Source organism: Thalassophryne amazonica, chromosome 14, assembly GCF_902500255.1.
Source record: "Thalassophryne amazonica chromosome 14, fThaAma1.1, whole genome shotgun sequence".
Classification (NCBI taxonomy): domain Eukaryota; kingdom Metazoa; phylum Chordata; class Actinopteri; order Batrachoidiformes; family Batrachoididae; genus Thalassophryne; species Thalassophryne amazonica.
In genome coordinates this window covers 55,244,451-55,316,539 of record NC_047116.1, presented here as the reverse complement: position 1 = coordinate 55,316,539, position 72,089 = coordinate 55,244,451, and the positions used below count along the sequence as shown (strand labels likewise).

The 72,089-nt window shown below is 42.5% G+C and overlaps 2 pseudogenes; both read left to right on the top strand.

Moving 5' to 3' along the window:
- Window positions 1–32,282: 32,282 nt before the first annotated feature.
- Window positions 32,283–34,034, top strand: LOC117524274 (annotated as a pseudogene).
- A 28,959-nt stretch (window positions 34,035–62,993) lies between these two features.
- On the top strand, window positions 62,994–66,783 carry LOC117524273 (annotated as a pseudogene).
- Window positions 66,784–72,089: the final 5,306 nt, after the last annotated feature.

Here is a 72,089-nt window from a genome sequence, read left to right as displayed (position 1 = left end):
ACTCAGACCTCATTTGAGGATGATTTCATGTCATAGTCGAACAGTGTTTGGTGGGAATTGTTACCATAATAACATATTTCTTCCTTTCTGATTCCTTTAATTTCAGCTGCTCAATTCATGTTTGCAGTGAGGCATGATATTATAATTATCCAGGGTAAAACATGTACATTGTACACATTATATTTGTAACACATGTATACAGTCATTTCTGTATGTAAAACTGTATGTAAATTCTGGTTTAAAAAAAAAAAGAAGCTTGCAGTGCTCTCCACCAAACAGTCGGTGGCAGTAGTGCACCGAGTTGGGTTAAAACCCGCTGTTTAACATGAAAAGAAGAAGAAGAAGAAGAAGAAGAAGAAGAAGAAGAAGAAGAAGAAGAAGAAGAAGAAGAAGAAGAAGAAGAAGAAGAAGAAGAAGAAGAAGAAGAAGAAGAAGAAGAAGAAGAAGAAGAAGAAGAAGAAGAAGAAGACTACCAGGGCCGCATGCTTTCCATTATCTTTTGGCAAATAAAAGTTTATGTTCAAGACGTTAATGTGCCTGTTCAGTTTCTATACTATGATTAAGAGACCACTGAGAGCAGAAGAGGAGACTAACGCTAGAGGCTCTTCTATTGGGATTCATCACAGAAAACCAACACGAGTTAGCAGCTAGCTTCAAATGGCGAGGCCTTCCTACAGTCATCACGACGACACTAAGGTAACGGAACCTGATGTGAGCACAAACCCATTTTAGCCAGAAAAGACAGAACTTGCTTGAAGCTTCATTATGACATACATGGACTAATGAGAACCAAACCAACACATTTTTGACTAGCACGGAGTTAACGTTAGCCACAGAGAGGCACAGGCCTAATTCATATTTTGTCCATGTTTTAATTTATTCTGGTATTAAGCCAGAAGCCTAAAGGTGTCAAAGTGTGTGTGGGCATCTCACTGCCAAGGACATGCAGGTTGGGTGAATTGGAAACTTTATAATTGTCCAGGTCTCACTTATAAAAGATTTCACGATCTCAAAGGGACTAATTTGCTTAAATAAATGCTAAATTTAAAATATATATAACTTTTTATGACCATGACTAAAATATACGAGGGCTGTCAATAAAGTAACGGTCCTTTTTATTTTTTTCAAAAACTATATGGATTTCATTCATATGTTTTTACGTCAGACATGCTTGAACCCTCGTGCGCATGCGTGAGTTTTTCCACGCCTGTCGGTGACGTCATTCGCCTGTGAGCACTCCTTGTGGGAGGAGTCGTCCAGCCCCTCGTCGGAATTCCTTTGTCTGAGAAGTTGCTGAGAGACTGGCGCGTTGTTTGATCAAATTTTTTCTAAACCTGTGAGACACATCGAAGTGGACACGGTTCGAAAAATTAAGCTGGTTTTCAGTGAAAATTTTAACGGCTGATGAGAGATTTTGAGGTGATTCTGTCGCTTTAAGGACTTCCCACGGTGCGAGACGTTGCTCAGCGCTCTCAGCCGCCGTCGTCAGCCTGTTCAAGCTGAAAACCTCCACATTTCAGGCTCTATTGATCCAGGACGTCGTGAGAGAACAGAGAAGTTTCAGAAGAAGTCGGTTTCAGCATTTTATCCGGATATTCCACTGTTAAAGGAGATTTTTTTAATGAAAGATGTGCGGACGGGTCCGCGCGTCGACGCGACGCTCCGCCACAGGAAAAACACCTCCGTTGGAAGCCTTAAGGACAAGTTGGAACATGTCCTGCTGTTAAACAATTTCTCATATACTCACTCCACTGAAAGCCATCAAAAGCCGCCTGGATTTTACAAATGGTTATCAACACAGAGGTGTTTTTCCTGTGCCGCCGCACCGTGTCGGCTGCGTCCCGACGCGCGGACCCGTCCGCACGTCTTTCATTAAAAAAATCTCCTTTAACAGTGGAATATCCGGATAAAATGCTGAAACCGACTTCTTCTGAAACTTCTCTGTTCTCTCACAACGTCCTGGATCAATAGAGCCTGAAATGTGGAGGTTTTCAGCTTGAAACAGGCTGACGACGGCGGCTGAGAGCGCTGAGCGACGTCTCGCACCGTGGGAAGTCCTTAAAGCGACAGAATCACCTCAAAATCTCTCATCAGCCGTTAAAATTTTCACTGAAAACCAGCTTAATTTTTCGAACCGTGTCCACTTCGATGTGTCTCACAGGTTTAGAAAAAAGTTTGATCAAACAACACGCCAGTCTCTCAGCAACTTCTCAGACAAAGGAATTCCGACGAGGGGCTGGACGACTCCTCCCACAAGGAGTGCTCACAGGCGAATGACATCACCGACAGGCGTGGAAAAACTCACGCATGCGCACGAGGGTTCAAGCATGTCTGACGTAAAAACATATGAATGAAATCCATATAGTTTTTGAAAAAAATAAAAAGGACTGTTGCTTTATTGACAGACCTCGTATACTGTCTTTTATTAGGTGTTGATGCAATTAAAGTTTAAGTAATGTCAGTGCCCAGAAAGAGACTTTATAAAGATAAGTTTGATAATATTTTGGGATTATTGTTTGTCCCCCCACAGTAACCATGCCTGCTGCCTTAAGAGTTGTTAAATCACTGAATCCTCCATCTGATCAGTCGGTTGAGTGTGTACCTGCAGTTGATTCACATCAACCCGATATCCTGAGGGTGTACTATAATGGTTAAATAAGATTGTACAGTGTCTTGTGCCAGTAGATTCTAAAAATTCACATTCAGCAAGCAAAATATTAAAAATTTCTGGCAAGAAATATTCTGTTCTATTTGGGATATAATTTGAAAGTACAGTAAAATCTGCCAGTAATGAAGTTGTATATACTAACTTTCCTTATTTAAAGAAATAATTTACAGGCCCTGTTACTTAATTAACATGTTTATTTATTGCTGATATAAAGTTACAGAATTCCTTTTATAAAAACTCAATTTCTGTGTCCCTTGCATAATGTTTCATTTGCATAGTGTGTGCTTGCCATACACTTGAAACAGAAGGACGTCTATGCTATACGAGGTCTGTTAGAAAAGTTTCCAAACTTTTTTATTTTTTTCAAAAACTATATTGATTGGAATCACGTGTAATTGCATCAGCCAGGCTTGAACTTTCGTGCGCATGCGTGAGTTTTTTCACGCCTGTCGGTTGCGTCATTCGCCTGTGAGCACGCTTTGTGGGAGGAGTGGTCCAGCCCCCTCGGCGGATTTTCTTTGTCTGGGAAAAGGCTGAACAGCTGGAGCTTTGCTGCATCAAATGTTTCCAGAAACTGTGAGAGAACGCCAGGTGGAAACCGTTCGAAAAATTAAGATGCCTTTCAGGGACGATTTTTTGGGGGTCACACAGATTAAGGAGTGTTACAGCCGGTTGAAAGACCGCCCACAGCGGGGGAGAGCCCGGCGCGCTCCGAGCGGCGATCGACAAACTCAAATGACCAGATCATTTCCAAACTCAATGCTGTGTTGAGCCAGGACGTCGTCTGACTACCACAGAATTGGCGGAAGACGTGGACATCAGCACTTTTTTGGGCACATTCCACTGTTACAGGAGTCATGGAAAGAGGAGCGGAAGAATGCGCCACCATGCCGCGTCGGGTCGGAGCCGCGCGGCACAAAACCACCTCCGTGTTGGTCTCACAGGACGGCTTTCAGATGGTTTTCAGACGGTTTTCGGTGGCTTTTCAGGTGTGTGACTATCCGAGAAATTGTGAATGAGCTGGACATGCCCCAACATGTCCTGTGAGACTTCCAACACGGAGGTGTTTTTTCTTGTGCACAATGAGCGGTTTCCTCCGCACGTCTTTTCCTGTAAGAGTGGAATGTGCCGCAAAAGTGCTGAAGAACACCTCTTCTGCGACTCCCCTGGTAGTCAGACCACGTCCTGGATCAACACAGCGTTGAGTTTGGAAATGATCTGGTCGTTTGAGTCTCTCGATCGCCGCTCCAAACTCGGCGCGCCCTCTGCCGCTGTGGGCGGTCTTTAATCCGGTTGTAATAATCCTTAATCCATGTAACGCTGACAGAATCTTCACCGAAAGCCATCTAAATCTTGCGAATGGTTTCTACCTGGCTGGCTCAAACAGTTTCTGAAAAAATTTTCATGGAGCAAAGCAGCAGTTGCTCAGCTATTTTCCTGACAATGAAAATCCGCCGAGGGGGCTGGACCACTCCTCCCACAAAGCCTGCCCACAGGCGAATGACACAACCGACAGGCGTGAAAAAACTCACGCATGCGCACGAAGGTTCAAGCTTGTCTGTCTTGATGTTTTTTTTTTTGTTTTTTTTTATTCCTCCATGGCTCACTTTCATCACTCAGAGTGGTGGCCAAGTGGTTAATGCGCTTGGTTTCAGTTCAGAAGGTTCCGGATTCAAATCCCACCTCTGCCACATTTCTCCATGTAATGTGGAGTTGCATCAGGAAGGGCATCCGGCGTAAAACCTGTGCCAATTCAACATGCAGATCCACCTCATATTTGCTGTGGTGATCCCGAGTGCAAACAAGGGAGCAGCCGAAGGGACTTACTTACTTACTTACTTTCACAACTCAGTTCATTCACAGATTTGTCCGTGCTCATGATGAAAGGTGAGCAGCATTGGTTTAATCATTTGTGAAGCATTAGGATTTAATGTAAAGTGAGAACTTCTGTATTAAGGTTGTAACATATGGATATATATATATACATTTTGTGTTCCAGGAGAAGCAGAATGACATCATTCACAGTATCAAACAGCTAAATGACAAAGCTGATGCACTGCATCCTTTGACCGTCCCTGAAAGTGGCAGTTCCCAGACATACCAGGAGGGAGAACAATGTGGACGCTGCTGAGATGATCATCCGAAGAATGGCCAGCTCTAAACTAGAAGTGTGGGCTTGAACCAATTCCAAGCAGTGCCTGGAAGTAATGGGCCTTCCAGTAAAGTCACTCGAAGTGAGTTAATCTGTTTTCTGTTTGTTAGATCCTCATCACTTTAATAAAGTTTTGCTGTTTCCTTTTTTACACAGTATATTATGAAACATGCTGTATTTATGGAAATACGGTAACTAAAAGGCCTTTCACATTGCATGCTTTATATGCATCAGGCAACGCATCGCGTCAACGCCTCCCACACCCCCAACATGTTGCATGCAGCAAGGGGGCGGAGACTTTCGCTCAGATTTTTTTTTCTTTTTTTTTCTTTATTTCTCCAGAGGAAAGCTGAGTGATCGCCATGTTGTATGTGTGTCGATGAACCACGAAAAAGCTTTAATACAGCAATCAAATAAATTTTGAGGTTAAACAAACATTTGCAAGGATTTTTCTTCAGAAAACTGCTCTGTATAAATGAGCAGTCCTGTGACACCTTTCTGTTTTGTAGAGATCAGTGGTTTCTGCCGCTAGTCTTCCCTGTTTGGGCCCGACACGTTTCTATTAGACAGTGCGAAGCTTTGTCACAGTTCAGAGCGGCAAAAGTTGGATTGGGTTGAACTTTGACCACGTCAGCCTGTCGACAAGCAGGAATGTGCATGCTCCCAGCAGAAGTGTTGGTTTAGCTCAGCTTTTGATGCAACGCTTCAGACGCCTCTAAAAAGCAACGCGTTTCATTGAAAATAATGCTTTTTAGACCGAATTGTGGCGCTTCTGATGCTTCCAAAGCATGTGGTGTGAAAGGCCCTTTACACAAATTGCATTGGGTACATAGGATTAATCATTTTTGTCTGATCTGCTTTCACCTGTGTGGTATACCTAATTGATAACTACATTGAGAAAATTCTGGAAGCAATATAAACAGCTTGTTAAAAATATAGGACCTGTCCAATAAGGTGTTGAGTTGAATACCAGTTATGACCATGCCGCTCAAATTATACAGTATCTGAACAGGAAAATATATATAATTGCTTATGACTAACAGGAAATTTTCAACTTGCAGCTCAAGAGTGCTAATGACAGACTTGATGGTGAGGACAAGGGAACCAGGCACCAGAGGAATGCCCTAATCAATACCTTGACTGCATACACCCCTGGAATGGAACAAGGGAAGGATACAGAAACAATCATTGTCAGGGGCTGCTTGAACGCTACGGCTCCTGTTTATCTTTGGCAGGCAGGACAAGTCAGGAACCGTCAAAGGCAGCCTTGCCAGGGACGTGCCACAAATTTACAGAGTTGTCATGGTGGCTGCAATAAATATCACATCAATGGACAGTACTACCATCATTTCTACAATTGTGCTACAATCCGAAGATGTCCTATCCGAGCAGAATCAAAGAAGTATAGACAGGACCATGCTGAACTTTTTCCTGACCCAGATTACAGGTTTGAAAAACTAACAATCTTGCAAATCTGATTTTTTTTGGGGGGGGGGCAGCCAGTCACAGTAGAGAGGCACCGTGATGTCTGGTCTCTCTCTGGCTGCGAATCCAACATGGCAGAATCCACACCAAAACAACTTCATTTCTGTGTAAGTCTAACATGTCCATCATATATTATGTAAAAGCTACTGAAAAACACTTTGAAAACTGAAAACACTGTTTTCATAACCTGATAACACCTCTGCGGTGATTTACAAGGAAAAGCCACCCAGACAACTCAGAAGTTATAGGCTTATGTGGCTGTGATTGGAGAAATTGTGCACAGTGCAAGTTTTGCATTTTGCATTACTAATCTTAGCTTCATAGTGGAGTAGAGCACAGAAGGATTTTCTTTCACCAAAACAGATCAAATCCAGGCTTGCATCTCAGATGTATCTTCTGGCAAATTGTAGCTACATTTTCAGGTCTTCTTTTTAAGAAAATAAACCACTTCATCATTAAGATGGATAACTGGTGATACAAAATGCAAAGCTTGCACTGTGCACAATTTCTCCAATCACAGCCACGTAAGCCTATAACTTCTTCTGGGTGTCTTGGTGGCTTTCCTCACTCTTCTTCTTCTTGCACAGTCACTGTTTTTCAGAACTGTCCATGCAGATTTACCATAGAGTGCCATATTGTTTGTATTTCTTCATAATTGATGTAAATAAAGTCCAAAACATTCAGTGGCAGCTTTACCCTCAGAGAGTCTCATCCACAACCACCACAAAAGACAGGCAGTACATGTATTAAGAAGAGGGATATGTAAACTTTTGATCAGGTTCATTTGGGTAGTTTGTGTTGTCATTATGATTTGAAAAGAGTAAACACTGTTGTTTGCTAGTAAATGGCTTCACCCAACCATGAACCATGAGCGAAAAAAAAAAAGTTTTGTGTTAATCGTTCATATTCTCTGAAAAATTGCCAAAAAACTAAACTTCTGCCAGGGTATTTAAACTTTTGGCCCCACCCGTGTGTGTGTGTATATATCAATTATTAAGAAGACTGCACATACGGCTGAGGGTATTTTATATGATATGAGGGTGTTTATATTCTATAATATCAAAGCTTATGGGTAGATTAGTAGCATCATTTAATTTGCATTGTACGTGCAATGTTTTTGATAAAATTTAATTTTACTTCCGGGGATCCAACATTAATTTAAATTAATAATTTTGTATTTTTGTAGTTTTTTCATCATGTGAATTTCCTCAGGAAATTTATTGATTGTAATATGTTTGTGTTAAATTGTTCAGTTTCGCTCTTAAAATGATGTGTGTTCAGTTGCATTGTCGTATCTGACTAATAATGAGTTTTCAAATGTATGTGATTAAAAACTTCCATAGGAATTTTCTCAGGAATTTATTGATAGTAATGTTTGTGTTAAAACTGTCCACAGTTTTGCTCTTAAATATGATTTTTATTAATTGTATGTAGATGTCTAAAAGATTGTTGTAGTTTTTGTTTCAAGTGGTGATTTATGTTTAAGTTGAATTTATTTTTGCTCCTAAAATGTGTATTATCAGTTGTATGTAGATCAATAGATTTATTTTATTTTTTTAGGTTTCATTATTAATTCTAGAAGATTTATTCTTATGTCTGGAGTAGTGTCTGTGGTTTAGTGCTTAAGAAATGTTTTGTAACGTTGAAAAGTTTTCATTTTATGTCCTTTTTGAGCAATGATGTTTAATTCTGTAAAGATGAATTCCCCTTATCAATTAAGTGATTTCAAAAGTTTCTCCATTATTGATTTTATATGTGAATTCCACATTGCAAGTCACTATTGGAATAAAATCTATTGAATTTTAAAACATTTATAAAGTTTGTTTTACTTATTTTTTAGTTCTCAATAGGAACAATCACAAAAATTGTAGATAATTGAGCAAGAACATTGCACAAACATCATATGAACAGAGGACAGGTAATGTTCACATTCGAACATTCTACAAATGTTCATTTAATGTTCTGCTGCAATTGTTCATATGTTTGTGAACACTTATGAATGTTTGTATAATGTTCATTGAATGTTCGCATGCAAACATTACCTGTCCTCATTCTTTGTTCATATGATGTTCATGCAGTGTTTATGCCACGTTTGCAAATGTTCTCATGCAAACATTCAAAGAACATTTGGTTTCCTAGTGGGCAGGCGATGTTTGCTGTAAAGGCTGATGTCAGAGGCACAAAGTGGCTCAAATAAACAAAACAAAGCAAAGCATTTGGTTTCAAGATTGGAAAGCTTCAAAGAGTTTTTTTGGAAGCTGTTCAGGGTTCGGCCTGTTTCAGCAGTTTGGAGACCCTGTAGATCTGCATCATTTATCCTATTATTTGTTTCGATTGCAATTGAAGATTGCTTTAAATTTTATAACAAAGTTAAATGTTTTAAGATTAGTTTGTAGAATTTGGAGCTTGCAGATTCTCCTAGTGTTTGTGTGGGTCCGTCTGGTTGTTACGGCTTCTATGCGTATGTGCATTATAACGCAGCGCACGAGCGACGTTACGATATTCTTCAGAACGACAACATACGCAACATGCATCCAGCAGCATACACGCTGCTGTCATAGACAACTGCCTGTAAAGTTTTTTGGCAAGTTATAACTTTCTAAACAGCGTAATTTGTAATGAAATCCGCTTCATTTATGCGGCTCTTTCAGCACCATGTTTGTTTTTTTAGAGACAGCAGTAAGCTCCTCCTACCCCTCCAAACGGAGGGATTTGTAGCCCTTCGCCTTCCCCTCTGCCTTGCTCCAAAAAGAGAGACTCAGCCAGTGTTTAGCAGAGGCACTTTTACCCAGAATCCTTTGCGATCTGTCTGTTTGTTACACAACCTCAGAATTAGTGCATTATTCAACATTAAAAGATATATGTTATATTTTAACTTTGTACAAATGACATAATTGACATTAATGGAGTTATTCTGTCTGTATTAATGTTATTTATAATCAAAACCATAAGTCAGCATGACTTTATTTTTCAAGACCTGCGCCTGACCGGAGTGTCGTAATTGATAGAGAGTTGGCTTTATGGCTGCTCTCGGAGTGCCTCTGTGCTGGGAGCTCTGTAGTAAACAAGAGCTTCCAGCAGGAGCCAAATGTTGAAAGAAAAGTGTGGATTCATTGTTGGGGTCTGTTGTTGTTTTTAATATTATTATAAGCTATTAAATTTGTTCTACTACTAGTTGTAGATGTGTCAGAGGTAATATTGGAATTTATCGGTTATCTGTAACTTCCGATACATTTTTGGGTGCTTTGTTTTATCTTTATCGAAGATAACTTTTCAGTTATCTGATTATCTGTTATCAAAGTTAATTTTTTGGTTATCTGTGTCCACCACTGGACATCGGCAGCGGTGTCAATGAGGGCTTCCTGCTGGAAGGAATTTTCAAGCATTACAGGCATGTATCGCTTTCATGTTCTGTCATTTTCTGACAGGTTGCACAAAAACTTTGCTTTACATGGTTCATTTATGCTGATCCCATCTGGGTTAGCACATGCTTTCTCCTCGAGGTTGACCTCGTCTCCAAGAGCGCTGCTGGAGGAGTAAGGTGGACCTTTCCGTAGTGTTTGGTCTTGAGCTTCAAGTCTAGGACTCGGGATCTGTGTCTGAGTCAGCCTGTGACCTTCCTCAGTTGTGTGAGGCTCAGGGAATGATGCTGCTATGTTTGAAGGGGGAACCATACAGGTGATGGATAGTACATCAGCCTTTTGTTGATGGTTCTCTTCCTTCAGGTCGTAGATGATGTCTCGAAAGATGCTTCGAATTTCCAGCCTCAAGACAGAGTTTTCATGTTCATCTGCAGGGGAAGTCCTGCTTGGGTGTTGGTTATCAGTTTGTCTTTCCCAGTTTCTGGGTTTCTCCCGATGTCTGGGTGCAAACTGTCATGTCGTGTCTTTGAGTTTGGATCGGTCTTCGATCCAAAGTAGTGAGCCTTTTGGGGGGACCACGGTTGTTGTGGACGCGGTCCACCTCGAATGCTTTGTGTGCATCGAGTACATTTCTGTTTCCATTTAGGAGAGCTTGATGTATGCCTGTGTTGAGCTTAGGTGGACTACAGGGGGTGCCTTTGCACTCAAGACAGTCTGGGCTGACAGTCGAGTGTTAACACTCCAAACTGAGTGATGTTCAGTTGCTTTAGAGTCTCTGCTCTGTTCCTTTGTGAAACCTTTCAAAGCAAGATAACGCAAATATTGAATGTTGGCTTCCTTGGGGACCCCAAGGATGATTTGTGAGCTCACTTGGCTCAGGGGTTAACTCAGTGGTCTCCCCGGGTGATCCCAAAGGCTTGTGTCGGCTGGTTTTATGGACAGGATGGCTGCTTGCAGTCAGGTTTGAAATCAGGTCTATAGTCAGCGTGCTTGACCCCAGAGGTGGAAGGTGTTTGTTGAAAATGGTTTCTGGTAGCTTTTAAAAAGTTTGTTGGAGCCAGATTAAAAGTCTTCATAAATTTAGAAAAAAGGATAAAAATAGCCGACAGAAAAGGAAAATTGCTTTTCTGTAAATTCACTATTATTTTGAAAGGTTATCTATGGATCTCCAGATGGCACAGGAATTTCTGAACTGGGAGTGAAAACCCAGTCTCTGTCCTCAGTTCCAAACCTCAGGTTTTTGTTGAGACAGCATTAATTAATTTATTTAATTTGGGCAAATGGAGGCCATGCGCGACATCTGGTAATGTCACTTTGATCAATGTCAAGTTATCATAATCAAAACAACCCAAAAAATGTCAACTTGTCATGACAAAAACCGAATGACACTTTATGACAGCAGTCATAAACATTCATGACATTGACATAATCTTTATGACACATTCATGACTGCATCATGTAACAGTTATGACAGTGTCATGTCACGATTATGACGGTACTTTCAAATAAAGTGTTACCCAAAATGGTTTCAGGACCTGTGGCCCACTCTTGGACCGACTGTGCTGGAAATTATTAATCTCTCATTAGCCTCTGGATCTGTTCCAAAATGTTTCAAATCTGCAGTGATTAAACCATTACTTAGGGCCCCTTCACACATAGTGCAAAGTTTGGTCAACATCTGGTCGTTTACGGCGAAACAGATCAAAATTAGCGTACCACAAAACATTGCGCCGAAGGGCAGGTGTGCACGAACCCACTGCAAGAGTATGTGCATGCACTGATTTCTTCCAAGCGGGAACAGTGCGAGGTGCAGCACATGGTGCTGCTTATGTAGACGAAATAAAAAATAAAAACCAGCTGGAACCTGTGGAACCACATCGTGCCGCTTATGTGGAATAATGAAAAAAAAAAAGAAAAAACACACCACCCCTCTGACGCAAACTTGTGTCTTTCAAAAGCTCTGATTGCCAGTCAGTGATTTTATCACTGAGGTATGGAGCTGTTCTTTGAAAGGTGCGGGAATCTGCCTGATATCAGGAAGGACATGGAAGTATTACAAAATAAATTAAAATCACACACCACATAAAAACACCACATTTATCAAGCGAGCAATACAAGTATGATCCGTTCTGTTCCTCTGTCACAGACATACAGTAATGAAATGACATGAATGAGAAGCAGTTCATTCGTCTCATTCATGTCCACATCTGCTGGCGCATCTTCAACTGAGTGTGCACGCGTGTCTTGTGGACGATGCGTTGCAGGACACCGAATCATGTGGAACAGAGTTCATATGGGTGATGAGACAGTGAGCTTGCCTGTTGTGTGTTCTAATCTGATGGCCCGTTTCAACCTGGGAGCAGCCTGTCCATGTGCGCGCGCTCGCTCACTGCAGCATCTTGCTACAGTGATATATGTTTTTATTTATGTCCACTTGATAACAGCAAACAGACACACGTGCGTCACAGTGGGCAGTGGGCATTACAGCGTACACGATACGCTGTAATGAGCAGCTCTACGAATATGAGTCTTATTCTTTGCCTTCAAATGATCATTTGTTGCTCTCTGTTCCATTTGCCTGCACAGAACTGGGAAAAAGGGTTTTTGTTTACTCAGCTCTGTCTACATGGATCATGTTGCAAAAAGACTGGAAATTAACTGAACTTATTGCATTGAGCACATTTAAGTCCAGACTGAGAGCACTTGAGATGACCTCTTTAAATTGTAACTGTTTTTGTTAATCTTTTTTATTTTAAATGTGTGAATTTAATTTGAATTGTAGTGTAACTTTTTCTGCCTCTTGGCCAGGACTCCCTTGCAAAAGAAATTTTTAATCTCAGTAAGATTTTCCTGATTAAATAAATGTTAATAATAATAATAATAATAATTTACGTTTTAATATAAAGTGCATCTCACAAAATTAAAATATTGTGAAAAAGTTCAATGCTTTTTCTCAGATATTTTAGAAAGTGACATATAAACATTACATATAAACAAAAAATGTTTCTGTAGGGGTTGTGAGTGGGGCCCCAAGACAGGAACAAGGTTGGTGGTGAAAAAACAAACAACAACAATGACAAAAAAACACTGGTTTATTGTGCAAAACAACACACCGGAAATAAAAAAGGATCCAAAAAACAGTCAACAAAAGCACAAACAAAACAAAATGGCAGGCTGGATCAAGGTCAAGAGCAAATGCAAGATCAATATACTTGAGAGCAGTCCACAGAGCAACAGTCTTTTTGGAGGGGAAAGCAAAAGGGTGATCCAAATAACAAACACAGGTCAAGCACAAAAAACAGTAGTCATGCCATGTAACAATTATACAACTCAGGAGAAATGTGGGGCTCAAAAAGCAGCATGAAGTTCACCGACAAGGATGCAGTATCCAGATCAGACAGGAGATAATATACCTCTGGAAATATAATTTTCTGGCTTGCTAAAAATGAAATTCAACTGTTGTGACAAATAATAAAATTCTGTTCTGCTTCTGACCAAACAGAGCTTGGCTGTAGGTTGCTTATTCACAACAAAATTTATGTAGTATGTTGTCAAAGTAATTTAAAAAATTCAACTGAAACACCATGACTTCAAATTACCATTCCTCCTGTCGTGGTTCACGCTTCTGGTGCTTAATTTATGATATTTGGGTTTATATTTCTCGTGTCATCTCCTGTGTATTGTATTCTTGTGTAGTGTTTATATTATCTGGCATTCCTCATCCATGCTAATTATGTTGGGAAAGTGTAGGAACACGGACCCACAACAGGGGGCGCAAATGAACGGACAATGGAGTAAGTCAAAATAACAACGCTTTACTGTTGTGAATGTGCACAACGAATACAACCAATTACAGAAATGGACAAAAGTCAATACACAAAGGTGTCGTGTGGGCAGGCTCGAAGATAGGAGACGCCTCTCCAAGGTAAGACCGGAACCACACGGCTTCCTCCGCCACAGGACCCCGGGAATACTGGAGCCGCCAAGTCCCGAACTCCCAGGTGGCCACTGCCTCCGCGTGTCGGACCTGGTACTGCTGGCGAGGGAAAAAGAACAGTTAGATGGGGGCGCGTTTGCACCCAGAACTCCGAACGGCAGGAAAGGTACCTCCACCTCTCGTTGGAACAGTAAACCAATAACTAGCTCAGTCAAAACTGTGTACTCAGTAGGCTTTGATATGTTACCTCTCTGGTAGAAACGATATCTCGGCAATGAGGTGGAGATGCCGTCCTGCTGATATACCCCACTGATGATTGCCGTCAGCTGTCTCAGGTGATGGGTGACAGCTGTCACCGAGGCTGCTCCCGTGAGGCGGCGGCGCCCTCTGGTGCCTGGAGCCCGCACTCCAGGCAGGGCGCCCTCTGGTGATGGTGGGCCAGCAGTACCTCCTCTTCAGCGGCCCACACAACAGGACCCCCCCCTCAACGGGCGCCTCCTGGCGCCCGACCGGGCTTGTCTGGGTGGCGACAGTAGAAGTCGGCCAGGAGGGCCGGGTCCAGGATGAAGCTCTTCTTCACCCAGGAGCGTTCTTCGGGACCGTACCCCTCCCAGTCCACCAGATATTGAAAGCCCCGGCCCATCCGTCGGACGTCCAACAACCGGCGCACTGTCCAAGCCGGCTCGCCATCGATGATCCGGGCAGGAGGTGGTGCCGGACCGGGTGTACAGAGGGGCGAGGTGTGATGGGGCTTGATTTTTGACACATGAAATACTGGATGGATCCGCAGTGAGGCTGGAAGCCGAAGCCTCACTGCGGCGGGATTGATGACCTTGAGAATTTTAAACGGACCTATGTACCTGTCTTGGAGTTTTGGGGAGGCCACTTGCAGTGGAATGTCCTTGGTGGACAACCACACTTCCTGCCCGGGGCGATACGTAGGGGCCGGGGTCTGCCGCCGGTCTGCATGGGTCTTCGCCCTCATCCGGGCCTTCAGCAAAGCAGAACGGGCGGCACGCCACACCCGACGGCACTTCCGCAGGTGGGCCTGGACCGAGGGCACACCGACCTCTCCCTCAACCACCGGGAACAACGGGGGCTGATACCCCAAACACACCTCAAAGGGGGAGAGGCCGGTGGCTGATGACACTTGACTGTTGTGGGCGTACTCGATCCAGGCCAGATGAGTACTCCAGGCCGCCGGGTGCGCGGCTGTCACACAACGCAGTGTTTGCTCCATTTCCTGATTGGCCCGCTCTGCTTGCCCGTTGGTCTGGGGGTGATACCCGGACGAGAGACTGACCGTGGCCCCCAGTTCCCGGCAAAAGCTCCTCCAGACATGCGAGGAGAACTGGGGACCGCGATCGGAGACAATGTCTGATGGTATCCCATGCAGGCGGACGACGTGGTGGACCAGGAGGTCCGCTGTCTCCTGGGCCGTTGGGAGCTTCGGGAGGGCCACGAAGTGGGCCGCCTTGGAGAATCGGTCCACTATCGTGAGGATCACGGTGTTTCCCTGGGACGGCGGGAGGCCCGTGACAAAATCCAGGCCGATGTGGGACCAGGGGCGATGAGGCACGGGCAGCGGCTGTAGCAGTCCCGGAGCCTTGCGATGGTCGGCCTTGCCCCTGGCACAGGTGGTGCAGGCCTGGATATAATCCCGGACGTCGGCCTCCAGGGACGCCCACCAGAAGCGCTGCCGGACAACTGCCACGGTTCTTCGCACCCCTGGATGACAGGAGAGCTTAGAGCCGTGACAGAAGTCCAGGACTGCAGCCCTTGCCTCTGGTGGGACGTAAAGTCTGTTCTTTGGTCCAGCCCCGGGGTCCGGGCTTCGTGCCAGGGCCTCCCGGACGGTTCTCTCTACGTCCCAGGTGAGGGTGGCCACGATAGTGGACTCCGGGATGATGGGTTCCGGTGGATCCGACAACTCCGCCTTGACCTCGTCTTCGTGTACCCGGGACAAGGCATCCGACTTCTGGTTCTTGGTCCCGGGCCGGTAGGTGATGCGGAAGTCAAAACGGCCGAAGAACAGTGACCAGCGGGCTTGCCTGGGATTCAGCCGCTTGGCGGTCCTGATATATTCCAGGTTCCGGTGGTCAGTGAAAACCGTGAATGGCACGGACGTTCCCTCCAACAGGTGTCTCCACTCTTCAAGAGCCTCTTTCACCGCAAGGAGTTCTCGGTTGCCGACGTCATAGTTCCGTTCAGCCGGGGTCAACCTGCGGGAAAAACAGGCACACGGATGAAGGACCTTATCGGTCTTCCCACTCTGGGACAGCACAGCTCCTATCCCTGAGTCCGAGGCGTCCACCTCAACCACTAACTGGCGACTAGGATCGGGCTGCACCAGAACGGGTGCAGACGAGAAGCGCCGTTTCAACTCCTTGAACGCGGCATCGCAACGATCCGACCAGGTGAAGGGGACTTTTGGTTAGGTCAGGGCTGTCAGGGGGCTAACAACCTGGCTGTAGCCCTTAATGAACCTCCTGTAGAAATTTGCAAAGCCGAGGAACTGTTGCAGCTTCCTACGGCTTGTGGGTTGGGGCCAGTCTCTCACCGCTGCAACCTTGGCCGGATCAGGAGCGACGGAGTTGGGGGAGATGATGAACCCCAGGAAGGACAAAGAGGTGCGGTGAAACCCACACTTCTCGCCCTTAACAAACAGCCGGTTCTCCAATAACCGCTGCAGGACCTGACGTACATGTCGGACATGAGTCTCAGGATCCGGAGAAAAGATGAGTATGTCGTCTAGATATACGAAGACGAATCGGTGCAGGAAGTCCCGCAAGACATCATTAACCAATGCTTGGAACGTCGCGGGAGCATTTGTAAGACCGAACGGCATGACCAGGTACTCAAAATGACCCAACGGGGTGTTAAATGCCGTCTTCCACTCGTCTCCCTTCCGGATCCGAACCAGGTGATATGCATTCCTAAGATCAAGCTTGGTGAATATCTTGGCTCCATGCAGGGGCGTGAACACCGAATCCAACAAGGGTAAGGGGTATCGGTTACGAACCGTGACTTCGTTCAGCCCCCTGTAATCAATGCATGGACGTAATCCGCCATCCTTTTTCCCCACAAAAAAGAAACCCGCACCCATCGGGGAGGTGGAATTCCGGATCAACCCGGCAGCCAAAGAGTCCCGGATGTAGGTCTCCATTGATTCGCGTTCAGGTCGTGAGAGGTTGTACAGCCTGCTGGACGGGAACTCAACGCCTGGAACCAAATCAATGGCACAATCATACGGGCGGTGCGGGGGAAGGGTGAGTGCCAGATCCTTGCTGAACACCTCCGCAAGGTCATGGTACTGCACCGGCACCGTCCCTAGATTGGGCGGGGCTCTGACCTCCTCCCTGGCCTGGGAACCGGGAGGAACCGAGGAACCTAAACATACCCGATGGCAGGTCTCGCTCCACTGGACCACTACCCCGGACGGCCAATCGATCCGGGGATTGTGTTTCAACATCCAGGGAAAACCTAAAATCACACGGGAGGTGGCCGGAGTCACAAAAAACTCGATCTCCTCCCGGTGATTCCCCGACACCACCAGAGTTACTGGTGGTGTCTTGTGAGTGATTGGAGGGAGTAGGGAGCCATCTAGTGCCCGTACCTGCACAGGCGAGGTAAGTGCCACCAGAGGGAACCCTATCTCCCTGGCCCATTTGCTATCAAGCAAATTCCCTTCTGAGCCCGTGTCCACCAGTGCTGGGGCCTTCAGGGTTAAATCCTCATAAAGGATTGTAACTGGGAGTCGTGTGGCGATGTGGGTGTGTCCCACGTGCACGTCTCGGCCCCCCCCTAGCCCAGTGTCTAGGGGCGGGCATTGGTGTTTAACCGCTCGGGGCAGTCTCGTACCTGATGCTCAATCGAGCCACAAACAAAACACGCTCCGCGGGCCAGCCTCCTCTGTGTGGCCGGTGCCCTAAATGTTGCCCTACTCGTGTCCATAGCTTCGTCAGCAGGGGGAGCTGTGATCGCACGGAGCGCAGGGGCCGTGGAGCGTGGGGAGGGCGGAACGCGGTTGGAACCGGAAGGGAGAGGGACGACGTGTGCCTGGCCACGCCCTTCGTCTTGTTCCCGACGGCGCTCATTTAACCGATTGTCTAATCGTATGACAAGATCGATAAGCCCATCCAAATCCCGCGGTTCGTCCTTAGCCACCAGGTGCTCCTTGAGGACCAATGACAGTCCGTTTACGAAGGTGGCGCGGAGGGCAGTGTTATTCCAGCCGGACCTCGCAGCCGCGATGCGGAAGTCGACTGCATAGGCAGCTGCGCTCCGGCGCCCCTGTCTCATTGACAGCAGCACGGCTGAAGCGGTCTCTCCTCTATTAGGGTGATCGAACACTGTTCTGAGCTCCCTCACAAACCCATCATATGTCAGAAGGAGCCGTGAACTTTGCTCCCAGAGCGCTGTAGCCCAAGCGCGTGCCTCACCACGAAGCAGATTTATCACATAAGCTACTTTGCTAGCGTCGGTCGCGTACATGACGGGACGCTGTGCGAAGACGAGCGAACACTGCATAAGGAAATCCGCGCACGTCTCCACACAGCCTCCGTACGGCTCCGGGGGGCTTATGTATGCTTCAGGGGATGGTGGGGGGGGTCGTTGGACAACCAGTGGAACGTCGCTGTCACGCACAGGGTCTACGGGAGGGAGAGCCGCAGCGGCGCCCGGAGGGCGCGCTTCCACCTGCGCGGCGAGAGCCTCCACCCTGCGGTTCAGGAGGGCGTTCTGCTCAGCCATCAAGTCTAACCGAGTCGTGAAAGCGGTGAGGATCCGCTGCAACTCACCGATTACCCCTCCTGTGGACGCCTGTGCGCCTTGTTCTTCCATTGGCCGTTCAACAGCCGGTTGACGCCCCTCGGGATCCATGACGCTGGCCGAGATATCCTGTTGGGAAAGTGTAGGAACACGGACCCACAACAGGGGGCGCAAATGAATGGACAATGGAGTAAGTCAAAATAACAACGCTTTACTGTTGTGAATGTGCACAACGAATACAACCAATTACAGAAATGGACAAAAGTCAATACACAAAGGTGTCGTGTGGGCAGGCTCGAAGATAGGAGACGCCTCTCCAAGGTAAGACCGGAACCACACGGCTTCCTCTGCCACAGGACCCCGGGAATACTGGAGCCGCCAAGTCCCGAACTCCCAGGTGGCCACTGCCTCCGCGTGTCGGACCTGGTACTGCTGGCGAGGGAAAAAGAACAGTTAGATGGGGGCGCGTTTGCACCCAGAACTCCGAACGGCAGGAAAGGTACCTCCACCTCTCGTTGGAACAGTAAACCAATAACTAGCTCAGTCAAAACTGTGTACTCAGTAGGCTTTGATATGTTACCTCTCTGGTAGAAACGATATCTCGGCAATGAGGTGGAGATGCCGTCCTGCTGATATACCCCACTGATGATTGCCGTCAGCTGTCTCAGGTGATGGGTGACAGCTGTCACCGAGGCTGCTCCCGTGAGGCGGCGGCGCCCTCTGGTGCCTGGAGCCCGCACTCCAGGCAGGGCGCCCTCTGGTGATGGTGGGCCAGCAGTACCTCCTCTTCAGCGGCCCACACAACAAATTAGTCAAGTTTTCCTGTTTATTATTTCACTCATCACTCACTCATCTTCAACCGCTTACTCCAAATAAGGGTCGTAGGTCATGCGAAGTACACTGTACGTTCAGGAACACGGCGTTTGCCAGTCGCTGTGTTTTACAACCTGATTGACATCGCAGCACTGAATGCACATGTGCTTTATCAGGCATGCACTGGGGTCAAAGAGATATGGATGAACTTCTTGGTGGAGCTTGCAAGAGAGCTTGCACAGTCTCATATGGCAGCCAAGGAGGTGTATAAGGAAAACCTTCAGCAGCAACCACCCACACCTGACACAGGGAAAAGGGCATTGTGCCAGGTTAAGTGTTGCTGCAAGAAAAACCTGCCACTAAGCGTTGTGTTTATTGTAACAAGTTCACATGTGGCAAATGCAGAAAGGAGATGTTGTGGCAGTGCCAGGTGTGTTCATGCAATCTGTAAGCAATACATTTCACCAAGAATGCAAACATAAACTGTGTCTACCTTCTACTAAGTGTTGTGTTTATTCTAACAAGTTCACTCATGCAATCTGTAAACAATAAATTTCACCGAGAATGCAAACATAAACAGTGTCTACCTTTTACTATTACTGTTCCATATCTTTATCCGTTTGTGCCCAGATTGTTGCCAGTAGTCACACAGCTTGTCACTAGGTCAAATGTCACCTAGTATTGATGGAAATGATAATAAAGCTGCATTAGTACCACTGAGATTGACAGTGATATACTTTGGCAACAGTTATTGCCAGTGGGGCAAAATGGGTTAAAAATGATAATAAACCATATACCATAAACCAAATCAAAGCATAATAATTAACGAGCATAATAATGAGCAGGAGTTACATAGAAGTTCCTCTGGGGTCCATTTGGAGACCAATTTGTTTCTTGAATATCTTCGTTGCTAAGCTTGGGTTCTGTCTTTAGAGTTACTACTTACAAATGTAACTGAAACTATTTATTAACTTTTTTATGTAATAAATAATCTTGACCAAACAATTACCAAAAAATATAAAAACATTTATTCTCAACATGGCTCAGACTATCTGGTGATTGTAAGGAGTGGCTCTTTTTCACTGTAAAGCACTTTGGCATTCCTGTCCTTCTCCCTAACCCCTCTACTCCCGCTGAGTAGAGTGTAACAACCTCATTTACATAACACTGGTGACAAGCTGGGCTGTTCACAGCCGCCATTTGGCACCACCTTGGGATTTAAAGGAATAAGTGCCATTTGGCACCACTCTGGTAGTTCTAGTGTTAAATGGATTCAGACACCACTACAGTTCTGGTGCTGTTAGATCTTAGTGCTGCATTTGATACCGTGGATTACCATATTCTACTTGATAGGCTACAGAATCATTTTAGGATTACTTGGAATGCCCTTGCATGGTTGATTTCATACCTGGCCAGTCATTCTCATTGTGTTTTTTATAATACCATGACCTCTATCCTTAGTGACATGAAATTTGGGGTTCCACAAGGGTCCGTCTTAGGCCCCCTGCTTTTATCCCTTTATATAGCACACCTTGGGCACATATTGTGGCGTTTTGAGATTACCTTTCATTGCTATGCTAATGATACACAGTTATACATGCCAATAACTGCTGGTCATCTCATCAACATAAAATCCTTAGAGGATTGCCTTGCATCAGTGAAAAGCTGGATGTCTAGCAATTTCCTTCTTTTAAACCATTACAAGAATGAAATGATGGTTCTTGGTCCAGTGTGAAATCGGCATCAATTTGGCCAGCTAACACTTAGCCTAGGCTCATGTGTCATACATCACACTGAAACAATGAGGAACCTTTGGGTAATTTTTGATCCTATGTTGTCCTTTGACCTCCACATTAGAGACATTATGAGGACTACTTTCTTCCACCTGCGAAATATAGCGAAGGTTCGTCCCATCCTGTCTATGGCTGCTGCTGAGACCCTGATTCATGCTTTTGTCTCTTCTAGATTGGACTACTGCAATGTTCTATTTTCTGGTTTACCGCAGTCCAGCATTAGTGGTCTCCAGTTAGTTCAAAATGTTGCTGCCAGACTTTTGAAAGGAAGCAGAAAGTTTGACCACATTACACCCATTTTGGCGTCTCTTTACTGGCTTCTTGTCCCTGTGAGAACAGATTTTAAAGTTCTGCTACTAGCCTATAAAACTGTTCATGGACTGGCACCTCCCTATCTATCTGACCTAATTAAACCCTATATACAGGCCTGGGCTCTGCATTCTCAGGGTGCAGGACTACTTTGTGTCCCTAGGGTGAATAAAAAGTCTGCGGGTCACAGAGCTTTCTCTTATCATGCAATGATCTCCATGCATCAATAAAACAGTCAGATTCTGTAGATACTTTCAAGTCAAGACTTAAGAAGCACTTATTTTCTCTTTTGTATGGCTAGCATGCTGGCATAGTATGGTACTGTACTTTCTCTCCTTTTAAATTAATTTTATTAGTAAAGAAGTATGTCAGGTCAGGGTCGTTTGACCTTGCTACTACTAACATTGTAACCCAGTACAACCTGTCTCACGGATGGGTGGCCAGCGTCTAAACCAGCTCCTCCACCAGCCTCGTGCTGGTGAGGGGGGTAGCATGTCACCCTGCAGGACGAAAAACAAGACCTGCCAAAGGGCTTATGAGCTCCCTGTGAGCCAACGGCCAACATGCACCAAGCGGCTGTGGACCATTCAGGGCACAACTGGACAAACTCATTCTGATGGCCATCGACTGCATCCTGTCTGATCTCTGGCCATCTCGACTATGTCTTGCTGCTGGATTCAGATACTTCAAGACAAAAGGGTGAGGCTGACACTGCATACTTTAATCAAAGTCAAGCGCATGTCATGACTTCATCCCTTATCACATTACCCCGTCATCCCCATCCACTCTTCTCCACTCTTCTCAAGCCCTGCTGCGATGGATTCATGGCGAAGCAACAGATGTAGACTCACTGGCAGTTGTAGTCAAAACTCTACACTTAGGCAGACCAGGCCATATGGTCGTTCTGCAGTGAACGAGGCAGTGCTGCAATTCGGCAGCCCACTGGTCGACGAAGCAGCCCTCCTCAGGATAGCACTGCTTTCCCCCTGTAGCCTGGGGGAATGGACTAGAAAAGGTGTCCTAAATAGTGCATGTCTCACTCTTTCCTACCCAGCAAGCTGCGGCTGGCAAGTGTCCCATATCAGTGGTAAGAAGAGAACAAATAAGTCTAAATCACCTAAAGTGACCTCGGTCACTCTTGGCACATGGAATGTGTGTATCCTCTTGGATGATGCTGGCTCTAATTGACCTGAGAGAAGGATAGCCCTGATTGCCTGCGAACTAAGAGCAATGGACTCCTCCTACTTGAAACCTGTGCCGCCCTTGACCTCATCACCAACTCAGTCTTCCGTCTTCCGACCCGTTACAAGACATTGTGGATGCACTCCATTCCAAGCACTGGCATCTCTTGGACTATGTCATCATCAGGCAGAGGGACAGACAAGATGTTAGGGTCACCAAGACCATAAGCGGAGCTGAATGCTGGACTGACCACATCTATTGATCTCCAAGATGAATCTTCGCATCACTCCACCAAGAAAGCCCCAAGGTGTCAGAGTCCCCATGCGGTTGAGTGTCTCCAAACTTAAAAACAATCTCATCAAGCATGAACTGGCTGAGGAGCTTAATAAAAATTATTAACTCCCAGCACAAACCTAGAGGCTGATGTGGAAACTCAGTGGGCGTGTTTTAATGATACTGTCTATGGTACTGCCTCTGTTGTTGTCAGTCCTGCTACCCAAAAACAACATATCATGTCCATTCTGGAAGAAAAACACCCTCTCCACAGAGCGCTTCTCAATGATCCCTCCTCTTCCTCTTAGACAGTAGCACTCAGAGAGGGCAAGCGAGGTGCCCAATCTGAGTTACGTCATATGCGTGACGAATGGTTCTGTATGAAGGCCATTGACATTCAGGCCTATGCGGATAGCAATGATATGAAAAAAATTCTACAGCACCCTTAAGACCATGTACAGTCCCACTTCATCTGGAATATCCTCTATCCTCAGTGCCGACGGGAACACAATCATCTCGGAGAGGGAGAGGATCCTCAAGCGCTGGGCAGAGCACCTCAACAGCATCCTCAACCCCATCCACCATTAATGAAGAAGCTATAGCAAGATTGCCACAAGTCCCACTGAACGAGACTCTTGCTGATCCTTCTACTGAAGCGGAAGTATCAAAAGCCATCAAGTCCATGTCCAGTGGGAAGGCACCTGGTGCTGACTCCATTCCAGCCAAAATTTATGCTTCCGAAGGACCTAAACTGGTCGAGACCCTCACAAGCCTGTTCAATCTGATGTGGTCTCAAGAAAAGCTCCCACAGCACTTTAAAGATGCTTCCATAGTCCACCTTTACAAGCACAAAGGGAACAGATTTGTATGTGATAACCATCGTGGCATTTGTGAACCTTACCAAAGCGTTTGATTCTGTTTGTAGTGAGGGGTTGTGGAAGATCATGTCCAATTGTGGTTGCCCTCGCAAATTCATCGCAATGGTCCAGCAATTTCATGATGGCATGAACGCAAGAGTACGGGACAATGGAGAGTTATCCCAGTTGTTTCCCGTCACCAATGGAGTCAAGCAGGGCTGCGTGCTGGACCCCACCCTATTCAGCATGGTGTTCTCAGCCACGATGACAAGCACCTACCACGAGGGCCACATTGGTATCGGCTTTCGTTATCGTATGGACGGAAAACTCTTCAACCCTCGGAGGCTGCACGCAAAGACAAAAGTACACGACGAGACAGCTCGTGACTTCCTCTTTATTGATGATTGTGCACTGAATGCTAGCTCAGAGTCAGAAATGTAGCACAGCCTGGACCAGTTGGCTAAAGCCTGTGATGACTTCAATCTCACAATTTCAATCAAAAAGACTGAGGTCCTTCATCAACCAGCCCTTGTCGCTCCCTATATAGAGCGCCACATCACTGTCAGTGGTGAGAGTCTAGATGTGGTAGACAAGTTTGTATATCTTGGTAGTACTCTTTCATGCTTCGCTAATATTGATGAGGAAGTGGCCTACAGAATCGCGACAGCTAGCATTGCTTTTGGTAGGCTTAGGGACAGGGTATGGGGGTGCAGAGAACTGAGCCTTGACACCAAGCTCAAAGTCTACAGAGCAGTAGTTCTGCATTCTCCAGCCCAGTCTCATGGTTTTTTTTTATTTTCATGCTCCTGTGACGAAATGAGTCAAATTTTCGTGACAGGGATTTTTTAACTCGCTATTACTAACCTTCCCCCACCCTAACCATAACCACCCCCCCACCCGCATCACTTTTAATTTCGTGCAGCCATCACGGAATGAATGAGAATGAATTTGTGCTGCCGTGACAAAAATGAGGTGCTTTTCGTCACAATATCATGAGCCAATAGATTAATGTATATTTCATGCTGCTGAATTATGCTTTTCCATGAGACCAAGTTGGCCATCTCTGATATATGCCTGTGAGACTTGGACTGTATACAGTTGTCATGCCAAGCAGCTCAATGCCTTCCATATGAGATGTCTCAGGACCCTACTCCATGTGACATGGTGCAACAAAGTTGCAGACACCGATGTGCTCCAGTGGGCTAAGATGGAGAGCATTCATGCCATCCTTATACGTTCTCAGCTTTGGTCATATCTATCGCATGGACGATTGTCGTCTCCTAAAAAACTACTCTATGGCGAGCTGGCCACAGGCAAGCGCTGTCTTGGTAGTCCGAAGCTACGCTGCAAAGACACTTTGGAGGCATCCCTCAGATGCATTGCCCCATGCCGGTGTACCATACCAGCTGCAGTGGCCTGGTGTGGCGCAGCACAGTGTATTTCAACAGAACAGGGTGTCACAGCTGTAATACGCATCATATGACAGATACATTGTCTGTCCATCTTATGAGTTAGAAGATGTAACTGTAATATTTTCTTATGGATTTAATACCCCGTTCATGCGGGGCAGCGTCTGCATCGGAATGGTCTGTCACAGCTGTAATACACATCATATGACAGTTACAACATCTAACTCATATGACTGAATGACGTCACAACTGCATTACCAAGCCATTTCAGTATGAATAGAATAAATAATCACCTTTGGAACAGCTCCAGATGCAGCTCTCACTGCCTGGTGTGCAGCCAGACTGCAGCCTGTGATATAATCCTCTGATCTTTTGAGGGACATCGGATGGAGACAACGGCCAAGTACCAAGGGTGAATGTGCCATCCATTACAACATAAATATTCCATATGATGCGGTGTGCAGCGGCAACCCGCAACATCTAGCCAGAGGGTAGAATGCACTGCTGCGCATCAGGGCACGTAACACCCGTGTGCAAGGTTCAGAGGGTCCGTTATATGTAGCATTAGGTGATTATCAGGACACAAACGTGAACCATGGTGTGATCACTTCATAGAGCTAAGGTCCTCTAGAGAGCAAGCGCAAGCAAATAAAAATAAAACCCCAAACACTATCATGATCTTTATCAAAAGCGACCAATCGCAGTATTAGAAGTCACAGGTTATCTCTATATTATATATTTATAAACCATTAATGGAGCTGCATTCACAAACACAAAACAAATGCACAAAAAATAAATAAATAAAAAATAAAATCCAAAACATGGTCATCATCTTATGAAAAGCATTAATTCGCAGTGTTAATAGTCACTGTTTATCTATGTATTATATTTATAAACACAACTCACATGTGTTGCACTCATTGCGACTGGTACAATCTACACCTCATCTGTTGCGTTGAGCTTCCCCACTGAAGAAAACCCATGTAAGTTTTGTCTTTACATAAAAATACAGCAATAAGTGTCTTTTCACTATGAAAAAGTAAAGATCTGCATGTACATGCTGTCTTTAAAGCAGACACACTAACAAGTGGCTACAGCAATAACCATAAAGTGATGAAAAGTGACACGGAACCCCAATCAATCAATCAATCAATCAATCAATTTTTTTATATAGCGCCAAATCACAACAAACAGTTGCCCCAAGGCGCTTTATATTGTAAGGCAAGGCCATACAATAATTATGTAAAACCCCAACGGTCAAAACGACCCCCTGTGAGCAAGCACTTGGCTACAGTGGGAAGGAAAAACTCCCTTTTAACAGGAAGAAACCTCCAGCAGAACCAGGCTCAGGGAGGGCAGTCTTCTGCTGGGACTGGTTGGGGCTGAGGGAGAGAACCAGGAAAAAGACATGCTGTGGAGGGGAGCAGAGATCGATCACTAATGATTAAATGCAGAGTGGTGCATACAGAGCAAAAAGAGAAAGAAACAGTGCATCATGGGAACCCCCCAGCAGTCTACGTCTATAGCAGCATAACTAAGGGATGGTTCAGGGTCACCTGATCCAGCCCTAACTATAAGCTTTAGCAAAAAGGAAAGTTTTAAGCCTAATCTTAAAAGTAGAGAGGGTGTCTGTCTCCCTGATCTGAATTGGGAGCTGGTTCCACAGGAGAGGAGCCTGAAAGCTGAAGGCTCTGCCTCCCATTCTACTCTTACAAACCCTAGGAACTACAAGTAAGCCTGCAGTCTGAGAGCGAAGCGCTTTATTGGGGTGATATGGTACTACGAGGTCCCTAAGATAAGATGGGACCTGATTATTCAAAACCTTATAAGTAAGAAGAAGAATTTTAAATTCTATTCTAGAATTAACAGGAAGCCAATGAAGAGAGGCCAATATGAGTGAGATATGCTCTCTCCTTCTAATCCCCGTCAGTACTCTAGCTGCAGAATTTTGAATTAACTGAAGGCTTTTTAGGGAACTTTTAGGACAACCTGATAATAATGAATTACAATAGTCCAGCCTAGGGGAAATAAATGCATGAATTAGTTTTTCAGCATCACTCTGAGACAAGACCTTTCTGATTTTAGAGATATTGCGTAAAAGTCCTACATATTTGTTTAATATGCGCTTTGAATGACATATCCTGATCAAAAATGACTCCAAGATTTCTCACAGTATTACTAGAGGTCAGGGTAATGCCATCCAGAGTAAGGATCTGGTTAGACACCATGTTTCTAAGATTTGTGGGGCCAAGTACAATAACTTCAGTTTTATCTGAGTTTAAAAGCAGGAAATTAGAGGTCATCCATGTCTTTATGTCTGTAAGACAATCCTGCAGTTTAGCTAATTGGTGTGTGTCCTCTGGCTTCATGGATAGATAAAGCTGGGTATCATCTGCGTAACAATGAAAATTTAAGCAATACCGTCTAATAATACTGCCTAAGGGAAGCATGTATAAAGTGAATAAAATTGGTCCTAGCACAGAACCTTGTGGAACTCCATAATTAACTTTAGTCTGTGAAGAAGATTCCCCATTTACATGAACAAATTGTAATCTATTAGACAAATATGATTCAAACCACCGCAGCGCAGTGCCTTTAATACCTATGGCATGCTCTAATCTCTGTAATGAAATTTTATGGTCAACAGTATCAAAAGCAGCACTGAGGTCTAACAGAACAAGCACAGAGATGAGTCCACTGTCCGAGGCCATAAGAAGATCATTTGTAACCTTCACTAATGCTGTTTCTGTACTATGATGAATTCTAAAACCTGACTGAAACTCTTCAAATAGACCATTCCTCTGCAGATGATCAGTTAGCTGTTTTACAACTACCCTTTCAAGAATTTTTGAGAGAAAAGGAAGGTTGGAGATTGGCCTATAATTAGCTAAGATAGCTGGGTCAAGTGATGGCTTTTTAAGTAATGGTTTAATTACTGCCACCTTAAAAGCCTGTGGTACATAGCCAACTAACAAAGATAGATTGATCATATTTAAGATCGAAGCATTAAATAATGGTAGGGCTTCCTTGAGCAGCCTTGTAGGAATGGGGTCTAATAAACATGTTGATGGTTTTGATGAAGTAACTAATGAAAATAACTCAGACAGAACAATCGGAGAGAAAGAGTCTAACCAAATACCGGCATCACTGAAAGCAGCCAAAGATAACGATACGTCTTTGGGATGGTTATGAGTAATTTTTTCTCTAATAGTTAAAATTTTGTTAGCAAAGAAAGTCATGAAGTCATTACTAGTTAAAGTTAATGGAATACTCAGCTCAATAGAGCTCTGACTCTTTGTCATACCATACAACTTACCAGAACAAACAACCACACATGAATAAGCAGTGACAGCAAGAGCCTGTTGTCTAGTTCGTGAGCATCCATACCCTAATCTCGGACACCAGAGTCTTGATCCCCTTAAGAACACCCACAAAACCAAACCATCCACACTCAGAGACCCAGATCACAGCTAAATATCCGATCACTACTGTGGCTGGTGTCTTGGGCCAAGACAAAAGTACAGAACCTTACCATATGACATGGACCACTCCAGCATGCCAGAAGCCATAAGGGTGATTGCATGCAACCGATGGAAATGGGTCTAGGATGGAGGGCCCCAGGAAAACAAGGAGAAAAGGGACAGTAGAAGGGCACAGGTGCCAGGAACGGCACCCACCAGGGCCACTGGGGCAGCCAGAAGAATCTCGCTTTTTACTATTTTAATTCATTTTTTAGGAAACGGAGCATGCCATGGCCTCAACTTTATCTAAATTCTGGGTCTTTTAGTGAAACTTAGGGCTAGTGGCCGGCAATCACCTTAGTATTTCTTCTTTTTTTCTTGTTGCGAAATGCTGACAAATTACACTGTATTTGTCATGACTGGGTGTGACGTGGCACAGAAAGTGATAGGACACACAATGTAGACTCGCAGGCTGAGTTGTGGAGGTAAAAAATAGGCTTTATCAAAAAAACAGGCATGCTCAGTACACAATAAGGCAGTCAGTGACGGTACAGACAGACAATAGTCAGATTCGTAGTTCAGTTCACAAGCTGGAGTCAGGTTCACAGTGTGGTGGAGATCGAGACAAACAAGCAGCGTTCAAAAAATGAGGCAAACAGACTAAGACAAAAAGGCGAGGATGTGACACACAATCAACAAACTGGCAGAGGACAGAGGGAAAGTGAGGGCTTAAATACCAAGAGAGTAATCAGGTGTGATGTGAAGCAGGTGTGAGGAACATTCTAGAAGGGGCGTGGCCAGACAAGACAGGGAAGACAAGTGGGTGTGACAGACAAAACTACTGAGTGCAAATGACCCCACCACAACCAAACAGAGACAAGAACTGAAAACCACAAAAAATAAAAAGGAATAAACTTAACTAAGACAGACCTCACCACGTGGCTAAAGTATAAGGGAAAAACAACTAATGACTACAATGAAAGGCTGAGTGCAAACACAATGAGAAAAAATAAAAAGCAAAGAATAAACTAGAACTTACTGGTGGCAAAATGGAATTAACAGATAATACAACATATGAAAAACAAAAGGATAAGTGATACACTAATTATACAATAAATAATAAAGTGGCAAACAGGCAAATGATGAACTAGAAAATAAATGATGATAAGCAACCAAAACCAGAGGTTCTAGAATGGTGCAAAAAATAACAAACGGAACTTGATCTGATAAGAAACACTAGAAGATAAACAACAACCAAAACCTGTGACTAAAGCATAAAACAATAAATGTGGAAAAACAGAACAAAACTAAGACTACAGCAACTCAAGTGACCAAGACTGAAAGCAAAACAGTAAACAGTAAAGTAAAACCATAAATGTGGCAAGCAAATGATACACAGAGAATAAATGAAGCAAAACCAATTAGAACGAAATCATGACCATGGAAACTTGACGTGACATCACAAAAAAAACCAAAAAAAAAAACCAGAAGGCTCAGGTCCTGAACTATACCAACAGGCCCTAAAGGGCAAGATCATGACAGTATTTGTTGTCTTTCTAATTCTTGATTTTGCTTTTTTTTTTTTTTCCTTTTGTCTCTGTTTAAGGTGCGGCTCCATCCAGAGATGGGTGTGGTGTCTGTTCCAGAAACCGTCCTATGCACCGGCAATATTTCCTGTGTATTTGTTTTGTGAATTGTTTTGTAATTTGTGTCTGTAGTATGGCCCAAGCAGATGGCTACCCTTTGAGTCTGGTCTGCTTGAGGTTTGTTCCTCAGAGGGAGTTTTTCCTTAACTCTGTTGCTGTGGGGGTTGTGTGAAGCGCCTTGAGCGCTATAAAAATTAAAATAATTTGAATATTGAACGGAAAGAATCAGGGTTTATAATTTGGTGCTGTAACCCTGGTGGTCTGTCCTGACTGCGGTCCAGACTGTGGGAACATCAGACGACGGTGGACGATTGTTTTTTTCCAAACAACAGAGGCCTCGAAATAAAAAAAACTATCATTAGGTTTCCTGCCAGTCATTAGGATGGAAGACAACTGAGGAATTTGTGGCCCACAAGGACGGTGAACGGTGCTGTGGAAGCCAGCTGGGGACCTGTTGCATCAAGACAAGAGAATGCCTGCACCTGGGAGGGAATCGCCCTCAGTAGGATGACTAATGGAATTCCAGTGTAAATGTAACCTTAAAAGGCAAATAATATCCATAGAAGGACATGCGAGAACACAAAGATAGTTTATGTTTCATACAAATGTGGGCACTTTCCCTGTAAAGGAGTCTCATTAAAACTCTGAAAAACTGTGTATCCATTGACAGAAGGTTAGAGGAGAATTCCTGGGTTGACAGAGTGACCTGTTACAGTCTTGTGGGAAAAGGAGCATAGGTAGTCAGTGGGATATGTAGGGAGCGTTAGGACAGTTAATAAGTGTGATAAATAAAATGCATGTCTGGACTGCAAAAAGCCTCTGTAATTGTGCCCACAGATGGGGTGTCTTCTGTGTAGATTTCACAATTGAAGTCATACATGTGGGTTATTGTATCATTCTCCCGCTGACCTAACTGTGTGAATTAATTTTCTGCCCACTATCTCCCCATGATGGACAAACAGCTATCTATAAGGAAAGACTGTAAAACCAGTTGTTTAGGATAGGTGTTACTGACAACTTTGAAAAACTACTTGAGGAATGTACCACAGATTCATCTGATTCAGTTTATGAAAATGATAACTCAAAAAGGACGGTTTCTTTCTGGGAATCATCACCTTATTGTGGTGGAGAGGTTTGTGTGCCACTATAAACCTGAAAGCTGTGTTGTCTGGAGCCTTTGTGCTCCTGGTAGGGTTTCCAAGTCAAACTGGTGTCAGGTGAGTGGCCAGACTAAAAATGGTTCACAAGAGACCATAAAAAATGGTGGAAAACGAGGAAATGTGACCCAACCCAGGGCCCCCGTCTGGAGCCAGGCCTGGATGGAGGGCCCGTCAGCGAGTGCCTGGTGGCTGTGCTTGCCGCGGAGCCCAGTCAGGCACAGTCTGAAAAGGCAAGGTGGACCTTCCATCTCCACCCTGTGGGTTCACCACCCGCAGGGGGAACCGCTGTTTTACACCATCTTGTCAGCTTAAGACACTCTTAGGCTTCTTAAAAGTCCTCCTCCCTACTCTTACCAGCATTGCACCTTAGGAGCTCTCTTTAGGCCTAATGTGCTTTGCGGACAACTTTCATCTTACCAAGGGAGCATTCCAAGAATTAAATTAATTCTAAGATTTTTCTTTGAATAACATCACTAGGAGCTATTTTTAGCCTAAGGCTGCTTCATGGATACAGACCCTGCACCTTATACCTTTCATATCATGTGTCTATGTGGTAAAAGAGGTAACACATTATTGTGAAACTCAGATATTATTTTAAAAAGACATTTGGTATTTTTCATTCTGCCATAGGAAACATGCAGCAACTGAACACAACTAATCCAAAATCTGTCCCCTCAGGACCAATAGACCTTTTACGGAAGGGTTGAGTCATAACATGTGATTTGATAAAAAAAAAAAATGTCTGTCTTCTGATTACATCATAAATTCCCGGTGATTGGTCTAATTCAGTCCCAAAGCTGTCTTGTTGTTGTTAGAAAGAGGACTGAGATCAAGGGACAGAAGCCACTTTGCCACACACTGATGCACAACACAGACTGTTCACTTCTTTTTCACGACTTACAGGTTTTATGAAATGTTCCATTTGGCCCCACTAATTTATGTTTAATTTTAGGTTTTGAAAGTTGTTTTACTTTACAGGTTATTGTGAAAAGAAACATCAAGCTGATGTGGAATGTTTCAGCGATAGCAATTTTCACACTTTCAGGGTTAAATTTCACATTTGAAGAGAAAATTGTCCTCTTCTTGTTTTCTTTGTTGTGGTATTTATTGATTCTGTTGTTAAATGGCAGTATTATTATTGCCATCATTATGGATAAAAACCTCCATGAGCCCATGTATATCATCTTGTGTAATTTTTGCATTAATACACTGTATGGCACTGTTGGATTTTATCCCAAATTCCTTTTGGACCTTCTGTCTTCTCATGTCATTTCCTTTGCTGGATGTATTTTACAGGGTTTTGTAATTTATTCAGCCAAAGGTTGTGACTTTTCCATCCTCACCCTGATGGCGTATGACAGATATGTGGCTATATGTCGACCTCTGCAGTACCATTCCTTCATGACAAAACAGAGAGTCTCTGTTGTAAAAGTGTCGTGACACGGACCCACAACAGGGGGCGTTAATGAACGGACAATGGATAAGCCAAAAAGTAACAATTTAATGTTGTGAATCGCACAACAACGTACAGACAATAACAATATGGTGACTGTCAATCATACACCAGGTGACGTGTGGGCAGGCTCGACGATAGAAGACGCCTGGAGAGAGAAGAGCTGGATCCCCACACAGCTTCCACCACCAACGGAGCTGAAGAACACCGGAGCCGCCAAGCCCTGCGCCCCAGGTGGCCGCTGTCTTCAGCAGTCAGACCCGGTACTGCTGGCAGAGAACAAAGACAGTCCAGATGAGTGTGAGTTTGCACACTCAGTAATCCACAGTCTGTCTTAAGTAAAGGAGGGAAAACCTCCACCTCCAATCACACACACTCGTGCAGCTCCTGGTCAACCACTTATCTGAGTTGGGGTGTGAGGCGAAGCCGTCGCTGTCACACCAAACGCCAATCCTCCAGATAAGGAAACACTCCAGGAAAACGGCTGCAAATAGAAGTTCAGGTTAAACACACACACAGTGTCAGGCAGCAGAGAAATTACCTGAATGGTAGTTGATTTCTCGGCAAGGAGGTGGAGTTGCAGTCCGGTCTTTGTAGTGGTGATGATGGGTGACAGCTTGTGTTGATTGTTGACAGCTGTCACCTCCAGCAAAGCCGACGCCCTCTCGTGCTTGAAGCCCGCACTTCAAGCAGGGCGCCATCTTGTGGTGGTGGGCAGCAGTACCTCCTCTTCAGCGGCCCACACAACAGTCTCTGTCTTTGTGTTTTTCTCCTGGCTGATACCACTTTGTTGTATGCTTATGAACACTATGACATTACTGGGATCACAGTTGTGTGGTTCTCACATAAATAGAATATACTGTGTTAACTAGATGATTGTTCCTCTTGCTTGTTCACCTCCAAAAGCAAATATTGCTGTAGGATATTTTAATATTGCGTTTTATTTGGTCCATATTGGTTTTATTTTCTGGTCTTATGGTTACCTGATAAGAACATGTTTCTCATCCAAAAACAGCTGGAGCAGGTTTATGCAGACATGTTTGCCACATTTAATCTGTCTCTTTCTTTTTTTGTTTTCTGTGCTTTTAGATTTATTTTACAGGAGGTTTGGTTCAAAGGATTTATCTCAAGATATTTCTAACTTAATGGCAATGGAATTTATGTTTATTCCACCAGTAGTTTATCCACTCATATATGGACTCAAACTCACCAAAATACACAAGAAGTTTATGAATTATTTATATATTGGAAAGAAAAGGCAAAAAGGGAGAGTTCAAGTTTTGATTTTTAAATGTAGAACATAATTTTTGGAAGAAATTTTTTTCAAACCTGCTGAAAAGAAATTGAAAGTGATAAAGATCTCAGAATATTAAGTTCGAGTCTAAATTTGTATCAAATTTGAGTAGTTTTTGTAAATGCTCTTCTGATTCACACATTCAGTTTTCTACTAATATGGAACTGTGTGAGTGCTGAGTGCTGAGTGCACATTTACAGTATTTTCTGATATTATATAGTTTGCAGTCTTGTATGTCTGATAATCAGCTAAGACATACTGCAGCTGTTATATTGTGCAAGGTCAGGAAGAAAACAGTTCACAACCGTGATACTGTGAGGAAAATCATGACTTCTGAATTATGATGTGGCCTAATGAACAAAAATAGCATGCTTTGAACTGCATGACAATATAAAAAAAGCAATGAAAGCAAAGAAAACACAGCCACACACACATAGACACACACACTGCAGAGATTTCATGGCCTTTTATTTACTGGAATGGGCACTCAGCGATAGGTCCAGATTTGTACACATTACTTCTTTGTGATTTTCATAATACTTGGTTCTGGGTGGTTTTGACATTTGATCCATTCTGTCCAAAGCTGAACCACTTTATCCTTCACAAACACATGACCCATGAATTGTCCATATTGGCTCTCAACTGTTAAACTCTTAGAAACTGGATTTTGACTTGTGAAGGCCACCCAAACTCAACGCTCATGCAACCAAGACAAAGGTGATATGTGACTTCATATCAGTGTTTAATAGTATTAACAATATAAACTGAAACAAAATAACCATTTGTACAAGCTCTATTTACATGAAAAGCAGTGATTAATTTCAATGGTCAAGTTATCTTGGTATAAATACAGTTTGTGGACTCTATACCATGAGACACAAACAGTCAAACTCTGGGATTACTCTTGTTTTCTTTTTCAGTCTGTCCAGGACATGTTCATCTCGGGGGGATTTAGCCACACTTCAGAGCCTCAGCAGGAAGTCACTATAGTCACGCCCGTAAGGTCAACAAGCATTTGTGCAACACAAGAGGCTGTACTCTCAGTGGTGCATACATTTCTGCAGTGTAGATGTAATTATCAAATCAAATCAAATCGGTTTTGTTTGTATAGCGCCGGGTCACAGCAGACAGTTGCTCCGGGGCGCTTTGTATTGTGGGGCAAAAGCCATACAGTGGTTGCAGGGAACCCCCGGCGGTCGGGGCGGGCACTTATTATTAATAATAAATAGAATAATAATAGAATAGAAACTTTATTGTCATTGCCAACCTGGTCTCATGGCAAGTCGTGATTCAGCAGCACGAAATACGAGGTCTATTAGATAATAAACCGACCCTTTTATTTTTTTTTTTTAACTATATGGATTTGAATGACGTGCGATTACACCAATCATGCTTGAACTCTCGTGCGCATGCATGAGTTTTTTCACGCGTGTCAGTGATGTCATTTCCCTGTGGGCAGGCCTTGAGTGAGATGTGGTCCCGCCCTCTTGGCTGAATTCCTTTGTTTCACACGCTGCTCGAGACGGCGCGCATTGCTTTATCAACATTTTTTCTGGACCTGTGAGGAATATCCGAGTGGACACTATTCGAGAAATTAAGCTGGTTTTCGGTGAAAAGTTTAACGGCTGATGAGAGATTATGGGGTGTTTCTGTCGGTGTAAGGACTTCCCACGGAGCGGGACATCCTGCAGCGATTCCAGGCGCCGTCGTCGGCCTGTTTCGACCTAAAAACATCCTAATTTAAGGCTTAATTCACCCAGGACGTCGTGAGAGAACAGAGAAGATTCAGAAGAGGCCGGCATGAGGACTTTATGCGGACATTCCACTGTGCAAATTCGCCGAGTCGTCACGGAAACGACTCGGCGAATCTGTGTGCGCCGCGACAGGAAAAACACCTCCGTGTTGAAAACCATTTGTAAAATTCAGGCGGCTTTTGATGGCTTTCAACAAGTGAATAACTGAGAAATTGTTTAACAGCTTGGGCATGTTCCAACTTGCCCGTTAAGGTTTCCAACGGAGGTGTTTTTCGTGTCGCGACCCCCCGCGGTCGGGTCCGGTCCGACATGCGACTCTGCCTGTACGTTCTTTCATTACAAAATGTCCGTTAACAATGGAATGTCCGAATAAACTCCTCATGCCGACTTCTTCTGAAAGTTCTCTGTTCTCTGACGACTTACTGGGTCAACAGAGCCTGAAATGTGGAAGTTTTCAACTTGAAACGGCGAGACGCTGCCGCCTCGAAGCGCAGATCGCCATCAGGCGCTGTAGGCCGTCCTTACAGTGACACTACCAGACCAAAATCTCTCATCAGCCGTTAAAATTTTTACCGAAAACCAGCTGAATTTATCGAATGGTGTCCACTCAGTTGTGCTTTACAGTTTTGAAAAAAGTTTGATCAAACAAAGCAGCTGTCTCTGAGCCATTCCTAAACAATGAAAAAATCGACGAGAGGGTGGGCGACTCCTCACTCAAAAGACTGCCCACAGGCGAATGATGTAACCGACAGGCGTGAAAAAAACTCTTGCATGCCCACAAGGGTTCAAGCATGTCTGATGTAATCACACGTGATTCAAATCCATATGGTTTTTGAAAAAAATAATAAGGTCGGATACTTTTCTAATAGACCTCGTATACATTAAGCTAATGATTTATGATATTGTGACGAAAAGCTCCTCATTTTCGTCACGGTAGCACAAATTCATTCTAATTCATTTCGTGATGGCTGCATGAAGTTAAAAGTGAAGCGGGGGGTCAGGGTGATTGTGGTTAGGGTTGGGGGAAGGAGTAGGGTTAGTAATAGTGAGTAAAAAGAAAAACCCCTGTCACGAAAATTTGACTCATTTCATGACGGGGGCACAAAAAAAAAACGTGCGACTGGGCTATCATTGCACAATTATACATACAACGAAATTTGTCCTCTGCATTTACGTAACCCATCCTAATTACACTTAGACACAATCCAACCAGCAGTGGGCAGCCACGGTCCAGCGCCCAGGGACCAACTCCAGATGTAAAAACTGCTTTGGTCAGGGGCAGAAAAAGGAGCAGACCCTAAAATAAGCATGTTTTTTTTGTTGTTGTTGTTTGTTTTTTTGTTTTTTGGAGGAAACCGGAGTGCCCGGAGGCAGCCCACGCAAACACGGGGAGAACATGCAAACTCCACACAAAAAGGTCGGGAATCGATCCCACGACCTTCTTGCTTGTGAGGGCACCAGTGCTAGCCACTAATCCACCATGCAGCTCCAATATCATAATAATAATAAAATTTACAAAGAATTATTAAAGCTATGTATTTCATTTATCAATTTTACAAAATTATATACATGCAAGTAATTAAAATTATGGTCAATGATTTGTGAAGACAGTTTTCACTGAATGGCATGTATATGTAAAACCAATAAAACATCGGTTTCGTCTCGGTTGTCTGCTTGACTTTATTATTACATTTTAATGTATGACAAAACATCCATTGCACATAAATGAACAAAGGTCAGTCCCTTCAGCTTCTCCCTTGTTTTTTTCAGTCAGTCACCACAGCAGATGCGACGCCAATCTGTATGTTAACTTGGCACAAGTTTTACGCCGGATACCCTTGCTGACACAACCCTGCCCATTCTCTATGATCCCCCTGGCTCCCTCACATCCAAAAACTTTGAATCGTCCAGAATCGCCCGCACTGATGAAGCCCCCATTGCTGTACATCAGCGATGGGGAAGAAAAAGGAAGAAAAAGATCCCAAACCCACTCCAGATAAAGAAATCATCACCATCCAGGAAGAAATCAAATCAGTTTTATTTATATAGCGCCAAATCACAACAAACAGTTGCCACAAGGCGCTTTATATTGTAAGGCAAAGCCATACAATAATTACGGAAAAACCCCAACGGTCAAAACGACCCCCTCTGAGCAAGCACTTGGCGACAGTGGGAAGGAAAAACGTCCTTTTAACAGGAAGAAACCTCCAGCAGAACCAGGCTCAGAGAGGGGGCAGTCTTCTGCTGGGACTGGTTGGGGCTGAGGGAGAGAACCAGGAAAAAAGACATGCTGTGGAGGGGAGCAGAGATCAATCACTAATGATTAAATGCAGAGTGGTGCATACAGAGCAAAAAGAGAAAGAAACACTCAGTGCATCATGGGAACCCCCCAGCAGTCTAAGTCTATAGCAGCATAACTAAGGGATGGTTCAGGGTCACCTGATCCAGCCCTAACTATAAGCTTTAGCAAAAAGGAAAGTTTTAAGCCTAATCTTAAAAGTAGAGAGGGTGTCTGTCTCCCTGATCTGAATTGGGAGCTGGTTCCAGATGAGAGGAGCTTGAAAGCTGAAGGCTCTGCCTCCCATTCTACTCTTACAAACCCTAGGAACTACAAGTAAGCCTGCAGTCTGAGAGCGAAGCGCTCTATTGGGGTGATATGGTACTATGAGCTCCCTAAGATAAGATGGGATCTGATTATTCAAAACCTTATAAGTAAGAAGAAGAATTTTAAATTCTATTTTAGAATTAACAGGAAGCCAATGAAGAGAGGCCAATATGGGTGAGATATGCTCTCTCCTTCTAGTCCCTGTCAGTACTCTAGCTGCAGCATTTTGAATTAACTGAAGGCTTTTCAGGGAACTTTTTGGACAACCTGATAATAATGAATTACAATAGTCCAGCCTAGAGGAAATAAATGCATGAATTAGTTTTTCAGCATCACTCTGAGACAAGACCTTTCTAATTTTAGAGATATTGAGTAAATGCAAAAAAGCAGTCCTACATATTTGTTTAATATGTGCATTGAATGACATATCCTGATCAAAAATGACTCCAAGATTTCTCACAGTATTACTAGAGGTCAGGGTAATGCCATCCAGAGTAAGGATCTGGTTAGACACCATGTTTCTAAGATTTGTGGGGCCAAGTACAATAACTTCAGTTTTATCTGAATTTAAAAGCAGGAAATTAGAGGTCATCCATGTCTTTATGTCTGTAAGACAATCCTGCAGTTTAGCTAACTGGCGTGTCCTCTTGCTTCATGGATAGATAAAGCTGGGTATCATCTGCGTAACAATGAAAATTTAAGCAATGCTGTCTAATAATACTGCCTAAGTCGAAGCATGTATAAAGTGAATAAAATTGGTCCTAGCACAGAACCTTGTGGAACTCCATAATTAACCTTAGTCTGTGAAGAAGATTCCCCATTTACATGAACAAATTGTAATCTATTAGATAAATATGATTCAAACCACCGCAGCGCAGTGCCTTTAATACCTATGGCATGCTCTAATCTCTGTAATAAAATTTTATGGTCAACAGTATCAAAAGCAGCACTGAGGTGTAACAGAACAAGCACAGAGATGAGTCCACTGTCTGAGGCCATAAGAAGATCATTTGTAACCTTCACTAATGCTGTTTCTGTACTATGATGAATTCTGAAACCTGACTGAAACTCTTCAAATAGACCATTCCTCTGCAGGTGATCAGTTAGCTGTTTTACAACTACCCTTTCAAGAATTTTTGAGAGAAAAGGAAGGTTGGAGATTGGCCTATAATTAGCTAAGATAGCTGGGTCAAGTGATGGCTTTTTAAGTAATGGTTTAATTACTGCCACCTTAAAAGCCTGTGGTACATAGCCAACTAATAAAGATAGATTGACCATATTTAAGATCGAAGCATTAATTAATGGTAGGGCTTCCTTGAGCAGCCTGGTAGGAATGGGGTCTAATAGACATGTTGATGGTTTGGAGGAAGTAACTAATGAAAATAACTCAGACAGAACAATCGGAGAGAAAGAGTCTAACCAAATACCGGCATCACTGAAAGCAGCCAAAGAGAACGATATGTCTTTGGGATGGTTATGAGTAATTTTTTCTCTAATAGTTAAAATTTTATTAGCAAAGAAAGTCATGAAGTCATTACTAGTTAAAGTTAAAGGAATACTTGGCTCAGTAGAGCACTGACTCTTTGTCAGCCTGGCTACAGTGCTGAAAAGAAACCTGGGGTTGTTCTTATTTTCTTCAATTAGTGATGAGTAGTAAGATGTCCTAGCTTTACGGAGGGCTTTTTTTTATAGAGCAACAGACTCTTTTTCCAGGCTAAGTGTTATGTGTCGGACGCGGTCGGAGCACCGACCCAGCATAAAATAAGCAGAGCACGGTTCGAAAGATAACAGAATTTAATAATCATAGTGAATTTAGTGATAAAGTTCGGACCCAGGGACCCCGCCTACACCCCCCCAGGACCTGGACGGTAATGTGACTCTGTCACCAACAGAGGGAGCCAAAGTGCCAAATAAGAAAATCCCCGTGGTAACAGAGTAAAAACCAATTCACACTGCTGTAAACGACAGCAGGTTATAACAAACAGCTTAAAGTGCAAACTAAATACCACCGGGGCTGCTACAACAGGCGTCGGAGCCAGCTGCACGGGAGGAGACGGGGCTACAGCCGTAACAGCGGGGTGCGACGCGACCCAAGCTGTGAACTCCGCCATGCGCGCACCTACGCGCACAACCCGGGCGGAGAGCACCCGCAACTGATCCTGGATCAACTCCAACATCTGCTGCAGCCTTCCCGGCAAAAATACCGTCTCTGCTTCCGCTGGTCCATTGTTAAATGGCCAGAGACTACTGTTATGTGTCGGATGCGGTCGGAGCACTGACCCAGCGTTTGACAGGACCCAGCATAAAATAAGCAGAGCACGGTTCAAAAGATAACAGAATTTAATAATCATAGTGAATTTAGTGATAAACAACCAAAAATGTCCGCGGTCTGGTGAGGTGAAAACACGGCGCGCTCTCAGCAGCGCAAACGGTCCGGAGCCACAGCAGTTCGGACCCAGGGACCCCGCCGACACCCCCCCAGGTGGCCCCAACAAACCGAGTCTGTGAAGAAAGAAAACATGAGGTGAGTCCAACACTCTCCACCCAGAGAGACACAGCTCAAAGGTGCACACAATCAGCAAACACTTCCTGGCTTAAATATATATCAGCTTCTCACCCTGCAGGCACGGAACAACTCAGTTCAAATCTCCACTGCAGCAGAAGCTGACTAGCCAATTAGCATAACGTGACAGCTCAATAACACAAGGTGTGAGGGACACCAAATCCACTGTCATTACTTCATAAAAGTCACCAAAACCAAATTACCTCAGGAAGTGTGCTGAAGAGCGTGAGACCTCACCCAATCCTCCTTCACAGACTGTGGCGTCAAACCTGGAGCGGTCTCTGCATCCGTAATGGTGAGATTGTTCTCCTGACGTCGATCTCACACGTCTGCTCACAAGGTCGAGTCTCTGGCAATCACACACTGTGCATTCAAGGTTTAAATGCAGCAACCTCTGATTAAGACAAAATACACCACAGCTGTGAGCCCTGATGACCTGCACGTGAAAACAAGCCTCAGGTGTTCAGGGTGAGGTCCTAATACTCAGCCACTCAGTCCTGAATGCATACCATCTGGTGGGAGAAACAGAAAAACAAAAACCAAGCCAGCCAAACACCCCAGCACACAACACTAAGTGAAGATCTTCTAAATTAGTGAGACGCCATTTCCTCTCCAACTTACGGGTTATCTGCTTTAAGCTGTGAGTTTGTGAGTTATACCACGGAGTCAGGCACTTATGATTTAACCCTCTCTTTTTCAGAGGAGCTACAGCATCCAAAGTTGTCCTCAATGAGGATATAAAACTATTGACGAGATAATCTATCTCACTCACAGAGTTTAGGTAGCTACTCTGCCCTGTGTTGGTATATGGCATTGGAGAACATAAAGAAGGAATCATATCCTTAAACCTAGTTACAGCGCTTTCTGAAAGACTTCTACTGTAATGAAACTTATTCCCCACTGCTGGGTAGTCCATCAGAGTAAATGTAAATGTTATTAAGAAATGATCAGACAGAAGGGGGTTTTCAGGGAATACTGTTAAGTCTTCAATTTCCATACCATAAGTCAGAACAAGATCTAAGGTATGATTAAAGTGGTGGGTGGACTCATTTACATTCTGAGCAAAGCCAATCAAGTCTAACAATAGATTAAATGCAGTGTTGAGGCTGTCATTCTCAGCATCTGTGTGGATGTTAAAATCGCCCACTATAATTATCTTATCTGAGCTAAGCACCAAGTCAGACAAAAGGTCCGAAAATTCACAGAGAAACTCACAGTAACGACCAGGTGGACGATAGATAACAACAAATAAAACTGGTTTTGGATGGACAAGACTAAGAGTCAAGCTTTCAAATGAATTAAAGCTCTGTCTGGGTTTTAGATTAATTAATCTGGAGTGGAAGATTGCTGCAAATCCTCATCTTGCTGTAACCAGGTTTCTGTAAGGCAGAAAAAATCAATATGTTGATCAATTATTATATCATTTACTAACAGGGACTTAGAAGAGAGAGATCTAATGTTTAATAGACCACATTTAACTGTTTTAGTCTGTGGTGCAGTTGAAGGTGCTATATTATTTTTTCTTTTTGAATTTTTATGCTTAAATAGATTTTTGCTGGTTATTGGTGGTCTGGGAGCAGGCACCGTCTCTACGGGGATGGGGTAATGAGGGGATGGCAGGGGGAGAGAAGCTGCAGAGAGGTGTGTAAGACTACAACTCTGCTTCCTGGTCCGAACCCTGGATAGTCACGGTTTGGAGGATTTAATTTGGCCAGATTTCTAGAAATGAGAGCTGCTCCATCCAAAGTGGGATGGATGCCATCTCTCCTAACAAGACCAGGTTTTCCCCAGAAGCTTTGCCAATTATCTATGAAGCCCACCTCATTTTTTGGACACCACTCAGACAGCCAGCAATTCAGGGAGAACATGCGGCTAAACATGTCACTCCCGGTCCGATTGGGGAGGGGCCCAGAGAAAACTACAGAGTCCGACATTGTTTTTGCAAAGTTACACACCGATTCAATATTAATTTTAGTGACCTCCGATTGGCGTAACCGGGTGTCATTACCAAATTTACACTTAGCCTTAGCCAGCAGTTTCAAATTTCCTTCAATGTCGCCTGCTCTGGCCCCCGGAAGACAATTGACTATGGTTGCTGGTGTCGCTAACTTCACATTTCTCAAAACAGAGTCGCCAATAACCAGAGTTTGTTCCTCGGCGGGTGTGTCGCCGAGTGGGGAAAAATGGTTAGAGATGTGAACGGGTTGGCGGTGTACACGGGGCTTCTGTTTAGGACTACGCCTGCTTTCCTGGCTGCTCGGGATCTGCTGGAGGGGAACTAACGGCGGCTAAGCTACCTTGGTCCACACCAACTACAGGGGCCTGGCTAGCTGTAGGATTTTCCAAGGTGCGGAGCCGAGTCTCCAATTCGCCCAGCCTGGACTCCAAAGCTACGAATAAGCTACACTTATTACAAGTACCATTACTGCTAAAGGAAGCCGAGGAATAACTAAACATTTCACACCCAGAGCAGAAAAGTGCGGGAGAGACAGGAGAAGCTGCCATGCTAAACCGGCTAAGAGCTAGTAGCTGTGCTAAGCTAGTGGATTCCTAAAAACACACAAAGTGAATAATGTGTAAATAATTTAGAGGTGATTCAGCAGAGGGAGTGCTTTAGTTAAGGCTCGTGAAGATTACACTGTGAAACAAATCGTTATCTAGTTAACTAGATCAATCTAACTGCACAGATTAAACAGCTAACAGATACAGCAAAACACCGCTGTGCTCTGGAACAGGAAGTGATACAATACCGCAGTGAGAGCCAACCACCAGTAATCCAGAGCCAGAGGGAAAAGACGTGCCGCCGAGAGAAGAGACAGACGGAGTCCCTCCCCTGACGTTTTTTTTTTTTTTTTTTTTGGGTGCATTATACAATATGATCACTTTTCATAATGTCTGAGATGTCACTGAAGCAAAAACAATTATAATCAAAGACATTTTCTCCTTGAAATGTTGCTTGTCACAAAAAGCTAATTTTCTCAGTTTTTTGTCAGAAATCAGCATTTTTAGTGATACCCACCCATGTTCTGCAGACAATTACTAAAGAATGGAAAGAGGAACAAACAAACTTTTTTATTCTGATGATAAAGGAAAGTCTGAAGTTTCTTTTGGTATGTTTGTTGTTGACATGGACGTAGAACTTAATCTTCTATGGGTCTTGAAAAAACACTCAAATGCTGAAAAATCCTGGCACTGGGATGTTCTGAACTTTGAAAATGTCTGGCACTCAATGAGTTAATAGCTGAGTTACCCATTCTACGCACAGGTAATAGAGATTAAATTTATCCATGTCATTGTATAATTCATGTTACTTTAGTTCATCCCAAATACAAACCGTGCAACATACATATATTGCCTTTTATATATACATACTAGCTGAGTTATCGTTCTATGTACGGGTAATAGAGAAGAATTTTAGCCATGTCACTGTATATGTCATGTCACTTTTGTTAAAGTATAGGTAGTAGCATTGCACTTTGTGTATGTTCTCATCATTTATTTTCATGGAGCAATTTTTGACATTCAAGAGACTCAAGTGAATGATGATAAAAAGGTGATAGCATGTCATATTACCGCAGTGCTGTGGAATATATAATGTTCTTAGTGTCTCTGCAGATGTTTCCCAAGCTCTATTACATTTCATCCATTTAGCACTTGGGGTTTTACGACCTAAAGCCCCTCGCTTCTTGGGAGGCAGATTGACTGTACCATTCTACATGTTGTACACAGCAGGTATAATTTAAGTATAAAAAACATGTTCTTTAACTAGGTCACGGCATAAACGTGAACGTGAGTCTCACAAAGCGTGAACGTGGGTCTCGCAAAACGTGAATATCTGTCATTATATATATATATATATATATATATATATATATATATATATATATATATAGTTTAACTAATTACTGCAGGAAAGCAGCTGCTACTTCTGGTGTCAAGCACCCAGCCCCGCTCGGTGTGTCCCGCTCTGGGGACAGTGTCAGGTGAGGAGTTTGACTGAGACGGACCACCTGTCAAACTCAAAGAGGAGAGAAACCTCCCCCTCCAGAAAATGACTCAGTAATCTTAAGAGAAACGTAGAAAAACAAACAACACTAGTTTCTAACTTCAGGAAGGTCGACAAGGAGCTACAACCTTATTTTTATCCATATGAGCTGTCCTCTGAGCTGGAAAAATAACACTGATCTGAACGAGCAGACGGCGGAGAAATGGAAGCATAGAAACCATCTACAAAGTGCAAAAACAAGACACCAGAAAAGTATTCAATAAATTCAGGTGTGGTGTCACCAAATTCACCGCATACATCAGTGGTCTCCTGCTGGTTAGAAAATGTGGTGCCATTTGCAGTGTCAGCACGAAAATAGTGAGCAGATGATCATTTTCGAGCTGTCTGTGAAAAGTGCCAAAGTGCAAGATGAGTGTGGCATCACCGAGCAACACACATGGGTATAACTGTGCCACCCCCCCCCCCCCCCCCCCCCGACACAAATGGCTTGTGGACTGCGTCGTTCACCCCCCAACAACAACACACACACACACACACACACCATGAATTCAACATTGTCAGCTGTGGCTGAAGGTCCTGGAGTCCAGTTGCTTTGCTCATATGCTTTGCTGTGGACATACAGCGCCTGTGAGTTGACCACAGATTGTCAGCTCGACATGAACGTGCACACATCGTGTCAAATTAAAAACACAGAGATCAGACAGATGCAGGACTAACACATAATAATACATACAATAAATTAAAATCACAGAAGAAAGCAACAGAGAGTGAGCCTTTTTGTTGTGTGAGCTGCAAGGTCCGCTGACAGGTGGGAGTGTCCCCTTGTGACGTGCAGCTGGTCACATATCTGTGCTTGCAAGTCACAGCTCAGGAACACCTGTACTGGCTTGTAGGATATCAAGTCGCATAACTACAGCATGAAGTGCGGACGTCGGAATGCTGTCCTCGCATGGAAATAAATTAAAACATATTGCTTCAGCTGACCGCTGCACCAGCACACCACAACGCTGGTGAATCGTGCCATGTAGGAAATCACCCCACGGGACGCCCCTGCATTTTGTCAGTTATTACGGTGCTTTTTCACTGTAAGTAAAGACTTAACATCAACTCAACATCATCAAATTTCTTTTTTTAAATACATTTATAACCTTGGTGATTTTAGGCATTTTACGCTCATGTTATAGGACAGTGATGGTAGTGCAGTGGTAAAGTTCCCGTTTGTTAATCAGAGCTTTTGTAAAATGCAGGTTTGAATCCTGCAGGTGGCATGTATTTTTTTTTGTTTGTTTCTCCACAGCAGTGCATGATGTGGTTCCACATGTACCAGCTGGTTTTAATTTGTATTTTTTTTTCCACAGCAGCTGTCCAATGTGGTTCTATACATCCAGCTGATTGCACTGAGTTCATGCATGCTCGTGTGTGTGCACGAAACCATCGCTGGTGTGTATGTGTTTCCCCATTTCGTGTTTGGTTCGCCGATTTTCTTCCAGTTTCTGCATCTTTGTGTTATGTGTGAAGGGGCACGAACTGTGCAAATAAGGACTCCAGTGAGTGGGTTGTGATTCTAATATATAAGGCTGACCATATATATTTAAGTACACCATACAAGACAAATACAAATAATAAAATAAATACAATTAAAACTAGAGCACTGCACTCATAAAGCGCAACCCTCCACCAACACCAATTCCACAAAGTTTTAGATTGGAAAAAAATTCAAGGTCAAAGTCGTGTTGGAAGTGGCTATTCATTAGCTAAAATATAATACAAAATATAGATCAAAAGGACTTTTCAATGTTAAAATCAAATATCTGCTAAATCCGCAGTATGGATCAGAGGCAGATCAAGCTTAGTCTATTCATTGACAGTGCCAGTTTGTGCCTCATTGTCACTAATGACAGTGATTGAGGCACTTTGATTGTTATAATGCAAAATGTACAACAAATAGGCTTTTCAATATTAAATTCAAGTGTGAACAAAATCCAGTCTGGATCACATCTGGTTCAACCTTTGTCAGGTGATAGTGAGTGCCAGTCTGCATCTCACAATCAAATATGAGAATGATTGTGGCATGTTTGATTAAGATATAATGTAAAATATACATTAAGTATGGTTTCCAGTGTTAAATTTAAATGGCCCCAAAATCTTCATTGGTGGAGGTAACAAGGGATTTCTCACTCATCACTCAGTCATCTTCAGCCGCTTATCCAGGATCGGGTCATGTGGGCAACAGCTCCAGCAGGGGATCACAGACTTCCCTTTCCTAGACCACATTGATCACCTATGACTGGGGGATCCCGAGGCGTTCCCTGGCCAGTGTGGAGACATAATCTAGTGCTGGGTCTTCCCTGGGCTCTCCTCCCAGATGGACATGCCTCGAACACCTCCTTAGGGAGGTGCCCAGGAGGCATCCTTACCAGAAGGACACCTCTGCTGGCTGCTTTCAATGTGAAGGAGCAGCTCCAAGCTCCCCACGGATGACTGAGCTTCTCACCCTGTCTTTAAGGGAGACACCAGCCACCCTCCTGAGGAAGCCCATTTGGGCTGCTTGTACCCGCGATCTAGTTCTTTTGGTCATGACACAACCCTCATGACCATAGGTGAGAGCAGGAACAACAACTGACCAGTAGATCGAGAGCTTTGCCTTTTGGCTCAGTTCCCTTTTCATCACAACGGTATGGTAGAGTGAATGCAACACTGTCCCTGCCACACCAATTCTAAGGCCAATCTCATGCTCTATTGGGCCCTCACTCATGAACAAGACCAAAAAGTACTTGAACTCCTTCACTTGGGGCAAGACATTCTCTAATTGGAGTAGGCAATCCATCCATTTCCTGCTGAGAACCATGGCCTCAGATTTAGAGGTGCTGATCCTCATCCAAGCAACTTCACACTCGAATAAGAACCAATCCAGTGAGTGTTGGAGGTCAAAGTATATATATATATATATATATATATATATATATATATACAAACTTTCTTAGTCCAGCAAAACAAGATGTGTGATTATTATTTTTTGTTAGTTCTCATTTATGAAACTAAATATTCATAAACGACATTTAAATTAGAATTTATTTGTGTGATTGATTCCTTTGTAGGTGTGCTGCCTTGGTACATGACAACACAAACATATTTCAGTCACTCTAAAGAACACCAACATTGTATTCTCAGCAAACTATATTAGTGAATTCATCTGTTTTAGTCTTTTAAAATAAATTTGTATTTTTTTAAGTTAAATACTTGCACATTTTATTCATATGTATGAATAAAAATGAGTTGTTTTTTTGTTTGCAGGTTGATTCAGGCCAATATCTGTAAAATCAAATATTCTCTTTCATCCAGGAAGATTAAACTCGTCTGACTGACCAAATCCCTTTCAAACATGCAAACATATAACTGCTCAAAAATTTTAAAATTAGTTAAAAGATAAATTTTTGCAACAGAATATACCATTTGGGAATGAATGTTAGGACGTAGTTAAACCTGCACCAGCTTCAATAAACTCTTTACCTTACATGAGAGCATCACAGAAACACCTGGGATTCCAAACAGTCTGTTTGAACTTGGAAGTCCTGCAGATGGCCGACTTCACTTTCAGACAGCATTACTAAGATGAAGCAGGGAATGAGTAAGTGTTTTTACATAAAACAATATCAAATTGTAAAATGCATTACAAGTATACTCCATTTTTATCTTCAAGACAATTGTAGTGCCGGAAAACAAAACTATGATAATTTATTCAGATATCGTAACAGTGGATAACATTAACAAAAACTGTAACCATCCTTACAATCATCACTGTTCATCACAGCAACACAATTTCAATTCCAAAAATACTTTAGGTAATCAGGATCAAAGTTCAGCAGGATGTATCAACAATCAGGATCAAATTTAGATAATCAGGATTAAAGTTCAGCAGACTGTATCTAAAATAAGAATAAAATTCAGGTAATCAGGATCAAAGTTCACCTTCATCCTTATGTTTGAACGTTGTGTTTAATCCATGATTATCACAGAAATCCTATAACAAACAGCCATTAGGGTTTAGATCAGGGAGGCCATTCCTAGAGTGCCTTAATTGAGAGAGTGGCATCAACTCAGAACATGGCACCATTTGAACTGGAATAAACTACTTAATGAATCTTTTATGTTTTCAACATTTTTTAAAATCAGTTAACCACATGTAGCAACACATCCAGGTAGAGATACTATCAAAATAACTATAAATATAATTAATGTAGCAGAACCATGAAGACTATAATATATGTTTTAGGATATTTGAAATTATCACTTGTGGATAATTTTACCTCGGAAAAGGGCACCACCTATCACTGCCTGATATTATAACAAGGTTATAACATCACTGATTTTAGGGTCAGTCGATAAGAAATATTAAAATCAGTCTCAAACTTCAGGAGTAAGCTCTGCAGGTCAGATCCGACAACCTCTGTAAAACCATACAAAAATCACAGACAACTTCACACATTTAAGACATTTATTTAACTCTGGCAGGAGTTAAATAACAGGACATATCACAGGAAGCAATTTAATGACGACAAAATTCAATGAGAAATAATTATATGATGTTCAGCTAATTTGGTTTCGTAGCGAGAGTTTAATCAATCAATCAATCAATTTTTTTATATAGCGCCAAATCACAACAAACAGTTGCCCCAAGGCGCTTTATATTGTAAGGCAAGGCCATACAATAATTATGTAAAACCCCAACGGTCAAAACGACCCCCTGTGAGCAAGCACTTGGCTACAGTGGGAAGGAAAAACTCCCTTTTAACAGGAAGAAACCTCCAGCAGAACCAGGCTCAGGGAGGGGCAGTCTTCTGCTGGGACTGGTTGGGGCTGAGGGAGAGAACCAGGAAAAAGACATGCTGTGGAGGGGAGCAGAGATCGATCACTAATGATTAAATGCAGAGTGGTGCATACAGAGCAAAAAGAGAAAGAAACAGTGCATCATGGGAACCCCCCAGCAGTCTACGTCTATAGCAGCATAACTAAGGGATGGTTCAGGGTCACCTGATCCAGCCCTAACTATAAGCTTTAGCAAAAAGGAAAGTTTTAAGCCTAATCTTAAAAGTAGAGAGGGTGTCTGTCTCCCTGATCTGAATTGGGAGCTGGTTCCACAGGAGAGGAGCCTGAAAGCTGAAGGCTCTGCCTCCCATTCTACTCTTACAAACCCTAGGAACTACAAGTAAGCCTGCAGTCTGAGAGCGAAGCGCTCTATTGGGGTGATATGGTACTACGAGGTCCCTAAGATAAGATGGGACCTGATTATTCAAAACCTTATAAGTAAGAAGAAGAATTTTAAATTCTATTCTAGAATTAACAGGAAGCCAATGAAGAGAGGTCAATATGGGTCAGATATGCTCTCTCCTTCTAGTCCCCGTCAGTACTCTAGCTGCAGCATTTTGAATTAACTGAAGGCTTTTTAGGGAACTTTCAGGACAACCTGATAATAATGAATTACAATAGTCCAGCCTAGAGGAAATAAATGCATGAATTAGTTTTTCAGCATCACTCTGAGACAAGACCTTTCTGATTTTAGAGATATTGCGTAAATGCAAAAAAGCAGTCCTACATATTTGTTTAATATGCGCTTTGAATGACATATCCTGATCAAAAATGACTCCAAGATTTCTCACAGTATTACCAGAGGTCAGGGTAATGCCATCCAGAGTAAGGATCTGGTTAGACACCATGTTTCTAAGATTTGTGGGGCCAAGTACAATAACTTCAGTTTTATCTGAGTTTAAAAGCAGGAAATTAGAGGTCATCCATGTCTTTATGTCTGTAAGACAATCCTGCAGTTTAGCTAATTGGTGTGTGTCCTCTGGCTTCATGGATAGATAAAGCTGGGTATCATCTGCGTAACAATGAAAATTTAAGCAATACCGTCTAATAATACTGCCTAAGGGAAGCATGTATAAAGTGAATAAAATTGGTCCTAGCACAGAACCTTGTGGAACTCCATAATTAACTTTAGTCTGTGAAGAAGATTCCCCATTTACATGAACAAATTGTAATCTATTAGACAAATATGATTCAAACCACCGCAGCGCAGTGCCTTTAATACCTATGGCATGCTCTAATCTCTGTAATAAAATTTTATGGTCAACAGTATCAAAAGCAGCACTGAGGTCTAACAGAACAAGCACAGAGATGAGTCCACTGTCCGAGGCCATAAGAAGATCATTTGTAACCTTCACTAATGCTGTTTCTGTACTATGATGAATTCTAAAACCTGACTGAAACTCTTCAAATAGACCATTCCTCTGCAGATGATCAGTTAGCTGTTTTACAACTACCCTTTCAAGAATTTTTGAGAGAAAAGGAAGGTTGGAGATTGGCCTATAATTAGCTAAGATAGCTGGGTCAAGTGATGGCTTTTTAAGTAGTGGTTTAATTACTGCCACCTTAAAAGCCTGTGGTACATAGCCAACTAACAAAGATAGATTGATCATATTTAAGATCGAAGCATTAAATAATGGTAGGGCTTCCTTGAGCAGCCTGGTAGGAATGGGGTCTAATAAACATGTTGATGGTTTGGATGAAGTAACTAATGAAAATAACTCAGACAGAACAATCGGAGAGAAAGAGTCTAACCAAATACCGGCATCACTGAAAGCAGCCAAAGATAACGATATGTCTTTGGGATGGTTATGAGTAATTTTTTCTCTAATAGTTAAAATTTTGTTACCAAAGAAAGTCATGAAGTCATTACTAGTTAAAGTTAATGGAATACTCAGCTCAATAGAGCTCTGACTCTTTGTCAGCCTGGCTACAGTGCTGAAAAGAAACCTGGGGTTGTTCTTATTTTCTTCAATTAGTGATGAGTAGAAAGATGTCCTAGCTTTACGGAGGGCTTTTTTTATAGAGCAACAGACTCTTTTTCCAGGCTAAGTGAAGATCTTCTAAATTAGTGAAACGCCATTTCCTCTCCAACTTACGGGTTATCTGCTTTAAGCTACAAGTTTGTGAGTTATACCACGGAGTCAGACACTTCTGATTTAAAGCTCTCTTTTTCAGAGGAGCTACAGCATCCAAAGTTGTCTTCAATGAGGATGTAAAACTATTGACGAGATACTCTATCTCACTTACAGAGTTTAGGTAGCTACTCTGCACTGTGTTGGTATATGGCATTAGAGAACATAAAGAAGGAATCATATCCTTAAACCTAGTTACAGCGCTTTCTGAAAGACTTCTAGTGTAATGAAACTTATTCCCCACTGCTGGGTAGTCCATCAGAGTAAATGTAAATGTTATTAAGAAATGATCAGACAGAAGGGAGTTTTCAGGGAATACTGTTAAGTCTTCTATTTCCATACCATAAGTCAGAACAAGATCTAAGATATGATTAAAGTGGTGGGTGGACTCATTTACTTTTTGAGCAAAGCCAATAGAGTCTAATAATAGATTAAATGCAGTGTTGAGGCTGTCATTCTCAGCATCTGTGTGGATGTTAAAATCGCCCACTATAATTATCTTATCTGAGCTAAGCACTAAGTCAGACAAAAGGTCTGAAAATTCACAGAGAAACTCACAGTAACGACCAGGTGGACGATAGATAACAACAAATAAAACTGGTTTTTGGGACTTCCAATTTGGATGGACAAGACTAAGGGACAAGCTTTCAAATGAATTAAAGCTCTGTCTGGGTTTTTGATTAATTAATAAGCTGGAATGGAAGATTGCTGCTAATCCTCCGCCCCGGCCCGTGCTACGAGCATTCTGACAGTTAGTGTGACTCGGGGGTGTTGACTCATTTAAACTAACATATTCATCCTGCTGTAACCAGGTTTCTGTAAGGCAGAATAAATCAATATGTTGATCAATTATTATATCATTTACCAACAGGGACTTAGAAGAGAGAGACCTAATGTTTAATAAACCACATTTAACTGTTTTAGTCTGTGGTGCAGTTGAAGGTGCTATATTATTTTTTCTTTTTGAATTTTTATGCTTAAATAGATTTTTGCTGGTTATTGGTGGTCTGGGAGCAGGCACCGTCTCTACGGGGATGGGGTAATGAGGGGATGGCAGGGGGAGAGAAGCTGCAGAGAGGTGTGTAAGACTACAACTCTGCTTCCTGGTCCCAACCCTGGATAGTCACGGTTTGGAGGATTTAAGAAAATTGGCCAGATTTCTAGAAATGAGAGCTGCTCCATCCAAAGTGGGATGGATGCCGTCTCTCCTAACAAGACCAGGTTTTCCCCAGAAGCTTTGCCAATTATCTATGAAGCCCACCTCATTTTTTGGACACCACTCAGACAGCCAGCAATTCAAGGAGAACATGCGGCTAAACATGTCACTCCCGGTCCGATTAGGGAGGGGCCCAGAGAAAACTACAGAGTCCGACATTGTTTTTGCAAAGTTACACACCGATTTAATATTCATTTTAGTGACCTCCGATTGGCGTAACCGGGTGTCATTACTGCCGACGTGAATTACAATCTTACAAAATTTACGCTTAGCCTTAGCCAGCAGTTTCAAATTTCCTTCAATGTCGCCTGCTCTGGCCCCCGGAAGACAATTGACTATGGTTGCTGGTGTCGCTAACTTCACATTTCTCAAAACAGAGTCGCCAATAACCAGAGTTTGATCCTCGGCGGGTGTGTCGTCGAGTGGGGAAAAACGGGTAGAGATTTGAACGGGTTGGCGGTGTACACAGGGCTTCTGTTTAGGGCTACGCTTCCTCCTCACAGTCACCCAGTCAGCCTGCTTTCCCGGCTGCTCGGGATCTGCCAGGGGGGAACTAACGGCGGCTAAGCTACCTTGGTCCGCACCAACTACAGGGGCCTGGGTAGCTGTAGAATTTTCCACGGTGCGGAGCCGAGTCTCCAATTCGCCCAGCCTGGCCTCCAAAGCTACGAATAAGCTACACTTATTACAAGTACCGTTACTGCTAAAGGAGGCCGAGGAATAACTAAACATTTCACACCCAGAGCAGAAAAGTGCGGGAGAGACAGGAGAAGCCGCCATGCTAAATCGGCTAAGAACTAGTAGCTACGCTAACCTAGCGGATTCCTAAAAACACGCAAAGTGAATAATGTGTAAATAATTTAGAGGTGATTCAGCAGAAGGAGTGCTTTAGTTAAGGCACGTAAAGATTACACTGGGAAACAAATCGTAATCTAGATAACTAGATCAATCTAACTGCGCAGATTAAACAGCTAACAGATACAGAAAAACACCGCTGTGCTCCGGAACAGGAAGTGATACAATACCGCAGTGAGAGCCAACCACCAGTCTTAATAAGTGAAATTCGCCCTAATCAGCAGGGAATTTACTTTGGTATTGACTAACGTGAGAGAAGATTAATGATTTTGTTGGATAGAGTTAAATAAAGCCACTCTGTTTATCTGTCTTTATCAGTCTTCCGGTCTCCGGGAGTGCAGCTGGTCTCTGTGAGGTCCGATGCTGGAAGCCATCTGGTTTTCAGTCGAAGACCCATCCGTCTGCACAGCTGTCTCCGGTACCTTGGCAAAGGTACTCTGACAATCACCATGCCTGGTTTCGTGGGTTACCAGGGGCGCTTTCCGTTGTAATTGCTGTGACCTGTGATGGCGGTTCACTCTCTGTGCGGCTTAGCTGACCTGGATGTTTTTATCTCTGCAGCACTCCGTAGTCAGGGCCATCACATTAAGGGTTTGAGCATTCTTTATTCTCTATAAAAAAATCTAAAATTTGTCTTTCGTCGTTGTCTCTTGGAAGCCAGGTCAAATCAAAACTCAATACAAAAATAGCTGACTTTATGAGAAAAATGTTCACGAGGAATTTGGAGTTTAAGAAGAAAAAGGTTTTGATTTGAAAAATCGAAAAAGGAAGTTAAATGCGCCTGTGTGTTTAACTTTACAAAAGTTGAGCAAAAGTTACCCGTCGAAAAAAAGGAAAAGTAATTTCTTGTTGGCGCGCACAAACAAGAAATAAGTTTTAAGCAGCACGTGGTTTCAAACAAAGAGTCGTAAATCTTGACGGCTATGCAGTGTCTTAAGACTCAGGAAAAAGAAAGAGTATGAGCAAAGAGCAAAAGGCAAAAGAGAGCAAGTTCCTGGGGCGCAGGCTTTTTAAAAGGGTTAAAAGCTCCACCCCCAGGAATTGTGAGTACTGTAGTTTTTCTGAGTTTCTTTGTCTGGTTATATATATATAAATTAGCGTCTGCTCCTAAATTTTCACTTTGAAACCAAACAAGTCCTGTACACACAACACAATCATATATGAAAGAAAGCACATTAGGTAAACTTTCCACAATGAACAGAGTAACATACCAGGTATATTACTTTCATGCAAGAGGTTAAATGGCCACATGTTTTCTTTTCTTTTTTCTGTTACAACAATACAATGCAATTTTTTCTAAAATGTGGTTACACTTTAAATCTGCACAAGTTGGTCCCATGCCCTTCCCCAATTCGTCCAACAGGGGTCACTCCCAGCCCCCATCGACAGGCTGACACCCCGCTGGAACAATCAGATCATTTCCAACATGAAAGCTTTGTTGATCCGGGACCTCATCTGACTTTCACAAAAAGGCAGAAGATGTGGACATCAGCACTTTTTCGGCACATTCCACCATTACAGGAGGTTTTTTATGGAAAATGAAGTGGAGGGACGCGCCACGGAGTCGTTCATTACGCGGCACAAAACCACCTCCATGTTGGTCTCACAGGACGGCTTTCAGGTGGATTTCAGACGGATTCCGGTTGCTTTCCAGTCGTGTGAATATCCGATTGTGATTGTGCATGAGCTGGACATGCCCAAACATGTCCTGTGAGGCTTAATCATGACGTTTCTTTGCGTTTCGGCGTGTCATGGGACAAGTTGGGACATGCCTATCTCGGCTTTCAATGCTTACCAGTCCAGTAAGTATCAGAGAAATTGTGGAGAGCTGGGCATGTCCTAACTTGTCCTCTGACACGCCGAAACGGAGGTGTTCCTTTGTCTCGCTCAAACAGCGAATCGGTCGTTACGCACGAAGCCTCCGCGCGGCTTTCCATGACAAAATCTCTTGTTAAAAGTGAAATCTGCCGGAAAATGGCTGATGTCCAGCTCTTGTGATAACCAGAGAAAGTGCACATGACAGTCTCGTATCCACAGAACCATCAGCTTAGAAATGATCTGGCATTTTCTGCCTCGTCATCGCAGCTCAGAGCGCGGCACACCATGCGCCATTGTGGGGCGTCCTTAAAGCTGTAGTAACAGTCCTTAATCTCTGTGAAGTCCATAAAATTTTGACAGAAAAACAACCGAATCTTCGAAATAGTTTCCAGCTGGTTGTCTGGCAGAGCTCCTGAAAAAAATTTCATGGAACAAAGCGGCAGTAGCTCAGCTGTTTGCTGAGAATGAAAATCCGACGAGGGGGCGGGACCACTCCTTCCACAAGGCGTGCTCACAGGCGAATGACGTCACCGACAGGCGTGGAAAAACTCACGCATGTGCACGAGGGTTCAAGCTTGTCTGATGTAAAAACAAATGAATCAAATCCATATAGTTTAAAAAATAAAAAGGACCATTACTTTATTGACAGACCTCGTATATATACAGTAGTGTTCAGAATAATAGTAGTGCTATGTGACTAAAAAGATTAATCCAGGTTTTGAGTATATTTCTTATTGTTACATGGGAAACAAGGTACCAGTAGATTCAGTAGATTCTCACAAATCCAACAAGACCAAGCATTCATGATATGCACACTCTTAAGGCTATGATATTGGGCTATTAGTAAAAAAAAGTAGAAAAGGGGGTGTTCACAATAATAGTAGCATCTGCTGTCGACGCTACAAACTCAAAACTATTGTGTTCAAACTGTTTTTTTTTTTAAGCAATGCTGTGAGTCACTAAACTAGCATTTAGTTGTATAACCACAGTTTTTCATGATTTCTTCACATCTGCGAGGCATTAATTTTGTTGGTTTGGAACCAAGATTTTGCCCGTTTACTAGTGTGCTTGGGGTCATTGTCTTGTTGAAACACCCATTTCAAGGGCATGTCCTCTTCAGCATAAGGCAACATGACCTCTTCAAGTCTTCTCTGATCCATGATACCTGGTATGCGATATATAGGCCCAACACCATAGTAGGAGAAACATACCCGTATCACGATGCTTGCACCACCATGCTTCACTGTCTTCACTGTGAACTGTGGCTTGAATTCAGAGTTTGGGGGTCATCTCACAAACTGTCTGCGGCCCATGGACCCAAAAAGAACAATTTTACTCTCATCAGTCCACCAAATATTCCTCCATTTCTCTTTAGGCCAGCTGATGTGTTCTTTGGCAAATTGTAACCTCTTCACTCGTGGAAACAAGGTCACTCTTGAGGAGAAAACAAGTGCTAACCCAGACGGGGTCAGTATAAATGAACCATGCAAACCAAAGTTTTTGCTAAAATTGTCAGAAAACGACAGAACACGAAAACTACACATGCCTGTAACTCTTGAGAATTCCTTCCAGCAGGAAGCCCTCATTGACACTGCTGCCGATGTCACCCTTATGTCAGCCAAACTGTTTAATAAACTGTAGGCTGAGACTAACAAGAACCTTACACACTCACCTTGCTCAGTTAAGATACAATCTTACACTGACTGAGACACAACAATGTCATCCATGGCCCACATCCACCTGACGGTGGGCCCATGAGTTTTGTCCATCCAGTCTGTATATCACAACTGGATACTTTTGCACTTCTTCTCGGCAAAGACTTCTTTGACCGAATTGTACCTCTCATAGACTTTAAGCAGTTGAAACTTTAGGCTCAGGTGGAGCAACCGCATCCCCTGAAACCACTACAACCAACTGTCAATGTGATGTGCTACGTACCTAGACCACCTGACCAAAACACCAGTGGACCGACCTGGGTGTTCCTTCCCCGTAGTGCTGGATCTCACCTGGTGTGTGACAAAATCTCCACTGGCGTGGACCAATTTAAAATCAGCGGCGATCAAAGAGAAACTCTCTCCAAACTAACACAGCGCATTAGAAGAAATTGCTACTAAATCCTGTGGGACACTTCGGGTGTGCCACAATTATTGACTAACTCCAACAAATTAAAATAAATCTTGTTGCGTCAAAATGCGCCGCAAACCTCTGCGATATCCTTCACACCCACAAAGCTATCAATACAGCGAAAACTACATTGGACAAATGACATTTGCAAATCTCTAAACTTACAGAGCATCACAGACGTTACACTCTGACGCAGTGCTTTTGTATATAAAATTAATAGGAAGATACAGCTATGCTGACTTAATAAAATTTCAAAAACCCTTGAGTCAATTGTGTGACTATACCAAATTAAATGCTCAAAAATGTTATCAGTTAATCTCATCTTGACTTTACATTTCTTATTTGAATTTATTTCCTTGAAATAAATTAGCATGTATTTAACCAATTATCTTTCTTTAAATCTACTTAACTTCTGTAGAAAATGTCATTCAAAATAGTGGAAAAAGACTAATATGTCTATTATTTCACTTAGATGCACCAAGATCATCAAGTATCTAAATGATTTCACAACTTTTAATTTACCCAAGATTTTTAAGAGTAAAAACATTTCTCTAAAAACTGAGTAGGCACACTGATAACTGAGCCACCCCAGCCAATCCAGTGGGGGCTGAACGCTATTTAATTCAAATTTTAGTCAATTCTAATTTTATTTCAACCCGGATAACGCCACTAAAGTTGAGATCTTTAATACCAGGTAAACCTGGACCAATTTAAAATTTCAAATTCAACTAACTTGCATGTCCTTAATTGTGGGAGAAAGCCGTAACAACCACACGGACCCACACAAATACTAGGAGAATCTGCAACCTCCAAACTCTACTAACTAACCTTAAAGACATTCAATTAACTTTTATGTTGAGAAATTTAAAGCGATCTTCAGTTTCAATCAAAACAAAGAATAGGATAAATGATGCAGACCCACACGGTCTCCATACTGTTGAAACAGGCCGAACCCTGAACAGCTTCCAAGAAAACACTCTGTGAAGCTCTCCAATATAGAAACAAATTGCTTTGCTTTGTTTATTGGAGCCACTTTGTGTCTATGACATCAGCCTTTACAGCAAACATTGCCTGGGAGGACCTCATCCATCATCAGCCACCGATGACTCTTCTTGGCCAGCTTCTTCCTTGTGATGAAAGAACTGGACATCCTTCCACTTCTCCTTCAAATGGGGAGGTATGTAGCACCATGGCCTCAATTCGCCCTAATTAAATAAATACATGAATGCTGCCTCAACAAAAACCTGAGTTTTCAACTGCAGACAAAAGACTGTGTTTTCCCTCTCAGTTGAGAAATTCCTAAGTCATCTGGAGATCTTCAGATAAGTTTGGAGATGTCTCCCGATGGTCCAACACTGTTCCTAAAGTTTTACCTTTTTTCCAAATTCACAAAGATTTTAATCTGGTTCAAACAAACTTTTTTTACAATGCTACCAGAAACCATTTTCAACAAACATCTTCTACCTCTGGGTTCCTGCAAGCTGACAGCAGAGCTGATTTCTTGAAATTCTTGAAAGGGTAGTTGTAAAACAGCTAACTGATCATCTGCAGAGGAATGGTCTATTTGAAGAGTTTCAGTCAGGTTTTAGAATTCATCATAGTACAGAAACAGCATTAGTGAAGGTTACAAATGATCTTCTTATGGCCTCGGACAGTGGACTCATCTCTGTGCTTGTTCTGTTAGACCTCAGTGCTGCTTTTGATACTGTTGACCATAAAATTTTATTACAGAGATTAGAGCATGCCATAGGTATTAAAGGCACTGCGCTGCGGTGGTGTGAATCATATTTGTCTAATAGATTACAATTTGTTCATGTAAATGGGGAATCTTCTTCACAGACTAAAGTTAATTATGGAGTTCCACAAGGTTCTGTGCTAGGACCAATTTTATTCACTTTATACATGCTTCCCTTAGGCAGTATTATTAGACGGTATTGCTTAAATTTTCATTGTTACGCAGATGATACCCAGCTTTATCTATCCATGAAGCCAGAGGACACACACCAATTAGCTAAACTGCAGGATTGTCTTACAGACATAAAGACATGGATGACCTCTAATTTCCTGCTTTTAAATTCAGATAAAAGTGAAGTTATTGTACTTGGCCCCACAAATCTTAGAAACATGGTGTCTAACCAGATCCTTACTCTGGATGGCATTACCCTTACCTCCAGTAATACTGTAAGAAATCTTGGAGTCATTTTTGATCAGGATATGTCATTCAATGCGCATATTAAACAAAAATCTAGGACTGCTTTTTTTGCATTTGCGCAATATCTCTAAAGTTAGAAAGGTCTTGTCTCAGAGTGATGCTGAAAAACTAATTCATGCATTTATTTCCTCTAGGCTGGACTATTGTAATTCATTATTATCAGGTTGTTCTAAAAGTTCCCTGAAAAGCCTTCAGTTAATTCAAAATGCTGCAGCTAGAGTACTGACAGGGACTAGAAGGAGAGAGCATATCTCACCCATATTGGCCTCTCTTCATTGGCTTCCTGTTAATTCTAGAATAGAATTTAAAATTCTTCTTCTTACTTATAAGGTTTTGAATAATGAGGTTCCATCTTATCTTAGGGAGCTCATAGTACCATATCACCCCAATAAAGCGCTTCGCTCTCAGACTGCAGGCTTACTTGTAGTTCCTAGGGTTTTAAGAGTAGAATGGGAGGCAGAGCCTTCAGCTTTCAGGCTCCTCTCCTGTGGAACCAGCTCCCAATTCAGATCAGGGAGACAGACACCCTCTCTATTTTTAAGATTAGGTTTAAAACTTTCCTTTTTGCTAAAGCTTATAGTTAGGGCTGGATCAGGTGTCCCTGAACCATCCCTTAGTTATGCTGCTATAGACTTTGACTGCTGGGGGGTTCCCATGATGCACTGAGTGTTTCTTTCTCTTTTTGCTCTGTATGCACCACTCTGCATGTAATCATTAGTGATTGATCTCTGCTCCCCTCCACAGCATGTCTTTTTCCTGGTTCTCTCCCTCAGCCCCAACCAGTCCCAGCAGAAGTCTGCAGGCTGTATCGCAAATCAGGATCAAATTTAGGTAATTAAGATGAAAGTTCAGCAGCCTCTATCAAAAATCAGGATCACATTTAGGTAATCAGGATCAAAGATTAGCAGACTGTATCACAAATCATGATCAAATTTAGATAATCTGAACCAAAGTTCATCAGGCTGGATCACAAGTCAGGATCAAATTTAGAGAATCAGCATCACAAATCATCAGGCTGGATCACAAATCTGGATCAAATTTGGGTAATCGGGATGAAAGCTTAGCAGGCTGTATCAAAAATCAGGATCAAATTTAGGTAATCAGGATCAAAGATCAGCAGGCTGGATCACAAGACAGGATCAAATTTAGTTAATCAGCATCATAGCTCATCAGGCTGGATCACAAATCTGGATCAAATTTAGGTAATTGTGATCAAAGTTCAGCAGGCTGTATCGCAAATCAGGATCAGACTTAAGACGCACTTATTTTCCCTTTCGTATGGCTAGCATACTACTATAGTATGTTTCTATGCTTTTTACTCCTTTAATTAATTTTATTGGGAGACACAGCAGGCTGCGTCCTCAACTTTATCTAAATACTGGGTCTTTTAGTGAAGCTTAGGGCTAGTGGCTGATGATCACCTTAGTATTTCTTGTTTTTTTTTCTTGTTGCTTAATGCTGACAAATTACACTGTATTTGTCTTTCTGATGCCTGATTCTGCTTTTTTTCTTTTCTCTCTGTTTGAGGTGCGGCTCCAACCCGAGATGGGTGTGGTATCTGTTCCAGAAAACGTCCTGTGCACCGGCAACATTTTCTGTATGTTCATTTTGTGAATTGTTTTATAATTTGTCTGTAGCATGGCCCAAGCAGAGGATCACCCCTTTGAGTATGGTCTGCTTGAGGTTTCTTCCTCAGAGGGAGTTTTTCCTTACCACTGTTGCTCTGGGGGTTGGTAAGGTTAGACCTTACTTGTGTGAAATGCCTTGAGGCAACCTTGTTGTGATTTGGCGCAATATAAATGAAAGTAAATTGAAATCGATATTGGTCTCTGTGTTTGTCATGTTAATGGCCCCTCCCTGTGCTGTGTGTGCTCTGACCTGGCTGTCCGGTCCCCATGTGATCAGATCTGTACATACTATAAGCATTTTATGCAAGTGTGCTCCCACCCCCACAGCATGCCAAATGTGTTGGGGAGAGCGGGGGAGAGGCCCAAAAAACATGTACACCACATGTGTTTTGTGGGGGAGCCGGGGGGCAAGACACACATGCACACATGCGATACACATACACACCACATGTGTGTTGCTTTTTGCAAAGCTACACTCGTGGGGGCACTTAGACAAATTTTACATCCAGCTCAAAAGTGATCGTGTGCTCACTGTTTTTGTGCTGACAGCGCGAATGGCCACACATTTTCTAAGTGCCAAGCGAGCAGTGTTAGATGTTTGTGTGTGTCGCCTGGAATGTGGTGGACACCTGCCGCGAGAACACTCTCTGTCTTTCAGCTGCTGGTGTGCGCAAATAGTTATAGCAACAGGTGTACGAGGCATTGGAGGCAGCTCCGATTTTACAAGTATTGCATACAATTCCTGCTTCATGCACAATTCGACCACATTGGTACTATGTGTGAAGGGGCCCTAACCTATGTCACAGAATTAATTACTCATTGTTTTCTTAAATAATCAATCATATTCGTTAATAATATTAATTGATACTTAATCATTGTTAGGACCAGTAATGATTAAATAATGATTAAAATTATACTGAAAAAAATGATTATGATAAATAATCATTAAGATTATGCTGAAAAATCGATTCACTCAGTGGGTTCATGCTGTATGTTATTAACTCTGTGCAACATATTTGGAAATAAATGATGAAAGACAAAACTTCTGATTGGTTAACTTGAAATCCAAGCTGACGTGTTGCTGCAGTCAGACACAATACGAGTATAAAGAGAGTGTGAAGAGAAAACACACTGTGCAGGGAGGGAGATGCACAGCACATGCGTGAAATGGACAATGGATGTATCCATAAATGTGTTTTTTCTTTCCGGGGTTTAATGATACATTGAACCACAGAATCGCTCTTTTCTCTGTGACTTTAATCTGTTACTGTGTGATTTTGCTGTTTAATGTTTCTCTTGTTGTGATCATCATTTTAGATAAGAATCTCCATGAACCCATGTATATTCTACTGTGTGCTTACTGCTTGAATACACTCTATGGGACGACAGGTTTTTACCCCAAATTTCTCTGGGATCTGCTGTCTCCTGTCCATTTGATCTCTTATTCCGGCTGTCTGATTCAGGCTCTGGTCATGTACTCATTTGCTTGCAGTGAACTTTCTATTCTTGCACTTATGTCATATGACAGATACCTGGCTATATGTCGCCCCCTGCAGTATCACTCCATCATGACAAAGAAAAGACTTTCAGCTTGTGGTTTTCTCATGGCTCATACCTTTTATCATTTTTTGCATAAATATTTTCCTGACATCTAGACTGAAATTATGCAGGTCAGTTATTTCCAGGCTCTTCTGTGTTAACTGGACTATTGTTCAACTTGCTTGTTCTTCATCTGACACAATGATTAACAGCATTGTTGCTTATATTACAATAATAATTTTTTTTTTCACGGTTTGTTCATAGTTTGGTCTTACATGTATTTAATCAAAACATGCATAAGTTCTCTGGAAAACAGGAGCAAGTTTATGCAAACTTGTGTTCCACATTTAACCTCCTTATTCATTTTCATTGTGACTGTATTATTTGATCTTATGTATATACGATTTGGTTCAAAGGATTTACCTCAAGCTTTTCAGAATTTTGTTGCAATTGAATTTCTTATTATTCCTCCCGTTATGAATCCTCCAATATATGGCTTCAATTTCAATCAATCAATCAATCAATTTTTTTATATAGCGCCAAATCACAACAAACAGTTGTCCCAAGGCGCTTTATATTGTAAGGCAAGGCCATACAATAATTATGTAAAACCCCAACGGTCAAAACGACCCCCTGTGAGCAAGCACTTGGCTACAGTGGGAAGGAAAAACTCCCTTTTAACAGGAAGAAACCTCCAGCAGAACCAGGCTCAGGGAGGGGCAGTCTTCTGCTGGGACTGGTTGGGGCTGAGGGAGAGAACCAGGAAAAAGACATGCTGTGGAGGGGAGCAGAGATCGATCACTAATGATTAAATGCAGAGTGGTGCATACAGAGCAAAAAGAGAAAGAAACAGTGCATCATGGGAACCCCCCAGCAGTCTAAGTCTATAGCAGCATAACTAAGGGATGGTTCAGGGTCACCTGATCCAGCCCTAACTATAAGCTTTAGCAAAAAGGAAAGTTTTAAGCCTAATCTTAAAAGTAGAGAGGGTGTCTGTCTCCCTGATCTGAATTGGGAGCTGGTTCCACAGGAGAGGAGCCTGAAAGCTGAAGGCTCTGCCTCCCATTCTACTCTTACAAACCCTAGGAACTACAAGTAAGCCTGCAGTCTGAGAGCGAAGCGCTCTATTGGGGTGATATGGTACTACGAGGTCCCTAAGATAAGATGGGACCTGAATTTTCAAAACCTTATAAGTAAGAAGAAGAATTTTAAATTCTATTCTAGAATTAACAGGAAGCCAATGAACAGAGGCCAATATGGGTGAGATATGCTCTCTCCTGCTAGTCCCCGTCAGTACTCTAGCTGCAGCATTTTGAATTAACTGAAGGCTTTTTAGGGAACTTTTAGGACAACCTGATAATAATGAATTACAATAGTCCAGCCTAGAGGAAATAAATGCATGAATTAGTTTTTCAGCATCACTCTGAGACAAGACCTTTCTGATTTTAGAGATATTGCGTAAATGCAAAAAAGCAGTCCTACATATTTGTTTAATATGCGCTTTGAATGACATATCCTGATCAAAAATGACTCCAAGATTTCTCACAGTATTACTAGAGGTCAGGGTAATGCCATCCACAGTAAGGATCTGGTTAGACACCATGTTTCTAAGATTTGTGGGGCCAAGTACAATAACTTCAGTTTTATCTGAGTTTAAAAGCAGGAAATTAGAGGTCATCCATGTCTTTATGTCTGTAAGACAATCCTGCAGTTTAGCTAATTGGTGTGTGTCCTCTGGCTTCATGGATAGATAAAGCTGGGTATCATCTGCGTAACAATGAAAATTTAAGCAATACCGTCTAATAATACTGCCTAAGGGAAGCATGTATAAAGTGAATAAAATTGGTCCTAGCACAGAACCTTGTGGAACTCCATAATTAACTTTAGTCTGTGAAGAAGATTCCCCATTTACATGAACAAATTGTAATCTATTAGACAAATATGATTCAAACCACCGCAGCGCAGTGCCTTTAATACCTATGGCATGCTCTAATCTCTGTAATAAAATTTTATGGTCAACAGTATCAAAAGCAGCACTGAGGTCTAACAGAACAAGCACAGAGATGAGTCCACTGTCCGAGGCCATAAGAAGATCATTTGTAACCTTCACTAATGCTGTTTCTGTACTATGATGAATTCTAAAACCTGACTGAAACTCTTCAAATAGACCATTCCTCTGCAGATGATCAGTTAGCTGTTTTACAACTACCCTTTCAAGAATTTTTGAGAGAAAAGGAAGGTTGGAGATTGGCCTATAATTAGCTACGATAGCTGGGTCAAGTGATGGCTTTTTAAGTAATGGTTTAATTACTGCCACCTTAAAAGCCTGTGGTACATAGCCAACTAACAAAGATAGATTGATCATATTTAAGATCGAAGCATTAAATAATGGTAGGGCTTCCTTGAGCAGCCTGGTAGGAATGGGGTCTAATAAACATGTTGATGGTTTGGATGAAGTAACTAATGAAAATAACTCAGACAGAACAATCGGAGAGAAAGAGTCTAACCAAATACAGGCATCACTGAAAGCAGCCAAAGATAACAATACGTCTTTGGGATGGTTATGGGTAATTTTTTCTCTAATAGTTAAAATTTTGTTAGCAAAGAAAGTCATGAAGTCATTACTAGTTAAAGTTAATGGAATACTCAGCTCAATAGAGCTCTGACTCTTTGTCAGCCTGGCTACAGTGCTGAAAAGAAACCTGGGGTTGTTCTTATTTTCTTCAATTAGTGATGAGTAGAAAGATGTCCTAGCTTTACGGAGGGCTTTTTTATAGAGCAACAGACTCTTTTTCCAGGCTAAGTGAAGATCTTCTAAATGAGTGAGACGCCATTTGGCCAATATTAGGAAAAGAATTCAAAATTTAACTCAGTTAAAGTATTAAATGTTAGTTTTTGTGTTACACGTTCAACAAGTTAACACATTTTCATTTATTTTTCCATCAAATCACACTGCCTCATTAAGTTCAATAAATTAGTTTGAATTTGAGGAAAACAGTCAATATTCCTTTTAATTAAACAGAAGGTGACACTGAAAAATGTGCACAAATAATTACTAAAAATTATTAAATGTTCATATTTTGAAACATCCTGAATAATAAAAGTCAATGAAAAGTGAGCGGGTGAAAGTTAAATCTTAATAACAACAGCTGTCTGAAGCCATACTGTTGTGACGTCATTGGGAGAACGGGACCTGCTGATTCAAGCCCAAATCAATTGAAAACATGTAGGAGGTCAAGCTGTTTCTAGCCGATTCTTTTTCTCGTGTGAAGCTTTTTTGAGAAGTCCAGTCTAAAGATGATACTGAAGATGTCTCTGAAGAAGCTGTGCAGGATACATATTTATCATTTTGAGCCTTATGTAGAGGACAGTGAGGGAGATAAAGTCTTGGAGGAGCAGCACAGTGAAGACAATGGCAGACTTCAGAATACAGAATGGTGAATATAAAATAAAACATATATGCATAAATTGTGTACATGCATAGCCGGCGCCACGAGGGGGCATTTGGGGGCGACGCCCCCTCATGTCATCAACCTCACCCCCTCGGATGTTAGAGTTATCAAAAAAAAGAAAAAAGAAAAAGAAATACTGGAAAATATAGCAAAATATTAGTTATTCAATAATATCACGTATTTAACAAATAAACCAAATTAATTAACTAAAGTAATTAATTTTAAAACAAATGGATATGGCATGTGTCTGTGTTCAAGGGATTTGATAGGTTGAGGGTTGCGCTTGTCAGTGCGACAGAGGGCGATGTGTTTCCAATGCGTCGTCACGTCAGACGCATCGCTTCGGAAGCGGCAAGGGGGCAGAGATTGCTACGTCACACTCTGGCTGTTTCCACAATCTGAAAAAAGTTCAGCGATCGCCGTCTTGAACTTCGGTCGCCTGAACCACAAAAAAACCTTTAAAAAAACAGCAGTAGAACGATTCTCCCATCACCCTGCTGGGAGAAGCTTTTTTCAGCTACTTTTCGGAGTGACGCCGACCGAGAGAAGACCGACTAGGTGAGATATCGATCGAACCGCGACAGCGGGCCGACCCGCACGGAGAAGCCGGCCTTCAGGCATCATCACTGGGCAGAGCAATTCAGGCCCCCGGGGTGATGGAGCAGACCCACTCAGTCCAAAATCTCCCACTTTCTGGATATATGCGAAGTCCCAGTTTGCCCAACGGAGTTTAGTTCTGCAGCTTTACTGAGGTGAGAATAATGTAAAAATAAAACGTGACGTTTACTGAACTGTGAAGGTTTAATGATCGGCTAACGTTAGCTTAGCCTTTTAGCACAGTTGATCTGAGTGAACACTTTAATTTGTAAATGGTTCAGTCTTGTTTATTTTCACCAAATAAAGCTACAGCTTTTTTCAGACACCACAAAAGCTCAACTTTAAATAACTTATTTTTTTGGGCGTTTTTTCCATTGTTTTTTGCCGTTTCCCCCCCCTTTTTATGTATAAACTGTTTAGTGTTTCTTTATATTTAAAGAAATATTTTTATTTGTCCCAATCAGAAACATTTGCTGTGCAGACAACCAAACTTCCATTGATGAGCTGAACACCACAAAGTCCAGTCGAAAGAAAACATCTCTGTTGTGAAAGTGTAGGAACACGGACCCACAACAGGGGGCGCAATGAACGGACAATGGAGAGAGTAAATAACAAGATTTACTACTGAAACAAGCACGAGTAATACAACAAACACAATTTGGGGTCGAATCTGCTGGTGTCGTGTGGGCAGGCTCGAAGGTAGGAGATGTCTGTCTCAGTCGAACCGGAACCACCCAGATCTCCTCTGCCACCGAACCCTGGAAATACTGGAACCGCCAAGTCCCGAATTCCCAGGTGGCCACTGCCTCCGCTCGTCGGATCCGGTACTGCTGGCAGGAGAGAGCAACAACACACAGGAGTGGATGAACGCACCCAGTAACAGAGAGGGGAGAAGCCGCCTCCACCTCTTGGCAAAGTGTAGCAGGAAGGTGAGTACTTATCCAAAGAATGAGGTTTTCAGTAGTCACCAGTCCTGAAAAAGGTTTTAACAGTCTTAGCTGATGATGCAATGTATAACTGCAGAGAATACTACCTTGATCTTAGGCGATATCTCGGCACTGAGGTGGAGACGCCGTCCTCCTGATATACCTCGGTGCTGAGTAGAACAGCTGTGTCTGGTGATGGGTGACAGCTGTCACCCAGGCTACTCCCATGATGCGGCAGCGCCCTCTGGTGCCTGGAGCCCGCACTCCAGGCAGGGCGCCCTCTGGTGGTGGGCCAGCAGTACCTCCTCTTCAGCGGCCCACACAACAATCTCTGCTTTTCAGCAACACCACCAGAGTTTAAAGCTGCAGAAGAGACCTTCATTTGGTCCCGAGAATCCAGCAGAACACCCGCTTCTAAATAAAAGGCTCTTTGAACAGCAACTATTTTGTTATTTTTAAAAAAGCTGTTTCATTTTATATTTTAACAATAAATGAACGGATCATTAAAAATGTCCACGAATCAAAGTCAAAAGACATTTGCACAAGTAGAAGCTCTCCACGTATTGTGCTCAAATTCATATTTTAGAAATGACTCTGTCCTGATAACATTAAAGGCAATTACAAATTTTGACAAAATTACAAGTTTAAATGACTATAAAAAAATTCATCATGAGGTTTATGTCACAGAAATCCTACTTTACAATCACACTGCAGTCATTGTTAAATTATTTCCTTTTGCATTTATAATAAACATTTGTATTTATTTAGTGTTTGTTTTTCTGGTTGAAATGAGATATAAACAGTGTTGCCACAGTTACTTTGAAAAAGTAATCCAATTACTGATTACTGATTACTCCTTGAAAAAGTAACTTAGTTACTTTACTGATTACTCAATTGTAAAAGTAACTAAGTTAGATTACTAGTTACTTTTTTAGTTACTTTCCCCAGCTGCCGACAACAACCCATGTCAACATGACAATGATACCTGTTTTGCCAAAACTCACTTTATAGTCACCCTTTCTTGACTTCAATGAAAACAAATACTTGTTTTATAAAAAGTAAAATAAAGACCTCTTTCTTGACCTCATATTTAACTGTTGACAGCACTGTAACAGTAAAACTTGCAATTTCAAACCTACATTGTTTATAAATGTAACTATTAAATTCTAACATTTTTCTAACATTTAAATTCTCTAAACATTTTACTTGTCGAAATTATTATTATTTTAAGCAGTATTAGTAGTTGTAGTACAAAACGGCTTCAAAACTGGACCTTTAATCTAGGGGTGTTGTGGAGGCACATCCTTGCCCCACGCCCCCATTCCATCTGGATTCGCCCCTGCTTTGGCGTTTGAGCACAAAGAATGAATACCATTTATTTATGCAGAAAACATGACCAGATTTACAGGTAAGAAAGTTTTATTGCGTTTTCACATCATGTGGTCCTCAGAAAGAGAGTTTAGGTGCATTTGAGTGGAAAACAGTGTTAGTTGTTGACACGTCGCGGAGGATCAGCTGTTTTTAACGAGACGATACAGAGCAGCTCAGCTCAGAATTCTAAATAAAGGAGGAAAAAAAGTATAAAAATGTCTTTGTAAAGCTCAGTGCAGGTGTGCTGATCACCGTGCTTTAAGAGGTGAGGACGAGTCGAGCAGCTGCAAAAAAAAACGCGGATGAAAAGCTCACAGCTCGCTTAAAGTGGGCAGTTCAGTCGAACCCCAACCTCCTGCCCACAGACCAAGTTTAATGCTGCTGTCGACCCACAATGAAAAATAATAGTAACGCACAGTGACATGGAGAAGTAACTTTAATCTGATTACTGATTTGGAAAGATTAACGCGTTAGATTACTCGTTACTAAACAAAAGTGGTCAGATTAGAGTAACGCGTTACCGGCATCACTGGATATAAATAATCTACCAGACTTAAAAAATATACAAGTTTCCATGTTATTTTATTTGTCTAAAAATAAATGTGAGGTTCCTTATGTTAAACAAGAAATTATCTAATATGAAATAACATGTGATTTTAATTTACAGATGAAAGGTTTCTAAAGAACCATTTATTGATTTATTTAGCTATTTTAATTACAAGTGTTCTAAACTTTTTTTAACAGTAATCAGAAATTTTGAGGTAACAAACAACAACAAAAAAACATTTCCAATGATTTTTCTTCAGAAAACTGCTCTCTAAATTCATTTTTTTTTTTTATTTAACCCTCCAAACCGTGACTATCCAGGGTTGGGACCAGGAAGCAGAGTTGTAGTCTTACACACCTCTCTGCAGCTTCTCTCCCCCTGCCATCCCCTCATTACCCCATCCCCGTAGAGACGGTGCCTGCTCCCAGACCACCCATAACCAGTAAAAATCTATTTAAGCATAAAAATTCAAAAAGAAAAAATAATATAGCACCTTCAACTGCAACACAGACTAAAACAGTTAAATGTGGTTTATTAAACATTAGGTCTCTCTCTTCTAAGTCCCTGTTAGTAAATGATATAAAAATTGATCAACATATTGATTTATTCTGCCTAACAGAAACCTGGTTACAGCAGGATGAATATGTTAGTTTAAATGAGTCAACACCTCCGAGTCACACTAACTGTCAGAATGCTCGAAGCACGGGTCGAGGAGGAGGATTAGCAGCAATCTTCCACTCCAGCTTATTAATTAATCAAAATCAAATTAATCTAAAACCCAGACAGAGCTTTAATTCATTTGAAAGCTTGACTCGTAGTCTTGTCCATCCAAATTGGAAGTCTCAAAAACCAGTTTATTTGTTATTATCTATCGTCCACCTGGTCGTTACTGTGAGTTTCTTTGTGATTTTTCAGACCTTTTGTCTGACTTAGTGCTTAGCTCAGATAAGATAATTATAGTGGGTGATTTTAACATCCACATAGATGCTGAGATTGACAGCCTCAACACTGCATTTAATCTATTATTAGACTCAGTTGGCTTTGCTCAAAATGTAAATGAGCCCACCCACCACCTTAGCCACACTTTAGATCTTGTTCTGACAAATGGCATAGAAATTGAAGACTTAACAGTATTCCCTGAAAACCCCTTTTTGTCTGATCATTTCTTAATAACATTTACATTTACTTTAATAGACTATCCAGCAGTGGGGAATAAGTTTCATTACAGTAGAAGTCTTTCTGAAAGCACTGTAACTAGGTTTATGGATATGATTCCTTCTTTGTTATGTTCTTCAATGTCATATACCAACACAGTGCAGAGTAGCTACCTAAACTCTGTGAGTGAGATAGGTTATCTCGTCAATAGCTTTACATCCTCATTGAGCACAACTTTGGATGCTGTAGCTCCTCTGAAAAAGAGAGCCTTAAATCAGAAGTGCCTGACTCCATGGTTTAACCCACAAACTCGCAGCTTAAAGCAGATAACCCGTAAGCTGGAGAGGAAATGGCATCTCACTAATTTAGAAGATCTTCATTTAGCCTGGAAAAAGAGTCTGTTGTTCTATAAAAAAGCCCTCCGTAAAGCTAGGACATCTTACTATTCATCACTAATTGAAGAAAAAAAGAACAACCCCAGGTTTCTTTTCAGCACTGTAGCCAAGCTGACAAAGAGTCAGAGCTGTATTGAGCCGAGTATTCCTTTAACTTTAACTAGTAATGACTTCATGACTTTCTTTGCAAATTAAATTTTAACTATTAGAGAAAAAATTATTCATAACCATCCCAAAGACATATCTTTATGTTGGACTGCTTTCAGTAATGCTGGTATTTGGTTAGACTCTTTCTCTCCGATTG